The 72,089-nt window shown below is 45.8% G+C and overlaps 1 protein-coding gene across 4 annotated transcripts; it reads left to right on the top strand.

Moving 5' to 3' along the window:
• The first annotated feature begins 16,629 nt into the window (after positions 1-16,629).
• IGSF9B (immunoglobulin superfamily member 9B) lies at positions 16,630-69,313 on the top strand. 4 transcript variants are annotated; one of them, XR_005775835.1, is made up of 21 exons: positions 16,630-16,845; positions 24,449-24,640; positions 24,726-24,872; positions 25,581-25,732; positions 32,117-32,234; positions 32,320-32,461; positions 32,985-33,130; positions 34,194-34,336; positions 34,900-35,040; positions 36,238-36,354; positions 38,032-38,182; positions 40,104-40,215; positions 41,051-41,226; positions 41,321-41,547; positions 45,072-45,156; positions 50,095-50,256; positions 57,180-57,225; positions 59,916-61,403; positions 63,333-63,375; positions 67,457-67,563; positions 68,807-68,835. XR_005775835.1 is itself a non-coding variant. In XM_040415577.1 (20 exons), exons 1-20 carry the CDS (start codon positions 16,782-16,784, stop codon positions 69,019-69,021), a joined length of 4,131 nt encoding a protein of 1,376 aa, XP_040271511.1. In that variant the 5' UTR covers positions 16,630-16,781; the 3' UTR covers positions 69,022-69,313. The 4 variants fall into 4 exon arrangements, 2 of the variants coding, with proteins under 2 accessions (XP_040271511.1, XP_040271510.1); XR_005775836.1 differs by having other exon boundaries at positions 68,804-68,813; XM_040415577.1 differs by lacking the exon at positions 63,333-63,375 and having other exon boundaries at positions 68,807-69,313.
• The last annotated feature ends 2,776 nt before the right edge of the window (positions 69,314-72,089 follow it).

Raw genomic sequence — 72,089 nt, 5'->3', positions numbered from 1 at the left:
ATTATATACCCTCCTCCAGTCCTCCCTCTATATACATTATATACCCTCCTCCAGTCCTCCCTCTATATACTGTACATTATATACCCTTATAATGGATTATAATGGATAATCATCGATAAAGTTGAAATAATTAAGATAATTGTTTTGCTATAATCACCCAGCCCTACTGTGGATATGTTTTTTCTTTCATTAGACCTAACTGTATGACTTTAAAAGGTTACCCCCCAAAAAAGTAAAAGTGAAAGGATAAAAGTCCGTTCAGATGATCAGGATATGACATGGATTTTGGCTTGACTGGCAATGTCAGAAAAACTCTTTGTGCAGCGGGCGCCTCCCCCCAGGGCCCTTTAAGAGTACTAGTACTTGTTTCGTGACACCAGGGGCAATGAAGCAACAAGGGCACAGGGCCCCTTTTAGTGATACTGTGGATGGTACCCAGGTGTAGGAATGCTAAGTGGTATGTTGCGGCCTAAAATATCTCTTTATGTGTGTCATGGTGCTCCTACCTGGATACCGCTGGACCCCAGGCTTTGGCTCCGAAGCAATAAATAAAGGGAATAATTGAGGGATAAAAGAATAACTTGAGTCCAGACCTTGAGATGAAGTTCAATGGCAGCTTTACTTTGCATAAACGTTTTCCAAAACTGTTTACAGGCTTTGTCTTGGTTCCAGCAGGCTTTAGCATGAAACTGGCAGGCAAACTCCACTCGACTACATCTGTTTCTCTCTGAATCTGCTGTACTGACAGGCTGGCTGCATAACTCAGCTTCTTTTGTATGCTGCACTTTGTAGTCTGACTCTAGGTTATGCCAGGGAACTTTCCTCCTGGCACCTGAGGCTTTAAGCTTTGGCCTCCAGGGCCAGCAGAGCTTAGGGTGCTCTGGCTGGCGTGGGCACGTCCAACGTCCAGCAGAGACGTGCCCCTGCACGCCCTTCCCCTAGCTGGGGGTAAGCTAGACTGACTAGAACTGATTCCCACCCTTCCTGCAGGAAGTAGGGACTCGCCTACTCCTCCACAGGGGGAGGGGGGGTTAGAATGGAAAGCTTGATCCTACCTAACTGTAACTCTGCCATGTTTGCTGCCACCTGCTGGTGAACCAGGCACATTACATTTGAGCAAAACAGTTGCAAACATTGGAAATGCACAGTGTAGCGGGCCTGAACAAAATACATAAGATGGATGACATTATATTAGCCCAATAAAGACAGTAGAAGTGGTAATGCCAGTCTGGGGCGTTACCTTTTCACTATCAAGCAACATTCAGTAGTTCCTCCAAAAGTCGTTGAGAAGCCTCTGACAGGGGTTCACACTGGTTTTCCCTCGGCAGATTTTATTTTATAGGAAGCCTTTGAGAGGTACACTACTGGGTCAGATACCCTAGCTGCCCACATTGTCAGCACTGGTGTTTTGACACAAAGGAAGCGCAAATGGGCTGTTGGAGTTGCTTTATCCGCCATTGTGCCACCTCCTCCTGAAGCCCTTGTATTGTGTCTCTCACCTCTTTCCTGAAGCATTGGATGAAATAACTTCCTGAGGAGCAGTCATGGGAGTAGAGGGAGGATGTGTCCATTGGACAGCCACCGTGGTACCAATATTGTCTAACAGTGTGGTGCCATCACTTGTTCAGATAAGGTTTTTCAAAGATTGCTGTAGGCTTTAATTGGTAAGTCCAGCCAAAAATTGTTCTCTGACCAACTGGTATGCATTAGGCACAGCTACACACTCATCTAGGCCCTTCTTAGTCAGCCACTCACAGACTTTGGAGACTGTCCTAACATGCTGCTATGGGTCTCTGAGGGGCTAACCTCTACCTCAGCCTGACCTGCCAAGTACAAGTACCAACAGGATGAACCAGTCACATTGTTGTGAGCTGCATTATCCACTATATCATTACCTTTCATGGCTCTCAACTTCCCTCAGACGTGAGCATGCAGCATGCATGTTGCTTAGACTCAGTGCAGCAATAAAATGACACGTCCCAAGCCCAAAATCAGTGGACCCCTGACAATCAGCTAATGATAGCCTATCCTGAGGATATGTCATCAATTAAAAAACTCGGTACATCCCCTTTAAAACAAGACGAAAAACGAGGCTCTAGTCATGATCTAGCCTGAATTCGAGCAGGATGAAACTTGTTGCTCTCACTTCAGCCTGAGGGGGACAGGCAGGCAGGATGACAGTAGAGGAGGAGGCTTACAGACTTTCTTCCTGTCTCTGTATGGGTTTAGACTTCATGTTATCTCTCTCCGTAGTAACTTTACAGCATAAAGTTAATATCTTTTTTTATACCACACAGTGTACATACCAAAAAATATGTTTTATATACCAAATTGCTGTTACCCCAAAATGGTTCCTACAAAAACTACAACTTGTTTTGCACAATTCAAGTTACATTTATGACTAGTGGAACACAGAGGGGGAAAAATGAGTTATGTCGCTAAGGTGTTAAAATGAACTTAAGGCACCTGAGTTGTGCGCCAATATTTATTTGAGGCATAAATCCAAAATTTATAATATGTGACATTTTTCCCAGTATTAATATGACTGTTAAATGTGGGGTTAAATAACCTCTCCTGTCTCCTCCTATCCCCAGCGCATCATCGCACCATGGTGCACTGCAACGCTCAGCACCTCCTCTATCTTACTGGAAGCCAGGAAACTCCATTACTTGCCAACCAGCAACTCTCACCTGTTTTCAGCTAGCAAAGGAGTAGTGTTTGTTTTTTTAAGTAGTGTTTTGTTTTTTTAACTGTTCAATTGGACATAGTCCACTATATGTGGACATTGAACTATGATGCAGAAACCAGTAAATGGCTGACAACCTCCCTGAGGCAGCCTTTCTGTGAATTTGAGCTATGTGATGGATTGAGGTGTTGAGGTATTTAAATTAGTAATAAATTGAGTGCCGTATCATTAATGCTGCACACTCAATAAAATGTCCTTCAGTGTGCTTGTCCTGTCTCTAAAACTCTCCATCAAGTAATTATAAAACCTATCTATTGTCTTCTCCTCACTGTGAAATTATCTTTCTGAACCTAAACTTGTTGTATTCTGTGTTTTAAGAAGTTTCCTTTATCTAACAGACGTGCTATCCCTCCAATGTCCAAGACCAGAAGAACATGGCACATCCTGGCTAGGATCCTATATAGTGCCTATGACACGTCACTTACATTACAACCAAAGTCCCTCACAATTGGCTGAGCCTGACTGCAAGGCATTATTGCCAAGCCAGGATGGTGCCGAGTGATCCTTCGCCTTCATCTTCTTATCCATCATCCCTGTATACTGATACGTAAAATGGAGGGCGTCATTTTGATCGATTTGTGTGGGTCGAATCCCAAAAACGTCGGATTCATTGGAAATCAAAGTTTTGGGGAAATTTGTAGCCAATTTCATTCATTTAAAATCGATTTGCTTATCTCGACTGAGCTTCTGCTCTGTAAAGATGGCTGTCCTAGAGAAAACAGATTAGATGAAACTAGTTTGTGCCAGTAATTTGTTCTAGTTAATAGGGTTGAGTGAACCCGAACTGCAAAGTTCGGGTTCGTACCAAACTTTGCGAGTTCGGGTACCCGGACTTTTTCACTGAAGTTCGGGTTATTTTATTATTTTCCATTATAACATGGAAAAGGACCACGTGGTGACGTAATCGCTGGTCCTTTTGCAGGTCCTGCAGAAAGAAGAAAGAAAAGGGTACCGGCTGCGTGATCAAGTGGATGAGGTGAGGTTTATTTTAAATTATTTTAACCCCTCAATGGCCATTTTATTTAGCATTCTGTCTTAAGAATGCTATTATTTTCCGTTACAACTATGTTATAACAGAAAATAATAAAGTGAAGTTCGGGTCCCCATTGACTTTAATGGGGTTCGGGGTCAAGTTCGGGCCCCGAACCCAAACTTTGACCTGAAGTTCGGCCGAACCAGAACTTTCACGGGTTCGCTCATCCCTGCTAGTTAATAATAATCTAGGTGGTACGTTTCCTTTTAGCTATAGTGTAAGAATCAGCTGCAAGATGACTCCATGATCCCAACTTAGTGTTATTACAAAGAGAAAAATTAGCAAATCCATGCAAATGTGAAATTCTCACGTCAGGATCTAAGCCATCAGATGTGTGAATTACTTCACATCACACCAGCTGTTACCATCCCCCATTTTTATGTTACCTGACTGCACAGCTATCCCGCAGGGTAGCTTTCGAAGGACTCGAAACGGTTGTCACTTCTTTTCCTGAATGAATTGGGGTGGCACTAGAGCTCTTCTCGCTTGCTTCTTCTATAACTGTCAATTGGCTCTTTGGAAAATTCCACTGTGGTCTCAAATGTGGTTCTGACATTTAGAGATGACCCTATGCTACTGATTGGAACTACACATACTTCCCATTTAATTCTTCATCACCACCAGCAACTTAACCACCTGTTTTGAAAAGTACTTAACTGTTCTGCCCAAGAAGGAGTGGAAGGGGGGGGGGGGGGGGGGGAAAAATGTAATACCTCTTAAAGGGTTCTGTTTGGCATTCTGTCCTAAAATTCCATTATATTCTGTTATAACTTTGGTATAATGGAACCCTATAATGTAATTCCTAATGGTAATGCGAGCTCGCCCTAACAGCGATATCTTGCCAAGTACTAAAGATTATGGAGCAGTTGCAGAGCTGACAGGCTGCAGGAGGAAAGGAAAAATAATTAAAAAAATATAGAGAAATGTGGCATTATTATCAGTGTAGTGACCCACATAATAAAATTATGATTTTTTTTACTACACAGTGAATGCTATAAATATATTCTACAAAGTAATATAAAAATTGCAGTTTTTTTTTCATCTTTCTCCCTAAAAATAAAATAATAAAAGTTATTTACTACACTATATATACCCCCAAATTGGTTCCTAAAAAACCTACAACTAATCCCGCAAAATAAATAAAAAATGATTTAGAAGAAAAAATTTAAAAGTTATGACTGCTGGAACACAAAGGAGGAAAATATTACTGGTCCTTAAAGGGAACCTGTCACCAGTTTTATGGTGTCCTAACTAAGGGCAACATAAATAAGTGACTGATTCTCTTAGCAAAATGCTGGGTCACTGTGACAAACTGCCATTTGCCACTGGGCATTGTAGAGGACTTATGGCTAGCCTCCTACCCTACGACTATGGCCCCGGGACATGTTGCCCTTCAGGAACAGTGTGACAGAACTGTGCCGCATGTCTGGACTGTTGGTGGGACCGAACGCGGTCAGCGGTGTATGCTGGGGATTCTGTGGAGCTGGAATCGGATGCGCAGATACACGAACGCCGCTGACCCTTACCTTCTTCCATACTGAACTTTCAGCTCCAGAGACTAAGTCCCGTTCGAAGATGGGACTTAGTCGTTTTTCTGAATGAAATTGACCGACCGCACAGCCCAAATCTATGGAACTGTTTTGGGCAGGAAATTGTGCTTGCGGTCGGTCATAAAGGACTTCCACTAAACTTTTGATCCGCTGGAGGGATTTGTGTGATTTTTGGAAGTGTTTATGTTTGATGTAAGCTGAGTTTAAATATGTAATTTTTATGGAGATGGACTGTATGGTTTTAAAGTTACAGTGTATGTTTAAAAAACTGTATTTTTACTGTCTGTGATAGTTATGTTAATCCATAATTATATCCCAGACAGAAGGGAGGATTTTGTGTATTTGGGTGGTGACTCCTCTCCTGTTGTTCTCACATGTGTATTGGTGATTTCCCTTTGTCCTGGGAGACAATTGAATTGCTCTTCGGGTGTCTCCAGGGCAGAGAGGAGGAAACCATGATGCATTGTGGGGACCTGCATAAATACGGGCGGGTAGCCCTCAATAAAGAGTCAGTTGAGTTCATGTTTTTCTAACCCTTCAAAACGCAGCCTTGTCTTGTTATTGGAGGGAATTGCTGCATCACGCTGGGGATTGCTATGCTCTGCATATTCCCTGGAGGAGAGATCTTTCCCACACGGTCCTAAATGCTTGAGGTTCATTCAGGGTGGAAGGAAGACGGCGCGGCTCCAGTTAAGCTACGGCGGTTGTGTAGTCTGCGGTGCTTGTGGTCCTCGGCGCAAGCTAGGAAGCGTCCATTAACGGAAGTGGATCCGTTACATTGGTGACAGCGGTGGGATGGCTTCCCTAGTGCGAGGAGCAGCATCCTGGGAACACCAAGCAAAACTGGAATATTGGTATAGTCACGTACGGTTTGACGCTATACTGAAGAGGCGGTTGGCTATCTACGGGTCCCTCCTAACAGAGGAACTTGTACCGGAAGTGAGGAGAGAACTGGCGGAGTATCTGCAGCAGGAAGCAGAATATCGGGCAGAGATAGCGAAATATTCCGTCCCTGCGCCCCAGCAAAAGCGTGAGTAACAGGGGGCCGAAGGTGTCGTCCTTCCCCCCCAGCGGCAGTGTGTACCACAGGGGGCCAAAGGTGTCGTCCTTCCCCCTTAGCGGCAGTGTGTACCCCAGGGGGCCGAAGGTGTCGTCTTTCCCCCCCAGCGGCAGTGTGTACCCCAGGGGGCCGAAGGTGTCGTCCTTCCCCCCCAGCGGCAGTGTGTACCCCAGGGGGCCGAAGATGTCGTCCTTCCCCCCCAGCGGCAGTGTGTACCCCAGGGGGCCGAAGATGTCGTCCTTCCCCCCCAGCGGCAGTGTGTACCCCAGGGGGCCGAAGGTGTCGTCCTTCCCCCCAGCGGCAGTGTGTACCCCAGGGGGCCGAAGGTGTCGTCCTTCCCCCCCAGCGGCAGTGTGTACCCCAGGGGGCCAAAGATGTCATCCTTCCCCCTCAGCGGCAGTGTGAACCCCAGGGAACTGAAGGTGTCGTCCTACCTCCCCAGCGGCAGTGGGTGTTACAGGAAGCTGAAGGTGCCCTCCTTCCTCCCCAGCGGCAGCCTGTGTTTCAGGGAGAGGAGCGCAGCACCCTCTCTCCCCAGCGGCAGCTTACCATAACAAGGGGAGACACCAATCGCCCAGACGGTGCAGATGGGACCGTGGTCTCTGCGCCTGGCCTACCGGGATGCTGGACAGCCTGTCCAGATCCCCCACTACCCTCACCAGGACAACAGGAGGAGGGGGTAAGTACAAATTCCCCTCCCCAGTTAACTCCTAACGTGGCCTCAGGGTTAACAGAGGCGATGTTAACCCCTACTGACTCCCATGTTCCTCTGTCTACTGAGCCGGACTATGGTCTCAGCACCCCAGCAGAAGAGCTGGCAGCTGGGCAGAGTGCAGTCGGCCTCTGCCCTCCCTCAAGTCCCCTCAGCATGTTGCCCCATCACCACAGCAAAATACCCAGGTGCAGTAACTGTTTCTTGTGGGTGGGTCACCCTTGTACCTGTTTGTTGTGGGTGGGCTACTCGGGCATTTGGTTACTGTGGGTTGGTGGATTGACTAACGGAGGCACTGACCGACAGAAGGTCAGGTGCCTGGTTAGTCTTCCCCCCAAAGGGGAGATGTGTGACAAACTGCCATTTGCCACTGGGCATTATAGAAAACTTATGGCTAGCCTCCTGCCCTACGACTATGGCCCCGGGACATATTACCCTTCAAGAACAGAACTATGCCGCATGTCTGGACTGTTAATAGGACCGAACGCGGTCAGCGGTGTATACTAAAGATTCTGTGGAACTAAAATCGGATGCGCAAATACACGAACACCGCTGACCCTTACCTTCTTCCATACTGAACTTTTAGCTCCAGAGACTAAGTCCCGTTCGAAGATGGGACTTAGTCGTTTTTCTGCATGAAATTGACCGACCGCACAGCCCAAATCTATGGAACTGTTTTGGGCAGGAAATTGTGCTTGCGGTCGGTCATAAAGGACTTCCACTCAACTTTTGATCCGCTGGAGGGATTTGTGTGATTTTTTGGAAGTGTTTATGTTTGATGTATGCTGAGTTTAAATATGTAATTTTTATGGAGATGGAATGTATGGTTTTAAAGTTACAGTGTATGTTTAAAAACTGTATTTTTACTGTCTGTGATAGTTATGTTAATCCATAATTATATCCCAGACAGAAGGGAGGATTTTGTGTATTTGGGTGGTGATTCCTCTCCTGTTGTTCCCACATGTGTATTGGTGATTTCCCTTTGTCCTGAGAGATAATTGAATTGCCTTCGGGTGTCTCCAGGGCAGAGAGGAGGAAACCATGATGCATTGTGGGGACCTGCATAAATACGGGCGGGTAGCCCTCAATAAAGAGTTCATGTTTTTCTAACCCTTCAAAACGCAGCCTTGTCTCGTTATTGGAGGGAATTGCTGTATCACGCTGGGGACTGCTATGCTCTGCATATTCCCTGGAGGAGAGATCTTTCCCACATGGTCCTGAATGCTGGAGGTTCATTCAGGGTGGAAGGAAGACGGCGCGGCTCCAGTTAAGCTACGGCGGTTGTGGAGTCTGCAGTGCTTGTGGTGTCCAGTGCGGTGCTTGTGGTCCTCGGCGCAAGCTAGGAAGCGTCCACTAACGGAAGGTGATCTGTTACAGTCACTTTCTTTAATTGACACAGTCAATCTGCCAACATCTTGTATTGAAAAGCTCCAGCTCATAATGATGAGTCCTGAATATTCATAAGCTCCTGACACTCCCCGCCCACCTGCTGCTGATTGACGTTTTTTTCCATATGAATCAGCAGCAGGTGGGCAGGGGAGTGGCTATAGCTCTGAATAAAAAAAAACGCTGGACTCACTGACATCATGCTGGACTCAAATCAGCTCATTAGCATGTGGCATCTTTGTGTGTATATTATGAGGTAACCATCTGTCACACCAGTAAGTGAATACATCTAAGGTACTTTTTAGTAGTTAATGATTGTATATAATTAGTTAGATTATAATCAAATATCCACATGACAGGTTCCCTTTAAGGCTAAAATTAATTATATCACTAAGGGGTTAAAAATGCAATTGTGTCCCCCGAGTTGTGCACCAACAAGATTTACTGCAGACACACATTAAAAATCTACAATAAAAAAGTGACATTTTTGGGAGGGTTTATCCAATTTTAAAGGGGATGTCTAGGATTTTGATATTAATGTTCTATTCTCAGGTTAGGCCATCAATATTAGATCAGTAGGGGTCCAATACCCCGCCGACCAGTTGTTTAGTTGGCGGGGTGTCGGACCCCAGTTGCCGCTGAAACTACATATCTCCGTCATTTAAATGGGAGTAACGCAGCAGTAACCAGCTCCGGTCACTACACAATGGACAGAAATTTGCTTCATAAAGGATGGATCATACGACAAACTAGGGTTTTACTCAGGGTGATTGGCAGCACATTTATACACGGCAGTTATCAGAACGAGCGTTCGCACAAACATTCATCCACAATAATTGTCCAGATAGTCTGCTCATATAAATGGTCTCATCATAGTAAATCTTTCAAAATGTTCATCTCCAAAATCTTGAACGTGGCAAACCTTATCATTTAGACTAACCTCTATGCCAACTATTTCCTCCTGTGAGGACAAAACTAGCAGTGAAAGCCAGAAATCATAGGCATAATTATACCTGAAGCAGACAGCAAGTGCCCTGGGGCTCGGAGTTCCAGGAACGTCGCTTCTTTTTGTGGTGGTAGTGGGTACTTGGTGTCTAGCGGTATACGGTATAAGGGTGTGCCTCTGATATGTGCCACTTTTGTCTATCTCTGCTCAAGTAAAGTGCGCCTGTGTGGATGCAACTTACTTTCACCTAGGTGAGGTTCACATTTAGATTTACTAGGAGACCCTTTAAATTCTAGTTATGCCACTGCCAGAACGAGACCTAATTGTGGATGGTGTCTGGCTTCTGCACCGTGAAGCTGAGACAATCTGCTGAGAGCCACTGAAATCATCATTTTTGTCTCTTTCACTAGAACTTTCCTGAGTGAATCACCTGGATGTCTCACACAGGGTCCTTGCTCAGACAACACCCACACTCCTCTCTATGCACAGAATGTGAGGGGGAGCAGAAGCCAGGGTCCTTGTGTGCTTCATCATGGGCTTGTACAAAAGGTATCAGAGTAGATTGGGTGTGCGCTCCCACACACACACACGTTAACCTCTGAGTGGAAAAACTGCTGCATGATGGAGCACAATAACATTTCTAAATGCATGAGCTGTCAGTATCCTCATGTCCCGCTAGCACTGCAGCAGAAGAAATGATCTGTGTGTCCTACTGTAGAACTCCTCACCTACGCCATGTCTCATGGTGGAATCAGGGGCAGAAAAACGGAGAGTCTAACGTCCTGGTGCTGTGAGGTCTATGGCTTGTCATAAATTAGTAGCATCTACAGCAGTCTGTGCGCCTGGAGTGAAAAACTGAAGTAGTTTTTCACAAACATTTATGCCTATTTACAGGCATAAATGTTAGTAAATTTGCTGGAGCCAATGTCACCTGTCACTCCCAAGCGGCAAGTTCGGGCATAAACTCCCATGTGACCAAATACTGTCACACAGGTGTTTAGAAAGTTGCAAAACAAGGTCTTGTGACTATATTTTATGCCAAAATCAGGAAAAGTTGTGACACCTTTCTGTATTTACTTGCACTAGTGACTTTTTTTTTTTTTTTAGCAACGCCAATAACATTGACAGAATTATAAAAAAACAACATCTCATATAAAGATTACTATATAGCAGTACGTTATTTTATAACTTAGCTTCTCAACCTCATTATTCTGGGTCACTCGTTGAAGGGACTGACCTCATCATAGCTGATCACTGTGGATTACGCTGCAAAACCCCCCAGGCAATTGGGGATCATGCTCTGCCCCTATTACAACTTAACAAAATATCACCTACTGTACTTGGGGATAGTTGTCAGCTCCAACTTGGACGATAGCACCAGGAGTGAGTGCTCCTTAATGGGAACCATACATTAAATTCAAGCAGCAAATCGCAGCCGCATGTTAATGGACCAGAAAGATCACAAGGAAGATTCTGTTTTCTCCCTTATTCTTTTCCGAACATGGACAAGTGGGAATCTTCCCTTCTGCCAGGAAACTGCAGACCTGGGGCGGACATAAGACAGTTTAGTGCCACTGTGCAAGAACAACATATGGGGCCCTTTGCTCTCTAATCACAACGCAGTCTCCTTATCACTGAGCCCCTCCTTATGTCTCTCTAACAAGTCACCAGTAATTATGTGTGATGAAATTCATTAGCATAGTCACTTATATTCCGTCCAATATAGAATAGGATTCTGCTTATTGCTTTAAAGGTGGCAAAGCGCCCCCTTACCTGCTGCTCCCCTTCTCCCGGGTTGTCGCAGTCTGCAAATGTGCGGTAGTCACAGCCTCCAAGCTATGTATGCCCTCCATTATATATCAGGTGAGAAACCCTAAGGCTCAGTTCACACCTGAGCGTTTTACAGCGCGTTCGAACACGCTGTAAAACACATAACCGAAGCAAAGCAATGCTTCCCTATGGGACTGGTTCACATTTTCGCGTTTTACAGCGCGTTCGAACGCGCTGTAAAACGCCAGACGCATACACAAGTTCGGGAGCGTTTTTTTGGGCGTTTGTCGCGCGTTCCCGTACATAGACTTTCGGGAACGCGCGACAATGTGTGCACACTTGTCTCTGTATGCGCGCTTGTAAACGCCCGTACAATCGCGCATACAGAGCGCTCCTTTCAGAACGCTCAGGTGTGAACTGAGCCTTAAAGCATTTCTCTGTCTCATCACCTTGAACTCTACAGAGAAACCTTAAGCCACCTTGATATTGTGTAATGGGTACAATATCCTAGCAAGGAGGGCAGGTGACCTCCTTACCTGACATTAAAAGCATAAAGAATACTTACCTCTAGCAAACCACTCTCCAGAGATGTCTGTCTGGCCAGGGTCACAAGTGACACTGCATTTGGGAAGCCCGGTCATCCTTTGCTGAGCAGATGCTTAATACACCTCATGGAGGATAAGGCTAGGTTCACATCTGCATCATGAAGCATTCTTTCCAGATTCCGTCAACAAAGCCTTTTCCGGTAAAGGGATGGACAACGTGATGGAAACCCGACAGACCTCATAATAGTCAGCGGGATCCGTCTGGTGCAGTTGGTGTCTGTCATGTAATGGATTCAGTACTTGGGCGTAGTGTGAACCTCAGCTTACACCAATGACACACAATCGAGCAAAGGCTATTCCACAGTATAATATACCATCGGACCCCTCTACAGCCTGGTGCTGCCTCAGCCGTTCACCAGGCTTTGGGGTGTCCGTTTTTACAGCAGCCATGTCGGATATTGTCATGGTCCCTCAGGTGACTGATGTCAGGAAATCAAGGAGATTGGCTGAGCGTGGAGGAATCTAACAGTCTCCTTGATTTCTCTTGATTAAGTGTTGACAGGGTTAATGACCACTTCCCTTTTCTCAGCTGTTGCTCAGTGGTCATCACTTCTACCCTTTATAGTCAGACCCTACCTTTCTGACTATGCGGTAGATAGCTTCATTTTGGTTTGGCTGAGCTGGTGTGAGTTTGTCTCTGGTGTTCCTGTTCTTCCATCTGTACAGAAGTTAAGTGTCGCGTTTGTTTGTGTTTGTTATATTCCCTGTTGTTTGTATCTGGGCCTGAGACGGAGACTTCCATTCATCCATCTGCGGAGGAATAGGTTGTCTCTGGTCCTAACCTTTTCCAGGGCCTAATAGGGATATAAAGGCCTAGGTATCCTGTATATAAATATTTCTACCTTCAGGGTCTATTCTTATTGATAGATAGTTAGGGCCCAGATTAGGGTTGTCTAGGAGGTGACCTGTTTCTTCCCTAGTTTCCAGGCCCAGTTACTGTTCCCCTTTCCTCCTGTGTTCAGTGTGGAGTTTCCCCCCACACTCATCGTGACAGATATGACTTATACTGTACCCACTATAGAAGAAGGAAATAAATGGCCATGATCAGGGCCTGAAACGGGGGGGATTCGCTATAAAATAGACAAAGATACTTCCTGTATGCCATTGAACGGTTTGTCCTAGTTGCTTTATTATAGATCAGACCTGCCGGCAGCCTGTTAAAATAATGAAAGCAACTTACCTTCCTGTGCCCCCTCGCATCCAGCACTGCAACTCTGTCCTGTTCCATGGCCTGCAGCAGTGACATCCCGTATACCACCGCAGCCCATCACTTGCCTCAGAGGTCTCCTGACGTACCCCACTGAAGGTGAAGGTAAGGTATGTATTTTTTTCATTATTTGAATGGGTTCACAATGGGTTTGATCTTTAATAAACCAACTCAGACAACCCCTTTAAGAAACATCACAAGAACAATCTCTGAGAAAACTGCTTGGGGACAGGTAAGATGCGAAGCAACCACATACACCACTTCATATGACCTACGAGATATAGTGGTGCTCATGTAAGGCCTGCATAGAGGAGGCATCAATAGGAAGTCAGCAATGCCACCATGACAGCCCTAGTGTTATAGAAATATATATGGGTACAGGGAAGACTCTTTCAAGATAATGATCCCCAGTCACTTATCCTGACATGTCCGTTTCACTAAATAAATGTATTCCCCCCGCGTTAACGGTTCGTAAGCCTCTTTCATATAAATCTATGTTGTTCACTTCCTCAGTTATCATTATTAGAAGTTTTCTGCAACTGGGTGTTACCAGTTGGGGGTGTAGTCTCACTCTGGCAGCACTGATTGGCCAGTATCAGACTGTGAGGACACACCCCCACTGGTAACACCCAGGTGCAGAATCATTAATAAACTTCTAGCTACAATAACTGAGGAATAACATATAATTATATGAATAGAAGCTCCAGAATCATTATTGCATGGGGAATACAAGTAGTTACTAAAAGAGAAAGGTCAGGAAAGGTGACGGGTCCTCTTTAAGAAATAATGCAGAAAGGAGGATGGGAATTACAAGACGACATTTCAATTCCATTCGATGATCCAAAGTGTCAAAAATCCTCCAAAAATGAGGTTGTTTCCCTGGAATTTGTGCAATGACTGCAGAGAAACTGACAAGAGAAACCAGAGGACCTTCAAAGATGAGAAGAAATCCCACAGAAAGAACAGGACAAGCTGGTGATAGCGTGAGGCCGGTTCCTCCTGCACGCTACGTCTATGACGCGTCACACCGCGGGGAAGAAATAGATGTGGCTATTCTTGTCAACAGTGAATCACGGCGCTATTCCTGCAGACGGGGAGTCTGTGCTAACAATCGGCACATTCATGTCCCACAGCCCTCCACGTGATAAGGGGAAGAACTGGCTCTGGGATCCAGGATTGTAACCTGGCCAAGGACAACACCTGCCCGGAGCTCCTATGTTCACCCCTGGCTTCCCTCCACACCCCAAAAACATCCTGACAGGTTAACAGGAATTCCATGAAATAGGCCCCAGCGTATGTGAGGGAGGGAGCTCCTGGGGACCAAGACTGATGATGACAAGCTCTGTACAGCACTGCAGAATATGTTGCCGCTATATAAACAAAATACATCATAATTATAATCCTATCCTGTTTTCTAAAAAAAATTGGGATTAGACAGGGTTCTGCCAGTGATATAAGGGGAGCATCTTGTATGACAGGAACCCAGGAGGTAATGACAGGAAGTTGGGGTAGTAATGGCGGCAGCCTGGGGTTACTGAAAGGAGCTCAGCAAGTAATGATAGAAGTCCCGGAGATAGTGACAGGAAGCTGGGGGTAATAACAGGAGTCCAGGGGGTAATAACAAAAGCCTGGGGGACTAGAGGGAAAATGACAGAAGTCCAGGAGATAGTGACAGGAAGCTGGGGGTAATAACAGGAGTCCAGAGGGTAATAACAAAAGCCTGGGGGACTAGAGGGAAAATGACAGAAGTCCGGGAGATAGTGACAGGAAGCTGGGGGTAATAACAGGAGTCCAGGGGTAATAACAAAAGCCTGGGGGGCTAGAGGGAAAATGACAGATGCCTGGACTATAGTGACAGGAAGCTGGGGGTAATAACAAAAGCCTGGGGGACTAGAGGGAAAATGACAGATGCCTGGACTATAGTGACAGGAAGCTGGGGGTAATAACAAAAGCCTGGGGGGCTAGAGGGAAAATGACAGATGCCTGGACTATAGTGACAGGAAGCTGGGGGTAATAACAAAAGCCTGGGGGACTAGAGGGAAAATGACAGATGCCTGGACTATAGTGACAGGAAGTTGGGGGTAATAACAGGAGTCCAGGGGTAATAACAAAAGCCTGGGGGGCTAGAGGGAAAATGACAGATGCCTGGACTATAGTGACAGGAAGCTGGGGGTAATAACAGGAGTCCAGGCGGTAATAACAAAAGCCTGGGGGACTAGAGGGAAAATGACAGATGCCTGGACTATAGTGACAGGAAGCTGGGGGTAATAACAGGAGTCCAGGGGTAATAACAAAAGCCTGGGGGACTAGAGGGAAAATGACAGATGCCTGGACTATAGTGACAGGAAGCTGGGGGTAGTAACAGCGGGAGCCTGGGGTTCCTGACAGGAGCCCAAGATGTAATGACAAGAGCCCTGGGGGTTAATGACAAGAAACTGAAGGTAATTACAAAAGCCTGGGGTGTAATGACAGACGACAAGAGGTAATAATAGGAACCTGGGGGTTATTGACAAGACCCTAGGGAGGTGGGTATGACAGGAGCCCTGTAAGGTAACAACAGGAGCATAGAGGGTAATGGTAGGAGCCCACGATGGGGGGAGGGGGTATTAATAATAGGAGCCATAGGGCTAATCACAGGAGCCCAGGAAGGAGAGTTTCTAATGACAGGAGGGAGTAATGGGAGAGTTTGGGAGTAATGACAGGTGCCAGGTTTGGGAGGGGGGCAATCACAGTAACCTGGGGGTAATGACAGGTGCCCTGGGAGGTAATGATAATAGCCCCAAAAGTAATGACAGGAGCCCAGGTTATGAAGGTGGGGCAATGCCAGGACATTGGGGGGGGGGGGGGGGGGGGGACACGACAGTAACCAGGAGAGTAGGGGACTGTAATGACAGGAGCCCAGAGTAATGACAGGAGCAGGTTATTTGGGGGGGGGGGGGGGGGGGGGGAGCTGGTAATGAGGGTCATGACAGGAGGTGTTTGGTAATGACAGGAGGGGGAGGTGTAATGACAGGACCTTTATTTTATTCTTTATTTTTTTGTGGGGGGGGGGGGGGGGGCAGGAGTTAGGGGACTGGGGACGGTTGCAATGACAGGAGCCCCGGTTGTCCCAGGGGAGGGGTGTGAATGATGACAGCACCCTGGGGGATTCAGGAGTAAGGAACGGTTGTAACGTTAGGAGCTCGGTGGGTAACAGGAGCCCCGGGTGTGTTGCTAGGAGGTAAGGAGCCGTGTGACGTCCGGGCGCTGTCCACCACAGTTGGTGCTGAAGCTCCGTCCCGGCCCCGGCGCACTACCCCGAGTCACCCTTCTTCGGGACCGGTCTCTGTTCCAGGCTCCGCGGTTGCTAGCTCCTTGCGCAAGATACTGCGGCTCTGCGTTCTCTACACGGCAACTCACCTTGAAACGGGAGCTCACGACGTCCACAGGTACCTCCCCGTCCAATGCCCGCCCACCATTTACAGCGTAGCAAATCATCTTCCAGATTTCCAGGATGCTGCCAATCAGATCTGACCTTTCCGGGGTGCAGCCAATCAACCCAGTCCGTGGGCGGTGCGAGAATGTAAAGAGCCGGGTTAGGCTGTGGCGCGGTCCTGACCGTACTGCTGGGAGCGGAGAGGGGCCGGGATGGAGAACAGGCAGCGGGCCGGCGCCGAGGTATGATCCGGGGACCGGCAGGACGAGCGAGCAGTGGCGGACACGGCAGTGCGGGGCAGACGGAACGTGTGAGATATGAGGCGGCTCCCGAGCGGCGCTCTGCTCTACTATGATTCGCTATGTGCTCGCTCTGATGGCGAGTGTGACCGGCGCCGGGGGACTCGCTGCTCAAGGTGAGTGCAGCCCCGGGATGAGGCTGATGTGCCCGCACCGTCCCCGCTCTCCCCCTCTCTCTACCGCTGAGTGTCTCTATTAGAAGGGAGGTGACGACCGGGGAGCCGTGACTGATAACCGGGGTTACGGAGGGGTCACCGGGTATAACCGGCAGAGGCAAGGTCATCACTGGCTCTTTCTGAAAACTGTCATTGTCCCAGGGAGCAGGGGAGGGGTCCGGGGTTCCCGGCGTCCCCATCACCCTGTGTCACCTCAGTCACTGCCAAAGAGGAGTCATCCCAGGTGTGATGGTGGAGGATGATTGGAGGTGATTGTAGTAATGATGGTGGCGGAAACTGAACAAGTGATGAAGGTGGATGAAGTTGATAATGATGATGATGATGGTTGTAGTGATGAAGGTGGAGGAGGTAGATAATGGATGATAAGGATGGTGGTGATAGGGATGAAGGTGGAGGAGGTTGATGATGGTAGAGATGAAGGTGGAAGAGGTTAATAATGAATGATGTTGGAGGAGTTTGGTAATGAGTGATGATGGTTCTAGTGATGATGAGGGAGAGGAATGATGAAGGATTGCAATGATGGTGGCAGAGGATGCTGCTAATGATGGTAGTTGAGGACTACAGGTAATGGGTGATGATTATGTCGGAGGATGTTCACAGTGGCAGATGATGGCGAACATATGTTATCTTGGATGATGGTGGATGATGATAATGAGTGGTGGCAGAGGATGTTATGATAGCAGGGAGTGATGATGGTTGAGGTTCTTTGTAATAAATGATGGTTCATGATGAGAGGTGAGATAGGAATAGTGAGTGTGGATGATGTCATTACCATGTGTAACTTCACAAGAGCTTGAATCTGCAGAATGTCCCACTGATCCTGTGAGGAGCCTCTGTGTAGGTGCTTGTTAGGTAATATGTTGTCAGTGCCACCTAACATCTACCAGTATTCAGCCAGAGGTGAGGAGGGTACAGGGTGAGTGTGAGGAACATGTTGGGTGACATACCATAGGTGATGTGCCACCTGTCAGTGCAGGACATCCTTGTGATTGCGACATTTTCATGTCCTTGAGCCCAGATGTTAACTGTACTTGTCCCAGCTCGTCCTGGCACACAGCAGCTTCAGCCTTCTGACTTGTGATGTTGAGGTCGCGGTGAGGCGCAAAACAAATGTAACAGAATGACAATGATCTAAGTTTGCAGAGCGGCATGTCACTGGATGTCACATCCGCGAGTATGTGCTGAGCTGGTGTTACAAAGTGCTAAGCTGAGGGTGCAGGATGGTGTGAAGCTGCGGTCACAGGGTGGATCTAATCTGGAGTCACAGAGTGGTTTGAAGCCGAGGTCAAAGGGTGGAACTGAGCTATGGTTGTGGGGGTGATGTAGAGCTGAGGTCACAGGTGGAACTGAGCTATGGTTGTGGGGGTGATGTAGAGCTGAGGTCACAGGGTTGCACTGAGCTAAGGTTGTGGGGGTGATGTAGAGCTGAGGTCACAGGTTGCACTGAGCTAAGGTTGTGGGGTGGTGTAGAGCTGAGATTTCAGGTGGCACTGAGCTAAGGTTGTGGGGTGGTGTTGAGCTGAGGTCACAGGTGGCACTGAGCTAAGGTTGTGGGGTGGTGTAGAGCTGAGGTCACAGGTGGCACTGAGCTAAGGTTGTGGGGTGGTGTAGAGCTGAGGTCGCAGGTGGCACTGAGCTAAGGTTGTGGGGTGGTGTAGAGCTGAGGTCGCAGGTGGCACTGAGATAAGGTTGTGGGGTGGTGTAGAGCTGAGGTCGCAGGTGGCACTGAGCTAAGGTTGTGGGGTGGTGTAGAGCTGAGGTCGCAGGTGGCACTGAGATAAGGTTGTGGGGTGGTGTAGAGCTGAGGTCACAGGGTTGCACTGAGCTAAGGTTGTGTGGTGGTGTAGAGCTGAGGTCACAGGTGGCACTGAGCTAAGGTTGTGGGGTGGTGTAGAGCTGAGGTCACAGGTGGCACTGAGCTAAGGTTGTGGGGTGGTGTAGAGCTGAGGTCACAGGTGGCACTGAGCTAAGGTTGTGGGGTGGTGTAGAGCTGAGGTTGCAGGTGGCACTGAGCTAAGGATGTGGGGTGGTGTAGAGCTGAGGTCGCAGGTGGCACTGAGCTAAGGATGTGGGGTGGTGTAGAGCTGAGGTCACAGGTGGCACTGAGCTAAGGATGTGGGGTGGTGTAGAGCTGAGGTCTCAGGTGGCATTGAGCTAAGGATGTGGGGTGGTATAGAGCTGAGGTCACAGGGTGGCACTGAGCTAAGGATGTGGGGTGGTGTAGAGCTGAGGTCACAGGGTGGCACTGAGCTGAAGTTGTGGGGTGGTGTAGAGCTGAGGTCACAGGGTGGCACTGAGCTGAAGTTGTGGGGTGGTGTAGAGCTGAGGTCACAGGTGGCACTGAGCTAAGGTTGTAGGGTGGTGTAGAACTGAGGTCACAGGTAGTATGAGCTAAGGTTGTGGGGGTGGTATAGAGCTGAGGTCACAAGTGGCACTGAGCTGAAGTTGTGGGGTGGTGTAGAGCTGAGGTCACAGGGTGGCACCGTGCTAAGGTTGTGGGTTGGCTCTAAACTGAGTTTGCAGGGTGGTTTGAAGTTGAGGTCACAGGATAGCAATTAGCTAAGGTTGCTGGGTAGTATAGTAATGAGGTGACTGTTGAATAACTAACCCTTCTAGTAGGCAGTCTCTGATGTACATAATTTCTAGTGGGTTGTCCTTACCACGTTATGTTCCCAACCATGGAGCTCAGATATTTGGCCCAGTGTGCAGAGGACTGAAGACTTTTTTATTGTCCAGTTGTGAGTTTCTTCCCAGGGACCTTTTATGTTTAGCCGCTTGTAGACACTTGTGAGGACTACTAGGTCTTATTAAAAGGAATTCCTTGCCCAAAGCTTGTACAGAAATGGGCTGTTCTGTCCCCTCAGTCCTGAGGCTTTATCCTGCAGAGTTTTGAAGGCCTCCACACTGTATCTTCATTGCCACCGGTGATGTGGACGCTGACACTCCCTTCCAGCTGCTTTCCCAGTTTCTGCCATCACTTTGTATCCGCTGCTTTTTAAACACCATTAAAATGTTCCCTGGCATAGCAGCTCCCTGCAGCCTTCACCTCATTTCACCTCCTGTGAACACACTGACGGCTGCTTGCTTAAAGAGACAGAAAACCCATGACTGAAGATGGAGGATTAAAGTTCTTGTAGCAGTAATGTCTCTGTGACCTTGAGGATGGTTTGCGTGTGTGGAGTGTGAGCTCTGTAACATAATTTATCACTCTGTTGAAATCTTATGTGCCTTCTCCTCTCTAAAAGCTCAAGTCTTAGTTTCTTAGTGCTGTGGGTCAAGGTTGCAAGGGCCTAGTAGGTTGGAGTGAGCCTCACAGTAGGAGACAGGAACATAGGATATTACAGAGGGTTTCTTCTTGAAGAACATGCCAGACATCATTTGTGTACCGTATATGCCGGCGTATAAGACGACTGGGCGTATAAGACGACCCCCAACTTTTACACTGAAAATATAGAGTTTGGGATATACTCGCCGTATAAGACTACCCCTTTTTCAACACACAGCAGTACATTACTGCATCCCACCACCATCCCTGGTTACCTCTGCCATCCCTGAATCCCACCACCATCCCTGGGTACCACTGCCATCCCTGCATCCCACCACCATCCCTGGGTACCACTGCCATCCCTGCATCCCACCACCATCCCTAGATACCACTGCCATCCCTGCATCCCACCACCATCCCTAGGTACCACCGCCATCCCATGGTATCACCACCATCCCTGCATCCCACCACCTTCCTTGTCCTCCCTCCCTGCCTCCCAGACCCTAAACATGTGCCACCTATACCCTGAACATGTTTTTGTTATGTTATTCTTCATATTCACATATGCACATCTGCGCCGCACGGAGATCTCGCACATGCGCAGGAACGAGATGCAAGCGGCCGTGAGGATCCCGTGTATCCACGCTCGCCGCATGAAATCTCGCACATGCCTAGGAGCGAGATGCGAGCGGATGGCGGTACAAGGAGCATAGAAGGTACAGAGCAGGGGGGAGACATACAAGGTACAGAGCAGGGGGCGGTATACAAGGTACAGCGCGGGGGGGCATATGCCGTGGGTTACATCGCAGCTCTCAGCTGCTGGGGATACAAGGCAATAGCCAGGGCTCTCTCTGTTGATAATTCGGGCGTCCCGGCACTGCAGCGCCCGCCATACCCGGCGTATAAGACGACCCCCGACTTTTGAGAAGATTTTCATGTGTTAAAAAGTAGTCTTATACGCAGGAATATACAGTAATTTGAAAACTGGAAACCAGTAGGCTTTTCTAGCTGCTGTATGTAACCCTGATGGGACCACCACTACACATTCTAACCTGTGACTAGGAATGGCCATGTTTAGTAACAGCCAGGACCTACTGCTTGTCATATAGACCTAGTAGCTAACCAGCCATTGCTAACCCACATTGACTGGTCCATTAGCACATCAGCGCCAAGTAGTGAACATGTAATACTCTACTGGCCTGGTGTCTACTGCTGACCTGCCAGAAATCATGTAGATTCAACCACCTGACCCTGCCACCTGGTACTGAGGAGACTTTGCGTAACCTTTCTCTGATGGCCACTGGACCATGGGCTTCACTTGCTGCTTGCATTGTCCTTCTTTATCGGTCTCCTCATTCCTGGGATTTTAGAGGAATTATATCTCTTGTTTAACTCTGTTTTCAGTTATAGTAAACAACCTGGACTGGGTATGGCGGGTGTTTGGCAGATATTGAGGAGACACCACCCACACGACTGCCCACGCACACGCCTGTATTGATATGAAACATCTTGAAAGTTCTCACTAACACATTATCACTTTCCATCATGGGGCCAAGAATCAAGTGAGAAATTCTTCTCATTAAGTTATTGTTGTGACAATGTTATCACTGAGGAATCTGCAACTGCAGACGTGAAGCTCCTTCAGAGTGTCTCATGTTACAGGAGTAATAAGGAGCCCCATTGTAGCCACAACCACTAAGGAGCAGCACAGGGTTAACACTGGGGGAGAATTAGCCGAGTCCATAGTATGAATGGCCCATATGTCATCACACAGCAGGCATCAAGAGTTGGGTACATACTGGTGATGAGTGTCCTCCTGCTTGAGAGCAGTAAGAGGGTTCACATTCAGCCCGGTCAGTATCAGTCACTTCTCTCATCAGGCTGTGGGTTGTGCAGCTGTCTGGAGCGTGCTGGTAGGCGGGCATGGGGCGCCAATCATTTACTACTGATGCCCAAATTTGGTCAGTTGGTTGGCAATGCATATCACATGTCACATATGTGTTATGTAGGGTAGCGTTCTATTAGGACCTGTCTGTGGAGAGCTTTCAGGTGAGGCCAGTAAGGTTCAGCACCATAGACAGCTCCTAACTCATGTCTATGGATGAACCATGTGTGGCTTCTGCAGTCTAGGCTTTTGGTCCTGGGTTCTACCTTAGGATGTTTGTTTTCTCTCTGGATGTTTCCTTCATGGCTGACAATACCTTCTCTGGCACTGTGTGTGCTGGCTCATGTGCATGGAGAACTCATCTCTATTATAGGAAAGCTAGCATTGGAGGAGAACTGGATGTGCAGGTAATGTATTCTCCGCTGTGGTTTCCTGAAAACGGTGGCATCAGTGCCAACCCTGAGGAGAGCATCTGTGGGAGGTTCTTACACCTTCCTAGTAGAAGTGTCACCGTGTTCTGATCTGTGGTGGAATATGTGCAGACACACAACAGCCGCACAGGACCTACCCAAGCTGCACCTACACACTGCATACAGGACCTACCCCAACCGCACATACACCATATACAGGACATACACACTGCATACAGGACCTACCCCAACCGCACATACACCATATACAGGACATACACACTGCATACAGGACCTACCCCTACCGCACATACACCATATACAGGACATACACACTGCATACAGGACCTACCCCAACCGCACATACACCATATACAGGACATACACACTGCATACAGGACCTACCCCAACCGCACATACACCATATACAGGACATACACACTGCATACAGGACCTACCCCAACCACACATACACACCATATACAGGACCTACCCCAGTCGCACATACACACCATATACAGGACCTACCCCAGTCGCACATACACACCATATACAGGACCTACCCCAACCGCACATACACACCGTATACAGGACCTACCCCAGTCGCACATACACACCATATACAGGACCTACCCCAGTCGCACATGCACACCATATACAGGACCTACTCCAGTCGCACATACACACCATATACAGGACCTACCCCAGTCGCACATACACACCATATACAGGACCTACTCCAGTCGTACATACACACCATATACAGGACATAACATCAGCCGCACATACACACCATATTCAGGACCTACCCCAGCCGCACATACACACCGTATACAGTACAGATTCCAGTCTGACACAGTCACATACAGTACATGGAGACCGGCAGCCACTCTCCCATAATGTGACGGCAGAGAACGCTGCTCTGGTGCTGACACAGGCTCCCACGATCTGGTTATGTCAGTGTTTGTCACTCGGGGTCACCCTGCCTCCCCATTGCTGCCTATTTCTTGTGTGTCAAAAATATCCGCTGATATCTCTCCCTAGAGCTAATGATGTCATCATCAGCCAATCAGATTGCTGGGAGACAGTGCAAGCTACAAACGCGGTGCTGTATGCAGGCTTCCTCATTAGCATTAACCTCTTCATTGCTGCACGGAGTCCACTGGATGTTAACTCCTTACCCCTCATGGAGCAGACTGCCCCCGACTCTAATAAATGTTCCACTTTAATGCTCCGCATATTGCAGGCGTGCAGCGGAGGAGACGTTAGATAATCCACCAACATCGCCTGCCGAGCATCACTTTGAAACAGGGGGAGAGCAGGAGGGTGCGCAGTCCATGGCTCTGCTGGGCTTTTTAACCATGTGTGTTCTAGGGACTATATAGAAGAAGGCCGGTGGTGGGTTGAAAGTGCCATGCCCTCCTGTAACCTGTTCTTTATGGAAAAGGTGGTGCAAGAGGCTGGACATTGCACCCTTATAATTTAACTGAGCCCCCAGAATCCTGCTTGTCATTACGGGGGGCATCTGGCTATGATCCTCTGATGACCACAGCAACATACATGGGGGGCCAGGACTGCACATAACCTGCCTCATACCATGGACCAGGTATGAGACAAGGTTTTAATATAGTTAACATAGAAGTATATGCCCCCTTCATTACTGGGTTCTGGGTTTCAGCCCCCCCCCCCCCCCCCCATTATGATTGTTACATTGCATGGAAAGTAACATTTTATAAAAGTTATTGCTATGTGTAAAGATATCTATGTATATAAGTGTATGTGCATGTACTGTATGTATGTTTGTGTGTCTGCAGCTCTGTATACATATGTGCATGTATCTATAGATATCACTGGAGGTTAGATTTGTGCTCTCCAGAAGGTAGACGCGCACAGTTATATCCTGTGTCCTTTCTGCTCCCGTTGTCTTCTGCTCGCTGTGGACATCACTATGGGTGAAGATTCTTGGTTTCCATGTTTTTTCAGGTGGTTCAAGGGAAGAGCCACAGTTTGTGACAGCACGTGCTGGGGAGAGCGTGATCCTGGGGTGCAATGTCATCCACCCCCTCACTGCCCAGCCTCCTCCTTATGTGGTTGAATGGTTCAAGTTTGGTGTCCCCATCCCCATCTTCATAAAGTTTGGTTTCTACCCTCCTCACGTGGACCCGGAATACGCAGGTGAGTGAAGATAAAGTAGCTGAGCCACCGCTGGTGACCTCATGTGACCCTCCAGTATTTGTGTCTCTTGTCCTTCTGCTGCCAGGCCGAGCCACCCTCCATGACAAGGCATCGCTGCGCATCGATCAGACTCGCTCGCAGGATCAGGGCTGGTACGAGTGCAAAGTGCTGATGCTGGAGCAGCAGTACGACACATTTCACAATGGCAGCTGGGTCCATCTCACGGTGAACGGTGAGGGAATATTGAGCCTTATACTGCAGCTAGGCCAAAGGTTCAGGATGTTGGATCAAGTCATCTCGTGTACTGTTGGCATTTATCAGCCACCGCCATTGCGATGTGCACAGTGTCTCCTCGTAGCGCTGTCAGCAATCACTTGAGGTCTGGCCATTTGAATAGGGGCAGTTAGGAGACTCAGGCTGGTCAGTCTTGAATAGGATGAGAGTTAAAGCCGCCCGGTACACCCGCTGTTTAGCTTTCCTGCTGTGTTCTTATGGCTGGTCATGTGCTCCCCACCCATCTGAACATGTTCTTAAATTCCCAATGATCCTCCAGTATCTTTTTCATTTAGGTTTTACAGCTGTGCCACTACTTGAGGTGGAAGCCCTCTTGGTTCTGAAAGGGGTGCAGAGAGGGTGTGGAGAAGGACAGCAGAGTCTTCAGGGGGATAGTGGGTGTTTGGAGCAGGACATGTTGGATCTTGAGGCCATAGTGGTATGTGGTAGCAGGTTATCCTTCTATGTGTATTAAAATAAACATGCATGCTCAGCCAATCAAAGTATGCATGTTTACAAGGGAGATGCTTCCTGGGCAAACTGTCCCATAGCTTAAAATAGTGAGACTGACAGCCATTACCCCCGGTAAGCTGCAAATGAGAGGTCCCCTGCCGAAAAATAACAGACTGTTTATAATTCACCAGTTTTTTCACTTCTATCTCTTCAGCCCCTCCCACCTTCACAGAAACCCCGCCCCAATACCTTGAAGTGAAGGAGGGCAGCAGCGTCACACTAACTTGCACTGCATTTGGGAATCCAAAACCTACTGTCACATGGCTGCGGGAGGGTGAATTCCTTGGGGGAACCTCAAAATACCAGGTAATATTTCTAAAGGAGATGCTCTTTTGTTTTTAAAAGGAAGTGAGTCTGTGTAATCTGTACACCCAGTATACAGGACAGGAGAAGTGGTGTGTGTGTGTGTGTGTGTGTGTATATATATATATATATATATATATATATATATATATATATATATATATATATATATATATATATATATAGATATATATATATATATATACAGTCAGGTCCATAAATATTGGGACATCGACACAATTCTAACATTTTTGGCTCTATACACCACCACAATGGATTTGAAATTAAACAAACAAGATGTGCTTTAACTGCAGACTGTCAGCTTTAATTTGAGGGTATTTACATCCAAATCAGGTGAACGGTGTAGGAATTACAACAGTTTGCATATGTGCCTCCAACTTGTTAAGGGACCAAAAGTAATGGGACAGAATAATAATCATAAATCAAACTTTCACTTTTTAATACTTGGTTACAAATCTTTTGCAGTCAATTACAGCCTGAAGTCTGGAACGCATAGACATCACCAGACTCTGGGTTTTATCCCTGGTGATGCTCTGCCAGGGCTCTACTGCAACTGTCTTCAGTTCCTGCTTATTCTTGGGGCGTTTCCCCTTCAGTTTTGTCTTCAGCAAGTGAAATGCATGCTCAATCGGAATCAGGTCAGGTGATTGACTTGGCCATTGCAGAACATTCCACTTCTTTCCCTTAAAAAACTCTTTGGTTGCTTTTGCAGTATCCTTTGGGTCATTGTCCATCTGCACTGTGAAGCGCCGTCCAATGAGTTCTGAAGCATTTGGCTGAATATGAGCAGATAATATTGCCTGAAACACTTCAGAATTCATCCTGCTGCTTTTGTCAGTAGTCACATCATCAATAAATACAAGAGAACCAGTTCCATTGGCAGCCATACATGCCCACGCCATGACACTACCACCACCATGCTTCACTGATGAGGTGGTATGCTTAGGGTCATGAGCAGTTCCTTTCCTTCTCCATACTCTTCTCTTCCCATCACTCTGGTACAAGTTGATCTTGGTCTCATCTGTCCATAAGATGTTGTTCCAGAACTGTGAAGGCTTTTTTAGATGTCGTTTGGCAAACTCTAATCTGGCCTTCCTGTTTTTGAGGCTCACCAATGGTTTACATCTTGTGGTGAACCCTCTGTATTCACTCTGGTGAAGTCTTCTCTTGATTGTTGACTTTGACACACATACACCTACCTCCTGGAAAGTGTTCTTGATCTGGCCAACTGTTGTGAAGGGTGTTTTCTTCACCAGGGAAATAATTCTTCGGTCATCCACCACAGTTCTTTTCCTTGGTCTTCCAAGTCTTTTGGTGTTGCTGAGCACAACGGTGCGTTCCTTCTTTTTAAGAATGTTCCAAACAGTTGTTTTGGCCACGCCTAATGTTTTTGCTATCTCTCTGATAGGTTTGTTTTGTTTTTTTCAGCCTAATGATGGCTTGCTTCACTGATAGTGACAGCTCTTTGGATCTCATCTTGAGAGTTGACAGCAACAGATTCCAAATGCAAATAGCACACTTGAAATTAACTCTGGACCTTTTATCTGCTCATTGTAATTGGGAAAATGAGGGAATAACACACACCTGGCCATAAAACAGCTAAAAAGCCAATTGTCCCATTACTTTTGGTCCCTTAACAAGTGGGAGGCACATATGCAAACTGTTGTAATTCCTACACCGTTCACCTGATTTGGATGTAAATACCCTCAAATTAAAGCTGACAGTCTGCAGTTAAAGCACATCTTGTTTGTTACATTTCAAATCCATTGTGGTGGCGTATAGAGCCAAAAATGTTACAATTGTGTCAATGTCCCAATATTTATGGACCTGACGGTATATATATATATATATATATATATATATATATATATATATAATAAAGGGAACACTTAAACAACACAATGTAATCACACTTCTGTGAAATCAAACTGTCCACTTAGGAAGCAACACTGAGTGACAATCAATTTCACATGCTGTTGTGCAAATGGAATAGACAACAGGTGGAAATTGTAGGCAATTAGCAAGACACCCCCAATAAAGGAGTGGTTCTGCAGGTGGTGATCACAGACCACTTCTCAGTTCCTATGCTTCCTGGCTGATGTTTTGGTCACTTTTGAATGCTGGCGGTGCTTTCACTCTAGTGGTAGCATGAGACGGAGTCTACAACCCACACAAGTGGCTCAGGTAGTGCAGCTTATCCAGGATGGCACATCAATGCAAGCTGTGGCAAGAAGGTTTGCTGTGTCTGTCAGCGTAGTGTCCAGAGCATGGAGGCGCTACCGGGAGACAGGCCAGTACATCAGGAGACGTGGAGGAGGCCGTAGGAGGGCAACAACCCAGCAGCAGGACCGCTACCTCTGCCTTTGTGCAAGAAGGAACAGGAAGAGCACTGCCACTACCCCTGCAAAATGACCTCCAGCAGGCCACAAATGTGCATGTGTCTGCTCAAACGGTCAGAAACAGACTCCATGAGGGTGATATGAGGGCCCGACGTCCACAGGTGGGGGTTGTGCTTACAGCCCAACACCGTGCAGGATGTTTGGCATTTGCCAGAGAACACCAAGATTGGCAAATTCGCCACTGGCGCCCTGTGCTCTTCACAGATGAAAGCAGGTTCACACTGAGCACATGTGACAGACGTGACAGAGTCTGGAGACGCAGTGGAGAACGTTCTGCTGTCTGCAACATCCTCCAGCATGACCAGTTTGGCATTGGGTCATTAATGGTGTGGGGTGGCATTTCTTTGGAGGGCCGCACAGCTCTCCATGTGCTCGCCAGAGGTAGCCTGACTGCCATTAGGTACCGAGATGAGATCCTCAGACCCTTTGTGAGACCATATACGGGTGCGGTTGGCCCTGGGTTCCTCCTAATGCAAGACAATGCTAGACCTCATGTGGCTGGAGTGTGTCAGCAGTTCCTGCAAGACGAAGGCATTGATGCTATGGACTGGCCCGCCCGTTCCCCAGACCTGAATCCAATTGAGCACATCTGGGACATCATGTCTCGCTCTATCCACCAATGTCACGTTGCACCACAGACTGTCCAGGAGTTGGCAGATGCTTTAGTCCAGGTCTGGGAAGAGATCCCTCAGGAGACCGTCCACCACCTCATCAGGAGCATGCACAGGGGTTGTAGGGAGGCCATACAGGCACGTGGAGGCCACACACACTACTGAGCCTCATTTTGACTTGTTTTAAGGACATTACATCAAAGTTGGATCAGCCTGTAGTGTGTTTTTCCACTTTAATTTTGAGTGTGATTCCAAATCCAGACCTCCATGGGTTGAAAAATTTGATTTCCATTTTTTAATTTTTGTGTGATTTTGTTGTCAGCACATTCAACTATGTAAAGAACAAAGTATTTCAGAAGAATATTTAATTCAGATCTAGGATGTGTTATTTTTGTGTTCCCTTTATTTTTTTGAGCAGTGTATATATACACAGAATAAGGCCCCCTTCACACGGGTGTCGTGGGTGAGGGCCGGATGCGATGCAGGTGCGTTCAGGGAAAATAGTGCGAGTAGGCAGTCAATTGCAGTCAGTTTTGTCTGCGATTGCGTTCCGTTGTTCAGTTTTTTCGGCGCGAGTACAATGCGTTTTGCACACACGCGAGAAAAAACTGAATGTGGTACCCAGACCCGAAACTGGACTTCTTCACTGAAGTTCGGGTTTGGGTTTGGTGTTCTGTAGATTTTATTATTTTCCATTATGGTTATAATGGAAAATAATAGCATTCTTTTAATACAGAATGCTAAGTATAATGTCAATTGAGGGTTAAAAAATAATAAAAACATAACTCTCCTCACCGCAGCCGGGATCCTCTTTTGTTCTTCTTGAAGGACCTGCAAATGGACCTTCGCTGACGTCATCACGCTCACCACGGTGAGCGCGATGACGCCAGCGAGGGTCCTTCAAGAAGAACAAAGAGGATCCCGGCTGCGGTGAGGTGAGTAAATGGGGACCCGGGTCGCTCATCCCTCGTCTCCTTAGCAACCATGCGTGAAAATCGCACCACATCTGCACTTGCTTGCGTATGCAATGCGATTTTCACACAACCCCATTCTTTTCTATGGGGCCTGCGTTGCGTGAAAAACATTGCTCATGTACACAGACCCACTGAAATGAATGGGTCAGGATTCAGTGCGGGTGCAATGCGTTCACATCACACATTGCACCCGCGCAGAATATTCGCCCGTGTGAAAGGGACCTAAGGGTAGATACTGAGAATTACACCCAGTATATAAGACAAGAGAAATGGTACTGTGCAGTGTCCATATATACAGACTAAGGCCTCTTTCACACAGGCGTTGCGGGAAAATGTGCTGGTGCGTTGCAGGAACACATGCGATTTTTCCGCGCGAGTGCAAAACATTGTAATGCGTTGCACTCGCGTGCGTGAGTAAAATCGCGCATGTTTGGTACCCAAACCCGAACTTCTTCACAGAAGTTCGGGCTTGGGATCGGTGTTCTGTAGATTGTATTATTTTCCCTTATAACATGGTTATAAGGGAAAATTAATAGCATTCTGAATACAGAATGCTTAGTACAATAGGGCTGGAGGGGTTAAAAAAAAATAAAAAATAATTTAACTCACCTTAGTCCACTTGATCGCGCAGCCCGGCTTCTCTTCTGTCTCCTTCTTTGCTGATTGCAGGAAAAGGACCTGTGGTGACGTCACTCCGGTCATCACATGATCCATCATATGATCCATCACCATGGTAAAAGATCATGTGATGGATCATGTGATGACCGTAGTGACGTCACCACAGGTCCTGTTCCTGCACACAGCTAAGATGAAGACAGAAGGAGATGCCGGGCTGCGCGATCAAGTGGATTAAGGTGAGTTGAATTATAAAAAAAAAATTTAACCCCTCCAGCGCTATTTTACTATGCATTCTGTATTCAGAATGCTATTATTTTCCCTTATAACCATGTTATAAGGGAAAATAATAAAGTGAATTTACTTTAATGGAGTCCGGGGTTGCTCATCCCTATCATCTCCTAGCAACCATGAGTGAAAATTGCACCGCATCCGCACTGGCTTACGGATGCTTGCGATTTTCACGCAGCCCTATTCATTTCTATGGGGCCTGTGTTGCGTGAAAAATGCAGAATATAGAACATGCTGCGATTTTCACGCAACACACAAGTGATGCGTGAAAATCACCGCTTATCTGCACAGCCCCATAGAAGTGAATGGGTCCGGATTCAGTGCGGATGTAATGCGTTCACCTCGCGCATTGAACCTGCGTGGAAAACTCACCCGTGTGAAAGGGGACTAAGAATTACACCCAGTATACAGCACAGGAGAAGTGGTACTGTGCAGTGTCCATATATACAGAATAAGAGCAGATACTGAGAATTACACCCAGTGTACAGGACAGGAGAAGTGGTACTGTGCAGTGTCCATATATACAGAATAAGAGCAGATACTGAGGACTACACCCAGCATACAGGACAGGAGAAGTGGTACTGTGCAGTGTCCATATATACAGAATAAGAGAAGATACTGAGGACTACACCCAGCATACAGGACAGGAGAAGTGGTACTGTGCAGTGTCCATATATACAGAATAAGAGCAGATACTGAGAATTACACCCAGTATACAGGACAGGAGAAGTGGTACTGTGCAGTGTCCATATATACAGAATAAGAGAAGATACTGAGGACTACACCCAGCATACAGGACAGGAGAAGTGGTACTGTGCAGTGTCCATATATACAGAATAAGAGCAGATACTGAGAATTACACCCAGTGTACAGGACAGGAGAAGTGGTACTGTGCAGTGTCCATATATACAGAATAAGAGCAGATACTGAGGACTACACCCAGCATACAGGACAGGAGAAGTGGTACTGTGCAGTGTCCATATATACAGAATAAGAGAAGATACTGAGGACTACACCCAGCATACAGGACAGGAGAAGTGGTACTGTGCAGTGTCCATATATACAGAATAAGAGCAGATACTGAGAATTACACCCAGTATACAGGACAGGAGAAGTGGTACTGTGCAGTGTCCATATATACAGAATAAGAGAAGATACTGAGGACTACACCCAGCATACAGGACAGGAGAAGTGGTACTGTGCAGTGTCCATATATACAGAATAAGAGCAGATACTGAGAATTACACCCAGTATACAGGACAGGAGAAGTGGTACTGTGTGCAGTGTCCATATATACAGAATAAGAGCAGATACTGAGAATTACACCCAGTATACAGGACAGGAGAAGTGGTACTGTGCAGTGTCCATATATACAGAATCTGAGCGGATAATAAGAATTAAACCCGGTATACTGGACAATAGAAGTGGTACTGTGCAGAGCTGGTGGTTAGACCTACTTTGTTCCCTATCATATAGGTGAATGATGGCAGTTTGACCATCTCTTCTATTGGGCGTGAAGACCGAGGATCATACACCTGCCGTGCTACCAGTATTCAGGGGGAGGCTGTTCACAGTACTCGTCTATTAGTCCAAGGTAATGGTCCACTCACTGTGCTTTGTGCTCCCATGTGTCATGTACTGTTTCGGGACGCTGAGGTAATGTTTGTTCCTGTCCCCAGGGTCACCGTTCATTGTTTCCCCTCCTGAGAACATCACGGTTAACATTTCCCAGGATGCTCTGTTCACCTGCCAGGCCGAGGCGTATCCAGGGAACCTCACCTACACCTGGCTCTGGCAGGAGGAAAATGTATTTTTTAAGAAGTAAGTAGAAGTGGGTGAGGGGCTTTAAAGAGGACCTTTCACCTTGAAAAACATTGTGAACTAAGCATGCTGCCATGGAGAGCGGCGCCCAGGGATCTCCCTGCACTTACTATTATCCCTGGGCGCCGCTCCGTTCTCCCGTTATGCCCTCCGGTATCTTCACTAAGTTATAGTAGGCGGTGTCTTCCCTTGTTCTGTGGGCGTCTCCTTCTCCTAGGCTGTAGCGCTGGCCAATCGCAGCGCACAGCTCACAGCCTGGGAGAAAAAAACCTCCCAGGCTGTGAGCTGTGCGCTGCGATTGGCCAGCATACTTAGTTCACAATGTTTTTTAAGGTGAAAGGTCCTCTTTAAACCCTTCATGTTCTGAGCCCTGGATGAAACTATGTAAATAATAAAATGTAACGCGTTGGGGGGATTACGGCACCAGGACCTCTTGTGTTGACGAGTCCTCAGCAGAGGAGCAGATATTTGCTGGCTGCTTCTGTTTTTTGTCATATTTTCTTTTCTTGCATCTGACATGCAGCGACCTGAAGATGAGGGTTCGGATTCTGATTGATGGAACACTCATCATATTCAGAGTCAAGCCCGAAGACGCTGGGAAGTACACCTGTGTGCCTAGCAACAGCCTGGGACGCTCCCCATCAGCATCAGCTTATCTCACTGTCCAGTGTAAGTGCTACCCTGGTCTGGTTCTGTCTCAAGTGTGTCGATTGGGCCTTGAGAAAGCGTCAGTGGACCCAAAACGGTCTGTCGGCCAGTAGTCATTTGCTAAGCTTCCTGATGCACTTTGCACTTTGTTTTTCCAATAAAAGAATACACTGAAGTCTGGTGAGTGCCGTGAAAAATGTTCTTTATTATATGGACTCTGTCTCAAGTGTGTAGATTGAGGGAGGGAGGGCGGTTGTTAGCGGTCAGTATTGAGTACCTAAGAGGAGCCTGAAGGTCAGTCTTAGGCTACATTCACATCTGCATTTCCCTTTCCGGTTTTGAGATCCGTCTGAGGATCTCAAAACTGGAGGAAAACGGTTCAGTTTTGTCCCCATTCATTGTTAGTGGGGACAAAACTGAACCAAACGAAATGAAGTGCACCAGAATGCATTCCGTTCCGTTTTGTTGCGTTCACATGCTGGACACAAAACCGCTGCAAGTAGCGTTTTTGTGTGTGTCATGGGATACTGATCAAGACGAATCCGGCATGAAACGCAATGTAAGTCAATAGTGCTGGATCTGTTTTTTTTCGGACATGAAGAAAACGGATCCAACGCCCAAACGAATGGTTTTAGTGCCGTGTTGTTCATTTTAGAGATAATACAACCAGATCGTTCTGAAAGGATGCATTTTTGCTAATCCCCTGCCAGATCCATCAGAAACGCAGATGAGATCAAATGTGTCAGTTCAAATAAGGAGGGGGGGGGGGGGAGTCTCGTAATCGGTTATAACAGGGATCTAGGAGGTCAAACAAAGAGACCATCCGTGTCAGTCTCAAAGGTTTAGAGGGGTAAGAGTTGGTCACAGCAGTTGGACTTAGCAGTCGATCTCAGAGATGTCACTTCCTGTGACCTGAGTTGCCTGGGAAGTTCAGGGGAACAGTTGCAGAAATTCTACAGTAAGTATTTTTTCCTAACTTGTTAATTTTTTACATTCCTTAAGCAGAAGATTTTAAGGAGCTAATTCCACAGTCAGTTCAGTTTAGTATCATTGTTTGTACCATCCATGTTTATAACCCTTACAGACCCAGCACGAGTAGTCAACATGCCCCCCATCATCTACGTCCCGGTCGGTATTCATGGTCACATTCGCTGCCCTGTGGAGGCTGTGCCACCTGTCACACATGTGAAATGGAATAAAGATGGCCGCCCCTTGCGCACAGATAAGGTGAGTAGTTCTGACTTTGGGTCTCACATGTACAATGGTCTTTATTTTCATGTTGTCTTGCAGGAATAAGTCATGTGCAGAAATTAATTCAGACAAACATTGAGCTGATGAACATAATAAAAGGAGTGGCGAGTGGAAGCTTCTCTTGGGAACTTGTACTAAGAGGGTGGTACCTGCTTGGGGGGATTTGCACTAGGATGGTAGACGCTGCTGTTGTAGATTTAGGAGAATGTTGAGACTTCTTCTCTTGGGAGTTTGTACCTGGACAGTAGAGGCTGCTCTGGAAGGTTTGTTGAGAGCATAGAGGCTGTTCCAGGGAGTTTGTATTGAGAGGGTGGAAGCTGTCCTTGGGGGAATTACTGTAAGAGGAGAGGCTCTGAGAGGTTTGTACTAGGAGAGTGGAGACTGCTGTGGGTGGTTTTGTGTGTACTGTGAGGGTGTTTCAAAGGGTTTGCACTGGGATGGTGGAGGTTTCTCTTGAGGTTTGCACTGGATGGATAGAAGCATTTCCGTGAGGTTCCAGTCCTTTCTAGATGTGGTCCTTACTGCTCTCCTGCTCTCAGTTGTCAGGCTGGAAGTTGCTGGAAGATGGATCTATTCACATTGAGGAGGCGACGGAGGAGTTACTGGGCACCTACACCTGTGTGCCTTATAATGCGCTGGGGACCATGGGCCAGTCCCCTCCTGCTCGGCTGCTGCTGAAGGTGAGCTGCATCTAGATTCACCCACAACTTTTCATTTCAGTTTTGGTTTGTGAACAGTCTCGGGTCTTGCCATTCTTCTCATACAGGTATATTAGTAGGAGGAGAAGCTAGCTATTTCCTCCTTCACTGATGTCACCAGCAGTCCCTTTAACCTTTTTAGACCCGGGATCAGCATCCTCCGACACTCCAGATGTTCTGAAACTACAACTCCCAGAATGCTCCATTCACTTCTATGGGAGTTGGGATAACAGCCGAGCATGTTTGCCTGCTGGGAGTTGTAGTTTCACAGCAGCTGGAGTGCCAAAGGTTTCTGATCCCTATTGTAGACTAAGAGCGGAAGACTATAAGAGTCTCATTGTGATTGGCTGCCAGGAAGAGATGAGAGAGGGAGAAAGAAGAGCTAAATAACTGAAAATGCAGCCTTCTGAGAGCTAATGCGTGACAGTAGTCACACAGCTAACTCTCTAAGGACAGATAAAGAGGTAGATTTACCTGCAGTCCTATGTAACACTACAGATTACATGCAATGATGTTCTCATGAATTAAGCCTAACGACAACCTCACTCTGATTCATCTGTACATTGAATGTACAAGTGAGGAAGCTGCGTGAAGAAATGACTGAGCCCCCTCCCTCCCTCTGATGTGAGTGTCTTGTTATGATGAGATCAGTTATAATTGTGGAGATATCAGTCACCTCCTTCCCAGTTCTACAGTCTTGCCTTAAAGGGGTTTTCTCATCTGAAACATTGGTGGCATATCCCTAGAATGTCGGATAGGTGCAAGTCCCACTGATAGGACCCGTACCTTTCTCCTGAACAGGACCTCTAAAGTGAATGGAGAGCAGCAGCCTATTCACAGACGCTCTGTATTTAATTCTATGGGAGTTCCAAAAATAGTCAAGCTATTTCATAGATGTGAATGAATCAGTGGCTGCGCTTGCGCAGTGCGCTCTCTATTTATTTCTATGTGCACTTACTCACCTTTTTTCGTAACTCCCATAGAAATGAATGGAGATCAAACGTGCGACCCACACTTGTATCTGACTTTGATGGCATGTCCTAGCTATATGCCATTAAAGTCCCAGATGAAACAACCCTTTATTCTTGGTTTGCTCTATGTGAACTGAAGACACATTTTTTTAAATCAGAAGACACTTCTAGTACCTGAGTAATAATAACGCTGTTGTCTTGTCTTTAGGATCCGCCCTATTTTACGGTGCTGCCCGGCTGGGAGTATAGGCAAGAATCTGGTAGGGAGCTGCTAATTCCTTGTGCCGCTGCTGGAGACCCCTTCCCCACCATCTCCTGGAGAAAGGTATATCTTCAGTCTGACTTTAAAGGGTTACAATGGGACCTACACAACATTTAGAATCTTTGCCCCTTTTATTTTGTCTGGCTGATGAAAGGTTGTCACAGCCCCACCCCTGTTAGCCATCACTGAAACGTTCTACAGTAAAGCCAGCCCTTCTGCCCCCAGTTTCCCATCATCTTGTGCCAGTCACAGCGCAGCAGAGTTTTGATCACAGAATGAAGCCAGTGGGAAAGGAGGGGCGAGTAGGTCCCCCAGGGGCAATGCTTCATGTGTTACCTGCCCTCTGCCCCAGTTACCAGCCTTTCCCATCTTCTAGTTATTTATTCCTGTGACGTCGCCTTCCCTGACCCAGATATTATTTTAAGCATTGCAGTGAATTTAAAAGCAGATTCTCTGCCAACATTAGAGGGGCTGCGACAGCCAAAGCGCAGCATTCTGGGGGTTCCCTGTGAGGAGGAGGGGGGATGCTATGCTCGTAATGTGCACTCACTTCCTAGCTGCTGATACTAGGATTTGCCTTCTTATGAGTCTCATCTTCATTTGTGAGTTGTCTTAGTCTCCTACTTTTGTGACAGTGCCCATAGGGGTTGTCACCAAGCTTTTCACACATCCTGAATGGCATTAAAGTCTTTATTTAGTTATATTTCCATACACTTCTGTTCCCCAGGTGTCTTATCTGCATGAAGATCAGTTTTACTGTAGTACTGACAATTACATGAACCAGGAAGATTGGTTTGACCAGAAGAGCATGAAATTGTCTAAGGACAGGGTGAAGATAAATAATAGGGCATCTCCAAGGGTGGCGGGGTATGATCTGTGGAGTGCGTCTGGGGAAGAGGGGTATAATCTATGGAGGGCTTCGGGGGGAGAAGGGTATGATCTATGGAGTGCTTCTGGAGGAGAGGGGTATAATCTATAGAGTGCTTCTGGAGGAGAGGTTTATGATCTATGGGAGGGCTTTTAGGGGTAGGGGGTAATATTTATGGGAGTGCTGGTGGGATGAGAGGTTACAATCTATTGGAGTGCTTTAGAGGAGGGGGTGTGATCTTTGGGAGGGCTTTAGAGGAGGGGGTGTGATCTTTGGGAGAGCTTCTGGGGGTAAGGCATATTATCTGTGGCGGGGATTATGGGGGGAGGGGGTATGATCTATAGAAGGGCTTTTGGGGATAATTATGGGAGTTCTGCTGGGAGGAGGGGTTATGAACTATTGGTTTTTGGGGTTAGAGAGTATTATCTGTGGGAGTGCTTTTGGAGGGAGTATTACCTATGGGAATGCTGCTGGTGATGATCAAGATTTCTGAGGTGGTCAGAAGTATTATATGTGGCAGGGCTGCTATTGAGAACCACTTTTTATCTACAGGTTATTCCACTTCCACCTAATACCGTGAACTACGGCTATTATTCCAGTACCCGTGGACATAGCCCTCTTGCATTTTTGCATGTTGCACTCTCTCTGCGTTTTCAGTAGGGCACCCTCTTGCAGTTTCATATGCTGTTCTAAGAGGAGCGCCCTCTTGCACTTTTGTATGTTACTCTCTATTTCCATGTTCTCAGTAGGGCACCCTCTTGCAGTTTTGTATGTTACATGCTCTCTCTCTCTCCCTCTTCTCTCTCCCTCTTCTCTCTCTCTCCTCTCTCTCTCTGCGTCAACTTGCAACTTTGTTCTATATTGTGTTCCAGGTTGGACGCCCCTCTTCCAGTAAGCACAGTGTGCTGCCCAGTGGCTCCTTACAGTTTAGATCTCTTAGTAAGGAAGATCATGGAGAATGGGAATGTGTGGCTAGTAATGTTGTAACAAGTATCACTGCCAGCGCCCACCTTACTGTAATTGGTAAGTGCACGCTACTTAAAGGGCCAGGCTAGTTTCCTGTAAATGAAGCTGAATTGTTGTATAATGAAAGGTTATATAACATTTTAAAATACTTGGTGTTACAACTGTTCACCAAGATCTCTGCTTGCTGACAGTAAATAGGAACATCCCTGTTTTTACATATATAGTAGAAACTGAGAGCCTGTCCACACTTTGTTCTGCTAACACAGTTGAGGGCTTGTTACAGTGTATCAGAACAGGCAATCCATACACAGCAGCAGCTCCAGTCTTTTTCTTGTCCTGGGTTCCAGGCAGATAGGGGGAGCTCTTTGCTTGCATGTGCCTTATATTCTCATTTTCCCTGCCTGGGCCCTGTAGCTTTCGTTTCCTACCTGTGTCCTGTAGCCCTCTCGGCCTGCCTGGGCCCTTTAGCCTGTGTCTCCCTGCCTTTGCCCTGTAGTCTCCCATTTCCCTGCCTTTGCCCTGTAGTCTCCATTTCCTACCTGTGTCCTGTAGTCCTCTTCCTGCCTGGGCCTTAAAGTGTCTGTTTTCCTGCCTGTTCTCTGTAGCCTCAGTTTCCCTGCCTTTGCCCTGTAGCCTCTGCTTCCCTGCCTGCGCCCTGTAGCACTCTCTGTTTGCATGTGCCTTAGTCTCATTTTCCCTGCCTGTGCCCTGTAGCCTCTGTTTCCTTCCTGTGCCCTGTAGCCTCTGTTTCCTTCCTGTGCCCTGTAGCCTCTGTTTCCTTCCTGTGCCCTGTAGCCTCTGTTTCCTTCCTGTGCCCTGTAGCCTCTGTTTCCTTCCTGTGCCCTGTAGCCTCTGTTTCCTTCCTGTGCCCTGTAGCCTCTGTTTCCTTCCTGTGCCCTGTAGCCTCTGTTTCCTTCCTGTGCCCTGTAGCCTCTGTTTCCTTCCTGTGCCCTGTAGCCTCTGTTTCCTTCCTGTGCCCTGTAGCCTCTGTTTCCTTCCTGTGCCCTGTAGCCTCTGTTTCCTTCCTGTGCCCTGTAATCGTAATTTCCCTGCCTTTGCCCTGCAGCCTCTGTTTCTCTGCTTGCACCCTGCAGCCTCTGTTTCTCTGCTTGCACCCTGCAGCCTCTGTTTCTCTGCTTGCACCCTGCAGCCTCTGTTTCTCTGCTTGCACCCTGCAGCCTCTGTTTCTCTGCTTGCACCCTGTAGCCTCTGTTTCTCTGCTTGCACCCTGTAGCCTCTGTTTCTCTGCTTGCACCCTGTAGCCTCTGTTTCTCTGCTTGCACCCTGTAGCCTCTGTTTCTCTGCTTGCACCCTGTAGCCTCTGTTTCTCTGCTTGCACCCTGTAGCCTCTGTTTCTCTGCTTGCACCCTGTAGCCTATGTTTCTCTGCTTGCACCCTGCAGCCCCTGTTTCTCTGCTTGCACCCTGCAGCCCCTGTTTCTCTGCTTGCACCCTGCAGCCCCTGTTTCTCTGCTTGCACCCTGCAGCCCCTGTTTCTCTGCTTGCACCCTGCAGCCCCTGTTTCTCGGCTTGCACCCTGCAGCCCCTGTTTCTCTGCTTGCACCCTGCAGCCCCTGTTTCTCTGCTTGCACCCTGCAGCCCCTGTTTCTCTGCTTGCACCCTGTAGCCTCTGTTTCTCTGCTTGCACCCTGTAGCCTCTGTTTCTCTGCTTGCACCCTGTAGCCTCTGTTTCTCTGCTTGCACCCTGTAGCCTCTGTTTCTCCGCTTGCACCCTGTAGCCTCTGTTTCTCCGCTTGCACCCTGTAGCCTCTGTTTCTCTGCTTGCACCCTGTAGCCTCTGTTTCTCTGCTTGCACCCTGCAGCCTCCATTTCCTACCTGTGCCCTGTATTCCTCTCTGCTTTCCTGGGCCCTATAGTCTGTTTTCCTGCCTGGGCCCTGTAGCTGCCTCTGCTGTTTTGTACACATCATTCTCCTTGTTCTGGGAGACTTCTGAACACATATTGACCATATTTTGCAGGCACCAGTCCGCACGCTCCTTCCAGTATCCGAGTCCTGGTGTCTATGAACACAGCAAATGTGTCCTGGGATCCTGGTTATGACGGAGGATTCGAGCAGACATTCTCAGTTTGGTACGGCGCTCTGTGAGTCACCCTGCATGCTTTGCAGCTTTCTCTCCACTGTCTTGATGTGTCTTCCATATTCTGCTTGGGGACAAGGCCCTGATGTTGCTGTGCATTCCTCCCTGAACATACAGAGAGCTGTGTGTATATGTGTGTGTATATACATGTCCTGAGTATATACTGAATCACACATATATAGAATGCCTACACTTCTCCTTCTGTCTATCTGTGTGATACATTGATGGCTGCTGCAAACGTTACACTCTGATGTGTCTGTGAAGCAGACTTTATTGCAGCAGTCTATACTAGAAGGTAATGATGACGCTGCTGAAGTCTCATTCAGTTGTGTGCAAACCTATTGTAGATACTAGTCTTCTAGAGGTAAGGGTCCATTCACATGTCCGTAATTTGGGTCCGCATTCGTTCCGCAATTTGCGGACCCATTCACTTTCAATAGGGCTGGAACGGATGCGAATCTGCATTTTCGGCTTCCGCATCCGTTTTTTCGGGATCCGCAATTCAGTTCCTGAAAAAAAATAGAACATGTCCTATTCTTGTCTGCAATTGCGGACCAGAAAAGGCATTTTCTATTATAGTGTCTGTGATGTGCGGTCCGCAAAACACTTACGGACGTGTGAATGGACCCTTAAACCAGCAGACCCAGGGGGGCTCTCATAAGGCTTAGGGGCTGGTCTTCATATGCAAGAATCTTTTTTGCACCCATATTATTGAGGGGTGCGGAGCTGTATACCTTCTTTTTGTACATTCAGCACTAGTAAGAATCTGTAAGGTCTGCCATGTTGTCCAGTAATTATTACATGTGTGTTCTGTGGCGTCTCTTAAGGATAAAACGCGCACAGTTCGGGCCTCATGACTGGGTCTCCATGCCAGTAGCCAGTGGCGCAACCTCACTTCTCATAAACTCTCTGGATCCGGAAACCGAATACCAGATCAGTGTTCTGGCGCAGAATAAGTTAGGGACGAGTTCGTTCAGTGAGGTGGTGACGGTGCGGACATTGGGTGAGCTTTTTTTCTTTGTCCTTCTGTGGTTGTGGTTCATCCATTGACAACTATGTGCTAAATGTTTTTTTTTTTTTTTTACTTTGGTTTAAAGCCTTTCCCATCACAACCCCAGAGCCGCTGCTGTTTCTGACCTCACCCCGCTGTCTCATAGCCAATCGGACTCAGCAGGGTGTTCTTCTGTCCTGGCTACCACCCAGCAATCACAGCTTCCCGCTTGATCGGTACATTATGGAGTTCCGCTTAGCCGAGCGATGGGAGATCTTGGATGACTCAATCGCAGGAACTGAGACTGAGATACTGGCAAAGGAATTATCCCAGGTACGATGCTCAATAGGCGGCACTCAGAATCAACAGGGTGCTCCAGAGTTTGGACTTTTGACCTTGTGGCAAGAGACAACGCAGCACAAAAACTGGTGATCTTTACAGACTTGCCAGGCAAGTCCCTAACAAGTCTCCAATTATAATGCAGGGCTAGGCTACGGGTACGTGGCTATGTTGGGTGTGACACATGTCGCACATCCATGTATGGCACTGTAGCTGGGCAGCCATAGAAAAGAATGAAGTCGCAGCGCAACTTGAACATTTGTTGCGACCACAGAATCGATTTAAAAAATGCAGGGACGGCAAAGTGAGAGTCACCCTGCAAGTCCATTATTTTCTATGGCTGCCCTGCTACTCTGCGATAATTGCTCTAAATCAACGTGTAGCTGCTATACAGCAGTGGGTGGAGTCCCACGGACCAAACACACTCGTCTGAAAGCGGCCTACCAGTCACCATCTGTGGAAAATGGAGAAAACGTGGATGGCTTACATATGCTGTCCATAATTTTTTTTTCACTGACCTATAACACAGTAATTGGATCACATTGACTGCAATATGTCAGTGTTCAGTCTGTGTGCTGTCCATTCTACACTAACATGACACAGAGACGTGAACATCGCTTGTGTGAATAGGCCCTAATAGTTATGCAGGCGGGGGGGATTTGATCATTGGACGACTTTCAAGGGTACAAACACATAAAGGGTCATTTATTAAGGAACTTACAACAATTTTATTCGGAAAAATAGTCCCTTTTTTAACCGGCCGAGTGACAATATTTAGTCGCACGGCTGGTTTCACGCCGTGTTAGCAATTGGGTGGGAAGGGAGTGGAGCGGGAGCATATCAGGGGCCCTGCCAGGGCCTGGACTCTGACCCCGGAAAATTTAGTAACATTAACGCGTGTAAACATGCATAAATGTTGGAGAAAAACCATGCCAACCAGGGGCTGGCATAGTTTTCTCGACAGACGCAAGGACTGCAGAGATGCACCTAATTTATGACAAGGCACATGCCTTATCCATAAATTAGACAAATCTAATGGCAGCGCAAGGGGCGGAAACTAAGAACGGCGTAAAAAACTGTCTTAGTAAATGTGCCCTATAGTGATTTGAAAAGAATCTATAGCTGCAAAATCGGCACCAAATCGTGCAGATTTATTGGCTTTTCTCGGTGCAGAAACACTGTTGATTTGCCGTAGATTTTACCCTCTGTACTGCAAAGGGTGAAATCCATGGACAATATCCCTAAACATAATTTGATATGCTGGGGATTTAAAATCTGCAGAATGTACATTTATGTCTGGATTTTACTGCGGAACATTTTTTGCAGCATGTGAATATTTTTTAAACCTCATCCACTTTGCTACTACGGTAAATGCAGCAGATTTTCTGCATGCCATTCCGCTGAGGAAAATCCACAGCATTGACACTAGGTGTGGCAGCACCCTTGGGGCTCATGTACACAAACGTATTTTTTAATTCACATCCGATCCGCATTTTTTGCGGGTCGGATAAGGACCTATTCACTGTCCACATCCGTATGTCCGTTCCATGGCAAAAATATATAACATGTCTTATTTCTCTCCTCATTACGGACAAGCATAGGACTGTTCTATTATAGGCCGGACGTTCTGTTCTGCATTTGACCGGTATCCGTGTTTTGCAGATCCGCAATTTGGGGGCTAATAATCTGCATGCAGCATATGTCCTAGGGGGAGTAAAACTGGGATAGTCACTTGTTGAGAAGGATCTGAGTGTGTTAGTAGATCATAGACTAAATAACAGCATGCAATGCCAGTCAGCTGCCTCTAAGGCCAACAGAATTTCGTCTTGTATTAAGTGGTGTGGACTCGCGGGACAGGGATGTAATATTGCCACTATACAAGGCATTGGTGTGGCCTCACCTGGAATACACAGTTCAGTTCTGGGCATCAGTCCATAAAAAGGATGCCCTGGAGTTATAAAAAGTACAGAGGAGAGCAACTAAACTGATAAAGGGCCTAAGGGTCCATTCACACGTCCGCATCCGTTCCGCAATTTTGCGAAACGGGTGTGGACCCATTCATTCTCTATGGGGACGGAATGGATGCGGACAGCACAGTGTGCTGTCCGCATTTGCGGAGCGCGGTCCCGATCTTCGGGTTCGCAGCTCCGCAAAAGATAGAACATGTCCTATTCTTGTCCGCAGCTGCGGACAAGAATAGGCATTTCTATAGGGGTGCCGGGCGGGTGTGTTGCGGATCCGCAACACACCATGGACGTGTGAATGGAGCCTAAAGGTCTTAGTTATGAGAAAAGATTAAACAAACTGAATTTGTTTAGCCTTTAAAAAAGACGTCTAAGGGGGACATAATAAACCTGTACAGGAAGATGGACCTTGATCCAGGGATCAATATACCGGGATTACAGTTTGAACTTTATGGATTTTTGTCTTTTTCCAACCTTAACAACTATGTAACTTGCGGACCCCAAAACAGGCAACGGTCGTGTGCATGAGCCCTTATGTAGCAGGTGTAGGGAGTCTGAACATTGGGGGTTACTGTTTATGGGGTTAGGAGATATGCAGCTGCTGATTGTTTTCTGTTCGAACATTTGCTTTGTGATGAGATCTGTTTGCTTCTCAGATCTTTGTCCTGCCTCGCACTCCAGGTATTGGTGGTGTCTTAAAGAGGACCTTTTACCCCTCCAGACATGTCTGTTTTAGTAACTACTTGCATTCCCCATGTAATAACAGTTCTGGAACATCTATTCTTATGGCACCATGTTGTGCCATTCCTTTATTATTTCTACTAGATGTTCTGAATGAATTGCTTGCAGTCTGCACTAAGGGTACAGATGGGTGTTACTAGTCGAGGGTGTGCACAGTCTGACTCTAGCACCACTCGATGGACAGAGTCAGACACCAGTGTTGAGCGAACTTGTGTTTTCAAGTTAAACTTATGGTCCGTGGTAGCGGAATCCATAACGGATAGGGATAACACAAGTTTGCTCATCCCTATCAGACACACTCACCACTGGTAACACCCAGCAGAACCTATACTGTTGACTGGTGGCAATTTATTTGTAAACTTCTAGTAGGAATAATACAGGAATGGCACAACATAGTCATAACAATGGATGCTCCAGAATTGGGGCAAGTAGTTACTAAAAATGACATGTCAGGAAAGGTGACCGGTCCTCTTTAAGCACTTTGCGACATCATTAGGTTCCTTTGCGCCAGTCCTGTTTGTTTTTTTGTATTGCTGCATTGTAATTGGCGATGTTAAGAGATAATCTACATTATTATCCTCGCCTGACATGACTGCAGGGACGTGCACTTTGTCCTTCTATATACCTCTGAGTATTGCAGAATCTGCAGGCATCTCTATTGCTTACGTTTTTTCCAACATCCATCAGGTGAGCAATTCCTCATATGCTGCTCTTCGTGTGAAACACATCCTGATGCTATCTCATGAAGCCCAGGTGAACCTCCGATCTTTTCCATTTCCTTCCTGCAGCTGTATCTTGTGCTTTTCTTTCTAGGACACCTGGTATGAGTTCCGGGTGTTGGCCGTCATGCAAGATCTCATCAGTGAGCCCAGTAACATCGCAGGAGTGTCCAGTACAGGTACAGGATACTAGAAGATAGAAGCCATCAGCGCACGAGCCTCAGCAGGTTTTAGCAGTGCACCCTCTGCTGGATACTTTCTGCTATTACATATGCTGCAGAACTTTAACATCCCCTCTCATCACTCACGCAGAAGGCACAGAATGAATGTCCAGTGGTCCAGGTCTTGTCTGCTGTAGAGTTTAAGCCTTTATGATCAGCGTGGTCCTCTCTCCTGTACATTTAAAACTCTTATGTGCAGTATTGTGAAATATGTTAACACTAATACTAGTAATCCTAAGTATATTAGTAGTTTTTCAGGGTCATGAATACCTCTTAATATTAAAGGGATTTTTCAGGACCTAAATATTGATGGTCATCAGTATCAGAGGAGTGGGGGTCCGACTCTATGCAACAATCAGCTTGATAGGAGGAGCCACATTGCAAGAATCTGAATGGGATTCAGTTTTCAGTATATTTTACAGTCACTACACCAGTGATCAACAGCCTCCGGCACTCCAGCTGTGATGAAACTCCAGCTCTCAACATGCTCCATTTGCTTCTATGAGAGTCCTGAGAACAACCAAACAAATGTGCATGCTGGCAGTCGTACTTTTACCAGAGCTGGAGTGCTGGAGGTTGCTGACCCCTGCACTACATAGTTTACAGAGCTGCGCTAGTTCTAGTGCAACGCGGCTTCTTCTATCAGCTGAGCTAAGGATAGGTCACCAATATTTAAAGGGTTTCGGCAGTTTTTCTTTCTTTATAGATCATCAGCATCTGATTTGCAAGGGTCCAGTAGCACCACTGCCTTCTCGCTGTTTACCGCAGACCTAGTGACGTCACGACTAGTATCACTGGCCTGGGTGCTGCTCAGCCCCGTTCACTTGAGAAGGCCGCGGTGCTACTGGGGTGCTGCGGTCTTCTCAAACAGAGGATAGATCATCAGAAAGAAAAAAACTGCAGAACCCATTTAAGTCCCAGAAAACCCCTTTAACCTGTAGAGGACCCTTGCCGTACGGTGCTGGTGGACGTGACTTAAGGACCAGCACTGTACATGTACGGAGGGCTGATCAGGCGGGTGAAGGAGCTGCCAGATGGGCCCCTGCTGCATACGCAGGCATTGGTAAAAACACTGATGCCGGCGTATTAACCCGGAGGGTATGGGTGCCTTCACTGCAGCGCGGGGACCCGATGGCAGAGAAGGCAGCCCAATGCCTTCCATAGGCATCGGGGCTTGCCTTCTACGGAAGCCTGTGAGATTCAGCCCCTTAGGCTGGGTCTCACAGGCAGGCTGTCAGTGTAAAGGCTGACAGGCAATGTATTACAATACAGGATGTATTGTAATGCATTGCAGAGGGGATCAGACCCCATACATTTTCATAATAAAAAAAATAAAGTTTCAAGTAAAAATAAAAAAATTAATCCCAAAATAAAACACAAATAAAATTGTTAAAAAAATTGAGAAAAAAGAAAAGAAAAACCAGACATATGGGTATTGCCACGTCTGTAACGACCGGCTCTATAAAAATATTCCATGATCCACCCCCTCACTTTAACGCTGTAGAAAAAATAAAATATCACCTTACATCACAAAAAGTGCAACACCAATCAATCAAAAAGGCGTATGCCCCCCAAAATAGTACCAATCAAACCGTCACTTCATCCCGCAAAAAATGATCCCCTAGATAAAATAACCAGGCAAAAAATAAAAAAAACTATGGCTCTCAGAATATGGAGACACTAAAACATGATTTTTTTTTTTGTTTCAAAAATGCTTTTATTGTGTAAAAAGTAAAAAAAATAAAAAAAGTAAACATATTAGGTATGACCGTGTCCATAACAACCAGGTCTACTAAAATATCACATGACCTAACCTCTCCGGTAAACACCGTTAAAAAAAATAGACCAAAAACTGTGTAAAAAAAGCAATTTTTTTGTCACCTTACATCACAAGTAGTGTAATATCAAGTGATCAAAAAGTCATACGCACCCCAAAATGGTACCAATCAAACCGTCATCTCATCCTGCAAAAAATGAGACCCTGCCTAAGACAATTGCCCCCCCAAAAAAAGACAATTGCCCAAAAAATAAAATAAAAATATGGCAGAATATGGAGACCCTAAAACATGATATTTTTTTTTTTGTTTCAAAAATGCTTTTATTGTGTAAAACCTAAATAAATAAAGTATACATATTAGGTATTGTCGCGTCCGTAAACCTGCTGTATAAAAATATCACATGAACTAACCCCCTCAGGTGAACACCGTAAAAAAAAATAAAAAAAAAATGGTGTCAAGCCATTGTTTGTCACCTTACATCACAAAAAGTGTAATGCCAACTGATCAAAAAGTCATGTGCACCCTTGAATAGTACCAAACCGTTATCTCATCCTGAAAAAAATGAGCCCCTACATAAGACAGTCGCCTAAAAAATAAAAAAAAACTATGGCTTTCAGAATATGGAGACACTAAAAATAATTTTTTTTCAAAAATGCTGTATTATGTAAAGCTGAAACAAACAACCAAAAAAGTCATCATATTTGGTATTGTCTCATCCGTAACAACCTGCTCTATAAAAAAAGCACATGACCTAACCTGTCAGATGAACATAAACTGTGTCAAAACAGCTATTTTTTGTTACCTTGCCTCTCAAAAAGTGTAATATGGAGCAACCAAAAATCATATGTACCCTAAAAGAGTACCGACAAAACTGCCACCTTATCCCGTAGTTTCCAAAATGGGGTCACTTTTTTGGAGTTTCTACTCTAGGGGTGCATCAGGGGGTCTTCTAATGTGACATGGCAACTTAAAATTATCCCCGTAAAATCTGCCCTCCAAAAACCATATGGCGCTCGTTTCCTTCTGTGCACGGCCGTGTGCCCATACAGCAGTTTATGATCATAAATGGGGTGTTCCTGTAAACTACAAAATCAGGGTAATAAATATTGAGTTTTCTTTGGCTGTTAACCTTTGCTTTGTTACTGGAAAAATTGATTAAAATGGAAAATCTGCCAAAAAAGTGAAATTCTAAAATTTCATCTACATTTTCCTTTAATTCTTGTGGAACACCTAAAGGGTTAAAGTTTGTAAAATCAGTTTTGAATACCTTGAGGGGTGTAGTTTCTAAAATGGGGCCATTTTTGGGTGGTTTCTATTATGTAAGCCCCACAAATTGACTTCGGACCTGAACTGGTCCTTAAAAAGTGGGTTTTGGATATTTTCAGAAAAATTTCAAGATTTGCTTCTAAACTAATAAGCCTTCTAACGTCCCCAAAAAATAAAATGGCATTCACAAAATGATCCTAACATAAAGTAGACATATGGGAATTGTAAAGTAATAACTATTATGTGAGGTATTACTATCTGTTTTAAAAGCAGAGAAATAGAAATTTGGAAAGTTGCGAATTTTTTAAATTTTTGGGTAAATTTGGGATTATTAAAAAAAAATTAAATAATATTGACTGAAATTTACTGCTATCATGAAGTATAATGTGTCACGAGAATGCAATCTTAGAATAATAAATACATAAGTAAAAGCGTTCCAAAGTTATTACCACTTAAAGTGACACCTGTCAAATTTTAACAAAACGGCCTGGTCCTTAAGGTGAAAAATGGCAGGGTCCTGAAAGGGTTAAGGTTTTATGTTTTTCTTTAAGGCTGAGTTCACACGGGCGTTGCGGGAAAATGTGCGGGTGCGTTGCGGAAACACCCGCAATTTTTCCGCGCGAGCGCAAAACATTGTATTGCGTTTTGCACTCGTAAGAGAAAAATCGCGCATGTTTGGTACCCAAACCCGAACTTCACAGAAGTTCGGGCTTGGGATCGGTGTTCTGTAGATTGTGTTATTTCCCCTTATAACATAGCTATAAGGGAAAATAATAGCATTCTGAATACAGAATGCATAGTAAACTAGCGCTGGAGGGGTTAAAAAAAATAAAAAATAATTTAACTCACCTTAGTCCACTTGATCGCGTAGCCCGGCATCTCCTTCTGTCTCCTTTGCTGAACAGGACCTGTGGTGAGCATTAATTACAGGTAAAGGACCTTTGGTGACGTCACTCCGGTCATCACATGATCCATCACCATGGTAAAAGATCATGTGATGACCGGAGTGACATCACCAAAGGTCCTTTACCTGTAATTAATGCTTACCGCAGGTCCTGTTCAGCAAAGGAGACAGAAGGAGATTCCGGGCTTCGCGATCAAGTGGACTAAGGTGAGTTACATTTTTTATATTTTTTTTTTAACCCCTCCAGCGCTGTTTTACTATGCATTCTGTATTCAGAATGCTATTATTTTCCCTTATAACCATGTTATAAGGGAAAATAATAATGATCGGGTCTCCATCCCGATCGTCTCCTAGCAACCGTGCGTGAAAATCGCACCGCATCCGCACTTGCGGATGCTTGCGATTTTCACGCAACCCCATTCACTTCTATGGGGCCTGCGTTGCGTGAAAAACGCAGAATATAGAGCATGCTGCGATTTTCACGCAACGCACAAGTGATGCGTGAAAATCACCGCTCATCTGAACAGCCCCATTGAAATGAATGGGTCGGGATTCAGTGCGGGTGCAATACATTCACCTACCGCGTTGCACCCGCGCGGAAATCTCGCCCGTGTGAATGCAGCCTAACTGTTCCATATATGATGATGCACCTGGGAGGGTGTGATTATTGTTGGCATCACTTGAGGTCCTTACTTTTGAACCACACTGAACACTCGCACTATAGGGGAGATTTATCAAAACTGGTGTAAAGGAAAACTGTCTTGGTTGCTGATAGCAACCAATCAGATTTCACCTTTCATTTTTCAGAGCTCCTTTGGTAAAACAAACCTGGAATGTGATTGGTTGCTATGAGCAACAAAGACAATTTTTCTTTTTCACCAGTTTTGATAAATCTCCCCATGTGTGTCTTGTGCTATACTTGACATAGATCTGGTCTCTGCCTTTCAGATGTGTTCCCCTCTCCAGAACTGAGTGATGAAGGTTTTGCTCGGCCAGTTCTCGCCGGAATAGTGGCTACTATCTGTTTCCTGGCTGCTGCAGTTTTGTTCAGCACTTTGGCTGCTTGTGTGGTGAACCGACAGAGAAAACGCAAACTGAAAAGAAAAAAAGGTGAGTGGAGAATTCACAGCTCAAACCGTGAAAGTTCTGGTGACTGAGCTTTGCCTTCCAGCCCAACGTTCCTAGAAGAGGACATACTGCATCTATGATCTGTTACACATAATATCATTGGCTGTTGCAGTCATGTGATGAATATTTTGTGCCCATATGGGCTCATTGATAATGCACCCAGATAGCAATGTCAGATTGCAGCAATACCCGGCATGCAGTTATGTCCCTGGAAGATATTTAAATGATTACAGGTGTGGTCTGATTAGACACTTGTAGGGTCATTTATCAAACTGATGTAAAGTAGAACTGGTTTAGTTGCCCATGGCAACCAATCAGATTCCACCTTTCATTTTCCAAAAGAACTGTGAAAGGTGGAATCTGATTGGTTGCTATGGGCAACTAAACCAGTTCTACTTTACACCAGTTTGATAAATCTCCCCCTTGGTCTTGTCACAGAAGGGTGTAAAAGTGCTCCCCTATAAAATGAGTCTCAGAGACTACTTTTGAGTATTGTGCCTCTTGGTGAGAGATTGTTGACTGGTATACATGCTTCTAAGATGAACTTGAAGACCTTTTGCCCAGGCAGGACATCATTGGACTGAGAGAAGCAGGATGGTCATTTCAACAATTGCCTTCCATCCAGGCTGACCTAGATGGAACTACTGGCCTAGCTGTTTGGAGGTGCTGGGAGCAGTGGTTATGTGAGGGCACACACACATGGCGAAAAGGCCCTGGATGGCCCAGACAGACCACTAGTAGAGAGTATTGTCTGATCCACTGACAAGCACGAGCAGTTCCCACAGTTTTGTTTTTACCATCCAGACACAGGTGGCACCTTCATTACACACCCCTTTCTCTTCTCGACCCATTTCCAGACCCTTAGCAGAAGAAAATTTGGTGTCATGGTGCCCATTATGTTTCCTGCTATTGACAGCCAGCCACCATCATCTTTGTTTGTGGTGTCATGAAGGAGAAACCTGGACTGCTATGGACTAGGATCGTATCATCTGTAGCTACAAATCCAAGTTGTTTGGGATCCCATGATTGTTGGGTTTGAGTATGGCGGCCTAGGGGTAAGCGCTTCAATCCTGCCTTTACTTGAGTTACACACTACCCCATCTGCTGGTCTGATGATCTGGGGAGCCATCGCATATGACAGTCTGTCACCCCTAGCAGTGATACGAAGGACACTAACAGCTCAGTGAAATGTGCAGGACATCCTGCGACCACATGTGTTAATTACCATGGCAGGGCTTGTAACTGGCATTTTTCAGCAGGATAATGCTCACCTACACACAGCAAGGCTTTACCAGGAATGTCTCCACCAGATTGCAACATTTCCTTGGCCTGTCCTGTCGCCTGATTTATCATCAATTGAGCATTTATGGGACCATCTGGGACGCTAACTTCGGCAACCGACAAGTGTGCAGGATCTAAAGGCCCAGCTTCAACATCTGTAGCTAAATGTGCTTCTGGATACCATACAGAACCTCAGTAATCAAAAAAAAGTTTATCCAGCTCACCAAAAGCGTTCGGTGCACGGAGAGGACCGGACCCGTCCCTTGTACAATCAGAGAAATAATGGAAAATTCTCCAGCATCCGTCAGTATTGGTCGTCTTTATTGTAGATCGGCATAACAGTACATGCTTCAATCTTCACCACCCTCCACCACAGGTTAACGTGTGGTGGAGGGTGGTGAAGATTGAAGCATGTACTGTTATGCCGATCTACAATAAAGACAACCAATACTGACGGATGCTGGAGAATTTTCCTTTATTTCTCTGACCATACAGAACCTGTATGTCACCATGCCCAACCGTCTCTTATCTTTTATCTAGGCTACAGGCGGCCCAAGAGGATCCTAGAGCCTCCTTTCAATTGTACAGTTTTCACCAATAACTTACCCTTTCGCTTGAATATTGTAATCACTTACATATACAGTTGAGTCACATTATTATGGCCACTTCCTACTATCGACATTGGCAGAGGACAGCTCATGAAGGAAGTCACGTGTGGTGAGCTGGCTTGGTGGGTATGTAAGGTGTGTGATAGACTGTCTGCACACATATCCATTGTTGCTGTCATGGGTAAAAGGGGAGATTTATTTATTTTATGCACTTATATAGTGCTGACATATTCCACAGCGCTTTACAGACATTAGCATCAAGCTGTTTTCAATGTGTATGTCTTTTGAGTGTTGGAGGAAACCCTCGCAAGAGGTAGAACATACAAACTCCATGCAGATGCTGTCCTTGGACGGGTTTAAACCTAGGACCCCAGAGCTGCAAGGCACCAGTGCTAACCACCGGAGGTTGCTGACCCCTGGTCTAAAGCAAAAGTTCAGCGAACTCTACTGTGTATGGGGCTCTGAAGCAGACGAAATGGTCACTGCACCTTTGCTAACAAAGTTGCATCGGCAGAAAAAGGCTTCAATTTTCATTGCAGTATCAGAATTGGACCTCTGCTGATTGGCAAATGGTTGCCTTCTCCAATGCATTACATTTTCTGCTGCGTTGAATGGATAAATATTTAGTGTCAGATGAGAAACATCAGAGGACAAACATCCTGCAACCATTGGTGGAAGAACACAAGCTGGTGGCGGCAGCGTTATGGTCTGGAGAATGTTTCTGTGGCATTCTGTGGGCCCATTCATGCATGTGGAAGGCACCCTCAACTGATTTGGGTATGAATCCCTCCTTACAGATCACGTACTCCCATACATGCTGATTGTCTTCCCTGGGACAGATGGGATCTTCCAGCAAGACAACGCGACATGTCACATGGCTAGAAATGTCTGACATTGGTTGAGAGCATGACCAAGACTTCCGAGTACTACCCTTGCCCCATAATTCCACAGACTTGAACCCAATTGAACATCAGTGGGACCACCTTGATCGTCGTGTTCACTCTGTGGATCCTCTTCCACACACCCTCCAGCAGCTGTGGGGTGCAATGAAGTCAGCATGGCTCCAGATGCCTCTGACAACCTACTAGGACATTACTGAGTCACTCCCAGCCCGTCTAGCTACTGTCCATGCTGCACATGGCAGTTACTTGGGATATTAGCTGCTGGTCATAATAATATCACGTCTGATATGGCAGCTGACAGACGTGCGGCGCAGAGGGGAGGGAAGGAGAGTTCCCTCTCACTAGGGAGAGGGAGGATTGGTGACCCCTAACTCACCTAGCACTGGCACCTGGCTGTCCTGATGTCCCTAGATAGGCTGCTTACCCGTACGCCGATCACGTGCCTTGTCCCTTACTTACCCTGAAATAAGCTCTAGGTAGTGAGTAGGGCAGTGGGGGCACTAGTCCTCACCACTAACACCTAGGGTAACAACAGGGAAAGGACAAACAATCCCCAAAGGGAGACAACAACAGGAGAGAACCGGAGATCCAACCGCTCCAGTTCCAACACCTCCACAGCAACTCCAACTCCACCAGAGGTCAGAATAGAAGATCTGGAAAGAAGGTCTATATCTGGCAACAAGTGAAGCAGAAAGGAAGAATATATAGTAGCTGGGAGTGGCTGACAGACAATAGCTGAAAGGAAAAGCTACAAATCCTAACGGGGACAAAAAGGATTGCAAACCTAAGCAAGAAAACCTGGACCGGAATCCATTCCCACCACTAGGTCCTGGAGTGATCTCTTGAAACCGTGAGTAGCCAATCGCTGCAACCTTCTGACCCCAGGCACAACAGGGTCAGCGATAGGTCATGACATCCTTGTGACAAATAATGTGACTTCACTGTGTACATCACCATTACATTCACACACAAAGCAACAGCTTATATACACATATAATTTACAGAGATTGCACACCTTATATTTTCTCTGAAAGCTTACACCCTGAAAATATAACTGTCCTACCTAGTAGTTAGGACTGCCTTCCTGGAATTATGTCATACACAGTGATTTTAAGAAGTGCCTGACTAAAAAGTTGGCAGCAAACTCTAGTCCTTCCCAAAAATATTTCATATTGGAAAGTTAACACATACTCCACACATTTACACGTATGTGTCCTTCAGACATATCCCACATGTCAACATCTAGACGCACACTTCCTCCAGACATATCCTCCTTGTCTATACCCACACATAAGACTTAGTGCACATAAATACTTAAAACATATTCCACTTGTCTCTATATATCCACACACGTCCTTCAAACACATCCCACATGTCTGCATCTACACACACGCTTCCTTCAGACACATCCTACATGTCTACCTCTACACATGTTTCCTTCAGACATTTCCCATACTGTATGTTTACATCTCCACGCTCATGTCCTTTGCACATACCCCTCATGTCTTAAAATAAAACACAAAAATAGAAGGATTGTAAAGTCTGGTTATAGGATAGTTTGGAATGTGTAACATAGACAATATAAAAAGGATTAAAACATCTTTTTGTCATGTCAGGTGTATCTTAAAAGGGTCATTCAACCCTGGGGTTCCTTTCTGTAGACCACCCAGTGTGGCCAGACCCTCTGTGGGTCACATGATGCCTGGGCAACACATTGGGGAAGGGGGGGGGGGGGAGCAGTCTGCAGAAAAATGTGTGAACAAATGTGTGAACAAATGTGAAAGGGTTTTTTTGAGGGAGGGGGGAATCACATAAAAAAAAAAAAAAAAAAAGGATCGCATAACGTAAAAAAATAAACTATACTCGCCCTCACCGATTTTCCAACGCTGCTGTTTAGTGCCGGGACCAAGACGTGAAGACCACCATGGCATCAGCGAGGTATCCGGTAAGGTAAATATATTTATTTATTTTATTTCTTTTTATGCACTTGTTTTCCCTGAAAACCACCTTTAAGAATCTGCTGTCGTGTGTGTACATTGAAATAACACTACATTTGGCCATTATGATTTGATAAGATTTGTATCCTTCAGTTCCACCCCTCTGCAGGTTCTATTTCTAATTGTCTGCTCCAGAAGGGGCAGAGACTCGCTTCTATGATGTCTTCCATAAATAACACAAAGAGAGAGGTGATCCTGCTCCCCTATTTCTGTCACACGGATCACCTCCAATCCGGTCTCTCATGCACTCAAAAGCAGCAGCATTACAGAGGACATTATACAACAGCTATAGGCCTGGTTCACACGAACGTATGGCTTTTATAGTTTTTTTGCGGTCCGTTTTTCACGGATCCGTTGTTCCGTTTTTGAGTTCCGTTGTGTTTCCGTTTCCTTTCCGTTTTTCCGTATGCCATGTACAGTATATAGTAATTACATAGAAAAAATTGGGCTGGGCATAACATTTTCAATAGCGGGCTCAGAAAAAACGGAATGGATACGGAAGACATACGGATGCATTTCCGTATGTGTTCCGTTTTTTTTGCGGACCCATTGACTTGAATGGAGCCACGGAACGTGATTTGCCGGCAATAATAGGACATGTTCTATCTTTCAACGGAACGGAAAAACAGAAATACGGAAACGGAATGCATACGGAGTACATTCCGTTTCTTTTTGCGGAACCATTGAAATGAATGGTTCCGTATACGGAACACAAAAAAACGGCCCGTACACTCGCAAAAAAAACGTTCGTGTGAACTAGGCCATAGGCAGTGTTTCTGTGAATGCAGCCCTGGGATGAGCTAGTAAAACATTTATTACAAGCACCAGCCTTTGTGCATCTTTCTGTGCAACAGCTACTTCCTCCCTTCTGCTATCTCTCACGCAGTCCAAACAGCCGCAGCATGGAGGGCATTCAGCAGTAAAAAGCTGTTCTATTGTGAATCCAGCACTGTTGTCACATACAGTAGTTGAACGTTTACTGAAAGCAGCAGCAGTGTCCTGTGTGATTCTCTGCAGCAGCTCCCATTCTCCCACACTTGGAAGCAGCAGCAGAATGGAGAACATTATACAGCACTGAAGTGTGCACTCAAAATGCCGAAAAAGAGGCCATGCAATATTTGGCCTTGATTCACAAATGAGTGCACATCCCATACAACTAATGTGCTACCAAAATCTACAGACACATACATCAAGCCTTGTATTAAAATACAATTTAAAGGGGTTGTCCCATGAAAAATATTGTACATTTTTCAAAGCACCACCTTGATCTGAATACCTTTTTGTAATTGCATGTAATTACAGGTAATAATTTACTATAGCCTTTATTGAGTTACAGTTGTAACTGAATAAAATATATCTGTATAACGTCACCTGCTTGTTGTTTTCCTCATATCTCCGTCCGCTTCAGTAACATTGCTGAGGTGGTCGCACATGCTCAGTCCTTCAGCGGCCACCAACTCTAGCTACTGTGACCGTTATAGAGAGAGAGAGAGAGAGAGAAAGCTGCAGTGGAAAGGGCACAACGCTTTTTTTAATGCTGCAATATGGATGCTAGTTGCCGTCTGGATCGTGAAGTCAATAAATGGCCCAAAAGGGCTGACTACACGGGGAATTGTGCACCTTCTCATTCCTTTTCTGGAAACTCCAACCCACACCTCCATTCTCTCATAAGGGGAGAGAGATAATGTGCACAAAATGTTATAGCCATACTGAGACAGGAGGAGGATCACAGACCCTTCTCTCTCTGCATGCTGCCAGCACTTCCCCGCTGGGTCCCCACTCCACCATCTTCTTTTTGTTTTAACGCCAAGATTCTTCTAGTTGCGATCTAGCCAGACTAGAGCCTTTTGTAATGTCTTTGTTTACTACTGGCTACCGTTCTTGGCTCCTGAAGTGCTTCCCTGTCTAGCATATAAGATTCATCCTTGGCAGGAAAAACGTAAAACAGAACAGTTCCGTGGGCAAACGTAAGCTTTTTTTTTTTTTTTTTTACACCATTCTGAACCGCCTCTTTTAAAATGTAAATTTTTTGGGATAAAAGTCCTGACTCTGCCAGCTGAGATTGGACATATGTAATATGCTCTCTGTTAACATGTGCTTTGCTCCTGTTTCTGCAGATCCACCACTGTCCATTACACACTGCCGGAAAAGCATGGAGTCTCCGTAAGTAAAACTCTTACAATTATTCCTGCTTGACTGAATTTACGGAGATAATGCAGGGAGTGGAACCTAAAGCTGGGTTGTTCACACTGCCCACATCTTGGCGACTGGTAATGTGTTCTTCTAAAGCTGGCCATCCACTACAGATTTTGGACATCCAAAAAGGCAAATTTAATCAATTGTCTGCCATCTGTTGGTGCCTATTTATGTCATCAGCAAGCATGACAACCTCCAAGCAAAGTTAGATATAGGGTACAAATCACAGCAAAGATCAAATGTCGTTTTACCTTACATTCTTTACAGACCGACCATGGATGACAACTTAATAATAAAATGGTTGTCTCGAATCTATGATGTATACCTAATGCTAGTTTTGCACATGACACCTGAACTTTTAGGCCTCTTTCACACGGGCAAGAATTCCGCGCGGGTGCAATGCGTGAGGTGAACGCATTGCACCCGCACTGAATCCGGACCCATTCACTTCAGTGGGGCTGTGCAGATGAGCGGTGATTTTTTCACGCATCACTTGTGCGTTGCGTGAAAATCGCAGCATGTTCTATGTTCTGCGTTTTTCATGCAACGCAGGCCCCATAGAAATGAATGGGTCCACGTGAAAATCGCAAGCAAGTGCGGATGCGGTGCGATTTTTACACATTGTTTGCTAGGAGATAGGGATGAGCAACCCCATTAAAGTCTAATCTCTGTATTATTTTCCCTTATAACATGGTTATAAGGGAAAATAATAGCATTCTTAATACAGAATGCGTAAAAAAAAATATATATATTAACTCACCTCATCCACTTGTTCGCGCAGCCGGCATCGTCTTCTTTCTTCTTCTTTCAGGACCTGCAAAAGGACCTTTAATGATGTAATCGCGCTCACCACGTGGTGAGCGCGATTACGTCATCAAGGGTACTTTTTGCAGGTCCTGAAAGAAGATGATGTCGGCTGCGCGAACAAGTGGATGAGGTGAGTTACTTTTTTATTTTATTTTTTTAACCCCTCAAGCCACATTTTACTAAGCATTCTGTATTAAGAATGCTATTCTTTTCAGTTATAAGGGAAAATAATAAAATGAATAGAACACCTAACCCAAACCCGAACTTCAGTGAAGAAGTCTGGGTTCGGGTCTGGGTACCACAATCAGTTTTTTCTCACGTGCGTGAAAAACGCATTGCACTCGCACGGGAAAAACTGAACCTCGGAACGCAATCGCAGTCAAAACTGTAATTGCATGCCTACTAGCGCAGTTTTCCCGCAATGCACACGCGACTCATCCGGAGCATATCCGGGACGCCCCGTGTGAAAGAGGCCTTAGTGTTAGGGCTTATTCACACAACCATTTTAGGTCCATGAAACATAGGCCATGTTTTGGCTCCATCTCCCGGATCGACTACAACTCCCCTGACCCAAAATGACTGCATCTTAGTGATTTATGATACAGTCAATTTCTGTCTGATTGCGAGTCTATTATACAGTATTCACATCATCATGTGAGCATACTACAATAGACCCCAATCAAATAGAAACTGGCTGTATCATAAATTGCTATGATGCGTCAGTTCGGGTCAGTGGACCTTCAGACAGTTTGACACATGGACCTTGTTTCTTGGACTGAGCGCAGTCATGTGAATCAGCCCTTAGAGAGAGAGAGTCCAGTAGAATCTACAGTATGTTATCTTTAATTACAGGCTATTCTGCTTGTCTTGTAGCACTAAATGCCCCCTTCCAGCAGAGCTCCTGCCTTGATCAGTCACAGAAACAACTAATGATCATTGTGTTCATCACGTTGCTTTAGTTGTAGAGACAAATGGATTCTGTAGGCTCAGTGGGCATTTTATGTTGCCACCAGTTAATGTCCTAGAGACTCGTAAGTTAGGCTACTTTAACACTGGCGTTTTGGCTTTCCGTTTGTGAGATCCGTTCAGGGCTCTCACAAGCAATCCAAAACGGATCAGTTTTGCCCTAATGCATTCTGAATGGAAAAGGATCCGCTCAGAAGGCATCAGTACAGTCTCCATTCTGCTTAGGAGACGGACACCAAAACGCTACTTGCAGTGTTTTGGTGTCCGCCTGACGAAACTGAGCCAAATGGATCCGTTCTGACACACAATGTAAGTCAATGGGGACGGATCCGTTTTCTATGACACAATCTGGCACAATAGCAAACTGATCCGTCCTCCATTGACTTTCAATGGTGTTCAAGACGGATCCGTCTTGGCTATGTTAAAGATGATACAAACGTATCCGTTCTGAACGGATGCAGGCGGTTGCATAATCTGAACGGATCCGTCTGTGCAGATCCATGACAGATCTGTACCAGACTCGAGTGTGAAAGTAGCCTAAGAGTCAACACCTCATGACGTACAGTACCAGTGACTGTTTTCAATTTGCACATAAAGAGCTCTGTCAAGAGCCAAGAATTAAAGGAGATGTCCCCAACAGGGCAACACTTGTCCTTATGCCCTATTGGAGTATATGAACATCAAGTAAGGGTTCTCTATTAGACAGAATGGAAAACCATTGGAAGGAGCAGCTCAAAAAGAAGATGCAAGTAATTTTGAGAGAAGGCTTTAAATGCAAGGTTTGATTGTTTGTTTTTGTTTTTTTTTAATCATAACTACAGATGAGAAGATCTTACAGATGAATGTATAGTATCCTATATGAGGCTTCATTTATTTCCTTTTAGGTTGTCTTCTGGAAAGGTCAGTCCAGAGAGTGTTCGGACCCTCCGTGCTCCATCAGAGTCTTCAGAGGATCAAGGTCTTCCACCAAAAAGGCCTCTGAGCCCAGGACGGGAAAAGGAGTTGTCACTCTACAAGAAGACCAAACGTGCCATGACCAGCAAGAAGTATAGTGTCAGTCAGGCAGAAGCAGAAGTGACTACTCCTATTGAGTTAATCAGCAGAGGTCCAGATGGTCGGTTTGTTACAGGGTGCCCTGAGCAGGAACCGGCTCTGCGTACTCGAAGAATTCAAGGCTTTCCTTTTGCAGAAGAAACGGATATGTACCCAGAGTTTAGGCAGTCGGATGAGGAGAATGACGAGCCATCTGGTTTAAAATCCCAGCTTACCCCATTGTCCTCTAGCCAAGATTCCCCACTTCAGCCTCCTGCCTACAGTCCACGTTTTCAACATCAGTCTCCTGAAGGAAGGCAGGCCTCTGGTCAGTCAAGACCTGGTGGCTACCATCATGGCCATTTGTATGGTTACTTGAGCAGTAGTCCTCGGGATTCAGATCCACCTCCGCCTTTTTACATGCCAGAAGTCAGTCCACTCAGTTCTGTAATGTCCTCCCCACCTTTGCTTCCTGAAGGCTCATTTCCACCTATCCCAGAAGAGAATGGAGAGAACAGCTCCACCAGTACTTTGCCTCTTACCCACACCCCAACCGGGGGACGCTCCCCAGAACAGTGGGGAGGCCCAGACTTCCCTTTTGGAGGTTTGGAAGCACCTCCATCTCCTTCCATGTTTGTCCAGCATCGGTATGAACCTGGTGAGATGAGGCGTCCTCTACCGCCACCCCCTCCAGCCCCCTTTCCTCGAGGACGTCCACCTCCCAGCTCACTACAGGTTCCATCTTATGCAGCCATCTTGCCTCTGGAACTGCATACAGGCTGGGCAGGAAGGTTACCTAGTCGCTGTCCACATCCTCCTCATCCAACCTCTTGGCAAGATGCAGCAATGCAGTTGGCTGCACAAAGCCAGCTACGGCACACTAGCCAAGGAATGGGGATCCCGGTGCTTCCTTACCCAGACATCCCTGAACCAGGGCCTTTTGGGTTGGATGCTCGATGGTTTGAAAGCCGGACGCGTCCACAGATGAGCCCCAGACAACATCGCAGGCTGGAGCCAGGCTTACATCAAGTGGTGCTGCAGCCTTCCCGCCTTTCGCCACTGACCCAAAGTCCCCTAAGCTCCAGACATGGATCCCCTGAGCTCAGTGGCAGAGCCAGGCCTCGTCCTGGTCTGCTTCCCCCACCTCCAGACTGCTCTGGCATTGCCCTGCAGCCTCCAGGCTTTTTACACAATTCACCTCCTTCTTCTGGATCGCCAGCAAAGAGCAGCCACGACAGTCCTAGTTACCATCCTGTTCCATCTGACTCCTCCCCTCATGCAGATGGACGCCGGAGAGAAGAGCGAATACACGCAGAGACAGCGGTGCTGTGCACTGCAGGGTGAGTGTGATGTTGGGGTGCGGTACAAACTTGCTGCTCATGGGTGGGGTCCTTGACTTGCATTTTTCAGTACTGTAGGACCATTTAGGGTCCTAGGTAGATCCTAAGCAGGCTTTGTCCTGAATCTCTTCCCAGATGCTTTCTCTTTAAAGGGGAACTAAGTTAAAAAAAATAATAATAATAATTCAATGGATGGCTCTTTATTAAAATGGTGAATGATGGTGCTGCCTTCACCTAGGTTGTTACTAGTACTCTACTATATATCTGGATCTGTAAACCTCTTTGACTATTCTACTGCTCTTGGCAGGTGACCTCCTGGGTGGCCTGGACCCTGTAATAGTGTAGAGTAAGTTCACAATGTTGTAGACATAGAATTCTGAAACCTTTAGTTCTCTTCTAATGCTTCTGCAACTGCTGACCAAGACTGCTAAGACTTGATGCAGAGATGACCACCGTGTCCCAGACCACACTTTTATTTTGCTAAAAACATTGCCACCTACTGAATGCGCACTGCTGACGTGAGATGCATGAGGGTGCTTATAATGGGACTAGTCAGTTCATACTTCACAAGAAGTATCTCCCCGCGCTGTTCAGGAGGTTTGTACTTTCCAGACAGACTGCTTCCTGATGAAGATGATTTCCAGGCAAACGATGGACTAATGAGACCTTGTCACTACTCGCAGTTCACAGGCCTGTGTGTTACAGGGTAACCACATGTTGTGCCGCACTGAGAGGATGTCACATTGTGAGTGGTTATTAATGGTGGTCTTGACATTACTCAGAGTAGACGCCAATAACAGGGCAAAGTGCAATATAACAGGAGTGTCAATCCATGACAAGGTTGTGCTCCTTGATGTGACGCTAGGGGCGTCCATTTTCTGTGCCAATAAATGACATCAGTAATAAAGTGTGAAGTGCACATTGAATAAAACATGTTTGTGTTCTCTGGGTCTCTCCATTCTTTACATGGACATACCACCAGCATAGGACTGACAGTGACATCTAAGAGCTGGAAACCTGTGGAAGATGTTATCTGTGGAGAGGATCCTGTTTCTGTCTGTCCTGTGATTTGTGACTGCTTTCAAGAGTTAATGTCTTGTACAAATAGGATCTGGGATGGCATTAGTTGCTGACATTTCCTGAACAGATGGACAGACACTGCTTCTAAAAAGATAGCACCTTATACCACAAGGCAGATAATCCAGATATCAAGTAGTTACACCAAATAATTTCAACATCATTACTTTACTTTTCTTCACCCTTTCCCATAAAGCTGTAGTTTAACAGTCAGTGGTGTCCAGGATGCCAGTGTCAAAGGCTGGGACCTTAGGCCTAAGATCTGCCTTACATCCCAGTGACTCATTGCTCAATGGTTGACACTGACAAACAGATGTTTGTAGGATGGGGGCAGCATTACATAAGAAACCCCATGAACTCCTACAATGCAGATTCCACTCCAAAGAAAGGACAGCAAAGGAAATTCCTTTGTGTGAGTCTTGGTCAACAAACCTGAAGAGTTTGTCTAAGTGCCTCATAATGTTGCTGCGAGAACATCAACAAGTCACATGCTACAGAGATTGGCGCACAGAGGTCTCACCCGGCAGCAGGCGTAAAACCACCGTCACATGACATGTCCCATCCCTTCCCTCCAGTGTCTCAGTATAGTGGCAATGTCTTTTAACAATGTGTCGGTTGTCTTGTGTGTTGTGTTGTCTAAGGCATAGACATGACGGTTCAAGATTAGTGTCAGACCTTGATGTTTCTTACAGGTATTTTGGATGCTTTTCAAATTTGCAGGTGCACCAGAGCTTTTCTAATAGTTTCAGGTTTTCTTTCTATAACCTGTATCCCCAAGTGAAGCCCCTACCCCCTCGCTTGCTTTCCGTAGTGCTGCCCTTAGTAACTGTGTCTGTTTTTGATTGATCTCAGCTATCTGAGCAGTGTTGACGTCATGAACTCCTCCGTCCAATAGGTAAGGGTGATCCATGTCCGAAGGGGGAAGAGGGAAGTGCAGGGTGGGCTCCTGGAGGGTGGGAGAACATTGGCGGTCCTTTACCACTGTTTATTAACCACAGTCTGCTTTAAAGGGGAACAGTGCACAATGCTCTGAGTAAGGCAACAAATTCAGAGTATACATGTCATTAACAAGAAAGTTTATCCGATTGTTTGGTGTTACAAGAAGCTTGCTATTTTGCACCAATTCAAGAAGGTTTTGTGTAAACTCTAGAAGCTGACGGGCTGAGTTCTGTCTGTCCTCTTCTCAACAGCCATACAAGCGGCAGTCAGGTGCACCACCTCAGATTGCCAATGGCATACTGTAGCTATAGTGGGTGCAGAAGTAGCAGTGACCCTAAGCAGCCCTATAAGTTACACGATTGTATCACATGAACCACAAGATGCCTTCATGTTAGGCAGAGCCATATCTACACAAGTGTATTCCTCATTACACAGCACAGCACATGATGTCATCAACTGAACAGGTTTTCATCTTTAGGTAGTTTATTTATAACCCAGTAAACCTTTGCACCAGGGCTCAAGAGCTTCAAGCAGAACTTCCAGTTATCCAGTTCCATCGTTATCCTGAGTGGACATCAGTATGACTGCTGTAAGGTCTCAAACCACTCTGAGGCTATAGGCTCCCTCATGATAGTATTTAGGCCTCCTTCTAAGTCCATTGTTCATATTATACACTATGGAAACGAAAGAGAGTAACGTCCCCTTATTCATGGAGGAACCTGTCTGCAGGAGTGGCCATGCACTGACATGTCAACAACCAGCTTCTGGAGAGATAAAAAGACCACAAAAGCAACTCTTCATTAATTCTCTGAAATACGATTGCCTTCCACATCTCCCTGTACTTTGCATTCATAAGCTTTCCAGGGTTGTTGATAACAAGATCCTGTTACATTCCCATTAGATCCATTTATTCTGATTTTGGACAGGTCTTATACAGTGAAAACCTTTTATATCTAATGCCATTTTGTGATAGATAAGAGCTGTATCATACCTGGGGCACGTGAGAATGAGTCACACTTATCATTCATGTTCCACACATGGAAGTCAGAAAACCTTGTGTTTTGTGAGATGTCATGGAAATATATGAAGGAACATCTCAAGTTGTTGTCTTTTGGTGACTACATCACTGCTACAGACTGCATTATTATATGTATACTATCTCAGTCTACAAAGCATCTGCCACACATGCCAGACAAGTCTTTTTGGGGAATTTAACACAACCTACACTCCAGAATTCTGCCTTCAAAAAGTTGCAAAACACTCTTGTAAGAAGCTGCTTAGAAACGTAGCATTTCTAGACAAAAGTATTAGGTTTTAAGATTCCCCAAATTTGACAAATGTGTAATGTTTGATAAATTTGGTGCAAAGTACTTTAACACAAGCAAAACTGACTTCAAATATTATCCTCAAGATAAATTTCCCCCATTAAATCTTGGTGGTTCCATAAGCTGCACCCTCTATAGAGAGCAGGCTCATTGTCAGAAAAAAGGATTCCATATTTGGGTGGTGCTGAGCAAAGGGTTTCTTTCTGGCTGCCAGGTTCCCCGTTAAAGGAGACCAGTGCATCTCCTATGCATGATAAAGCTTTGTTCTAATGCTGTGACTGTAGCAACCTCCTCCTCCGTCTTCCTCCTTCCCTGTCATGGTGACACCCTCATGCAGTCAGCCATTCCAGTAGTACTGTACAACCTGCTGCCTCCAAGCCGTCTTCCCTTCCTCATGGCCGGTAGTGAAGCTTTTCCTCTCCGTGTGTCATCACAACAGTCTCGTCCATCAGTAACGAGTCTATTTTAACATCCACAGTTGCCTCTTTTCCTCCAGTGTCCTCTGTTTGTCCTAACTCTTCAGTGATTCCATCATTCACTTGCTATATTTTAGTGGTAGAAGTGAATCAATTTATGCAGTGAAGATTTAATAACCTGACAATAGTTTTTCTTTGCATTGCTGAGAAGACCCCTGGCACGAACCCTTGTAGATGAGATGTTGACCTTGGGTCTGATCATTCATGTTCTAAGACATCTTAGTGAGACCCCGAATTACAGGGCAGCAGTGGCAAATGGCGTTTCATTAGATAAATTTCCCAGGAAGCACTGCCTGAAGACCCCCTGCCTCCCTGGCGTTTTCCTTGTTCCAATGGTGGTCCATCAGTCTCTTTAGTATCTTCATTTTTGACCGCTGTATTTAATTATTATAAGGATCTGTCTGTACAAGATCGGTCTCGCTCTTAGACAATATCTTCTATACTGAGATACACATTGAGCATCATATGCATTACCTTCTCACTTAGTCATTGCATTATTTCATTCTTAATAATAGACACTTCAAAAAATCCTTTCATAAATCTTGAAAGCCGCAGTGACTGTTATGATCATCAGCCAAAGCTTCTGTAGCATTGGGTCACCACAAATCTGTCTACATCGAGTCTTGTTCTCTAAGCTTCAGATCATAGACCACTCATGTGCCTGTAGATAGATGACCATTGTGACAGTAGTAAGCACACTTCCATACATTGTATCCATGAATCCTTAATGCAGATGCACATTTGTCCATTTATATTGTTACTCCCAGGCAAACCAAAGGAACATGGGAACAAGCTCTACGTTGATTAGGAGGGATCATTTCTAGCCTTCGACAGTCAGCAAATATAACATGTTGAGCATTAGAGCACTCCTCTCATATCCAGTCAGTGCTTTGGGACTTTAATAGGCCAGATAGCACCACGTGTCCCCTGCCATGATGCATAGATAAAACTTTGTGCTGTATCTACTGGCAAAAATGTTCAAGACTCATATGACCACCATGCAAAAGTATTTGGAAAGAGGCAGTGTCCTAAAAGGCAGCGTGATATTGTGGGCATTGAGATGCCCTGATGCTGCAGTTGATTTTTGCTGATACTAAGAATTAGACATTACAGTCATTATATGCATTATTTTGTCCTTATAACCCCCTCCGCACATTCACAGCTGTACTCCCTGATCCACTGAAACAAAACTGTCTTAAACTTGGACTTACTGGATTTACATAGCCAGATGGAGCAGGCAATTACTGGGGAGGAAGTGTTCCTTCCCAAAAACTGCCTGTCCATCAGTGGAGGTGAAGAGCTGTGTTTACATGCACCAATCACCTCCACTCGTCCCTGTACTGAATCATTGTTTAGACGGCACAATTTGCTGCCCAGGAACGATGATTGAGGTGTCCGCATGAAAGGTTGTTTCACCCGATGAACAAGTTTTTCATTCATTCATCGGGTGATCTGTGGCACCTTCATATGAATGTTCATCCCCGATAATCTGCCCAACAATCGGGTAGAGTAAAGCCACCTTAAGGCTGGGGCTGCATGGAGATCTTTTGTAGTATGCTTTTCCAGTTTTCAGTTGAGTAACATCTACAGTCCGCAGCTGCATAAAACACCCTTTTTCTCATGGAGCCATGCCCTTTTCTGTCAAGCCATATACCCTTGTCGAGCTAGGCACAGATAATTTCTCTAATCCTAGACGTTCTACATTTTGAGCAATTTATGACAACGTCTAGGTGCACTCACATTAGTAAATATGGGCCACTGTATTCCTTTGAACTGTATAGGTACACGTGGTGCAGGTGCTACAAAAAAGTCTCCATGAAGCCCCATCCTAAGGTAAAAACAGCACATTGGATTTACCTAATCCACAGAACAGGTAATGTGCTGCAGGCCTCACCACTGTATATTACAAGAAATCTGCAGGTGAAGATGACACCTCCTGCAATGTCCCCTTGCAGAGGACAAGTCACGCTTTATTGCCCTTGACTTGTACTGTATCAGCACTCAGCAGTATCAGCTATAAACCTCCTTAGCCCTTTCCCAGCCCTTGACGAGAAAAACAGTCCCCTTCCACATGCATCTATGGTTTAATTCTGAGGCAGGATTAGGCAAACTGGCTTTACAGGGTTTTATGAATTACCCAGCATGCTTTATATGTCGGTACCTGGCAGATACTATGGAGGCAATGGCTGACCTTTGCAATGTGTTTAACCTCTTTTTCCTTTCCTCTCATCTGCAGGCTTGGGTTAGCTGCTGTACCTGAGAGGTCAGAAGTTGTGAGAGATGATCGTGTTCATAAGCCCAAAAAGTCCACCAAGGGCAGATCTAAATCCCAGAAGCACTCTGGTAAGAATGCTGTATCCTGATCCCAGATGTGCATGTGCTTACCTATCCCAGGATCTCAAAGAACCACACAAATAATCTTTCCTCGAAAAACCCTACCATTTATTGGCTCCAGACCAAATTCTAGTACCTAGTAACGCACAGAGCTTGGAATGTGGTCCAGAGGCTGGATGGATGAGTCTTTATGGTTATAGCCCGATCTGTACAGAACTACTCTGTCAACCAGAATACCAAGGTGCCAGACTGTCAGTCGAGTTGAGAAGAAAGATTTAGTTATCTATTATTAAAAATTTAAAAGTTGGTGCTCAGTATAAATTCGTGTTTATGCTTCACTTTCTTTTGTGGAAATACGAGTGGATTTATTTCTAGATACAGGGGGTTGCAGGACTAAAGGGTCAGGGCCATGAGTTTATGCCGCTATGGACAGTGTGGTCACTCTGCAAGGATACAAAAGGCGTAGGGTGCATGTGCCAATAAATCTCCTGACGTCTACATTAAATGTATCCATAGGCCTGCATATACCAACAGTGGCCAAAATATTGTCCTTTTGGCCTCTTGAACTGGTATTTTTTATTTTAGTTTTAACTTTATAAAATAAAATGGTCAACTACGCTATTCTATACAGAGGCTTCCAGTGAAAAACAGTTTGTTTTGTTTTTTCAGGCTGGGTTTCCATGTTCCTAAAAAAAAACACAGTTCACTATTTTTTGATACAGTGAATTCAAAAAGAGGAGAAGACTCGGTACTTCATATTTTCCACTTTTCCATAGTTTCCTCTCTTTATAATTCACTCCTGGCTTTGGCTTCATACTGCATGAAAAAACCTGAACATGGAACCCTAGACTTAAGGGGGCCATACACATTAGATAGAACTTGGTTGATGGTTGAACAGCAGTTAAACAATCCTCTAGTGCATAATTGTTTCACAGACACGGCCATACACAATTTATTCCATAATGGCCATTGCAGTTGTTCAGACTGCCCATACATGTTAAATGAAACCGGGTGAAGGATCTTTCTGGAAATGTTCTTTTGTCCACAAACAGCTGACCTTTCAGACAATAATGGTCTATCATCAGTTTGCTAAAACAATCGTTTGTTGGAAAAGTTACACTGACAAATGTCTGTTTTATTTGAAACAGTCCATAAACTAATGTTTGTGGGTGCCTTAAGTGTTGAAAGCATGATTCTGTTATATCTCTGCTGGGTCGTAAGAGATTAATACAGGTTGTGTTGTCTCTAGCAGATGGATCCACCTCACAGGTTCACCAGCCAGCCCCAGCCATGTACATGGACACTCGCTGCATCCGTAGGAAGAAACGCTCAGCTCGACAAGACCCCTTCTTCCGTCTCTCTGCTCTGAGGGACGAGCTCTGTCACCGTTCACTGTCTGATGATCGGGCTGCCATCCTGACCAGCACAGAGCCCGATGACTCCAGCGGCCATGCCACTCTTCTGTGACCATCTTTGGAGACATGCCTGGTTTAGGCTCTTTCTGTCTCTTGGTGCTGCCACTCCCTGCCCTCCCTTTTAAATGACTTATACACTAAAGCGTGAGCAGCGAGTTGTGCGTTCATTGCCTACCTCACCAACCCTGTGTGTGCCGGGTATATGCTCACACCTCGGAGCAATGTACAGTGTTAAGACTGCTAGATCTGAAGATACATGCATAGGTCACAGCTCAGCAATACATGTGGTGTGACCACATCTCCACCCTGCTAGAGGCTACAGCCTGGTATCTATGGAGCATCATACATGTCATTGCACGCCTAACATGCCATGTATGTACAGTACAGACCAAAAGTTTGGACACACCTTCTCATTCAAAGAGTTTTCTTTATTTTCATGACTATGAAAATTGTAGATTCACACTGAAGGCATCAAAACTATGAATTAACACATGTGGAATTATATACATAACAAACAAGTGTGAAACAACTGAAAATGTCATATTCTAGGTTCTTCAAAGTAGCCACCTTTTGCTTTGATTACTGCTTTGCACACTCTTGGGATTCTCTTGATGAGCTTCAAGAGGTAGTCCCCTGAAATGGTTTTCACTTCACAGGTGTGCCCTGTCAGGTTTAATAAGTGGGATTTCTTGCCTTATAAATGGGGTTGGGACCATCAGTGGCGTTGAGGAGAAGTCAGGTGGATACACAGCTGATAGTCCTACTGAATAGACTGTTAGAATTTGTATTATGGCAAGAAAAAAGCAGCTAAGTAAAGAAAAACGAGTGGCCATCATTACTTTAAGAAATGAAGTTCAGTCAGTCAGCCGAAAAATTGGGAAAACTTTGAAAGTAAGGGCTATTTGACCATGAAGGAGAGTGATGGGGTGCTACGCCAGATGACCTGGCCTCCACAGTCACCGGACCTGAACCCAATCGAGATGGTTTGGGGTGAGCTGGACCGCAGAGTGAAGACAAAAGGGCCAACAAGTGCGAAGCATCTCTGGGAACTCCTTCAAGACTGTTGGAAGACCATTTCAGGGGACTACCTCTTGAAGCTCATCAAGAGAATGCCAAGAGTGTGCAAAGCAGTAATCAAAGCAAAAGGTGGCTACTTTGAAGAACCTAGAATATGACATATTTTCAGTTGTTTCACACTTGTTTGTTATGTATATAATTCCACATGTGTTAATTCATAGTTTTGATGCCTTCATAGTCATAAAAATAAAGAAAACTCTTTGAATGAGAAGGTGTGTCCAAACTTTTGGTCTGTACTGTATGTTGCTAGAGAATGTTTAATCGTGTAGGACAAATGTTCTTATTTTATGAAGAGTAAATTGACACTACTAAAGGCTACATCCATTTACTACTTTCTAATTTGTACTACCTAAATGAAAAGCTAATAGTACTACCACCCTGAGCTGTGGAGTGTAAGTGTATCTGTGCAGACATGTGGCCCGTGCTTGGATCCAGCTGCACCATTTGCTAAGAACAAGTCTTTAAATTAAAAGAGTGAAGGAGGGTCATTCTGGTGTTTTGCGCTTTAGAGACGTGGGGCACAAGTAAGGGTAGTACAAGTTATCTGTCAGTGAATGTGGCTTTTTTGGTGTTCACTTTTCTCTTTGTTATGGGCTGCTAAAAGCTTCATTTGTGGGGTTCAAGATCTGATACCTTCCAAGGTAGTTAATCCAACTAAAGCTACCAAGTTTTCTTCTTTGTGGTTACTTGGTAAATGTAGAAAGTCCAATGTAATACACAGGATGAAAAGTAATGTAGAGTAACAGATTGCAGGAGAGTAATGGAGCATAACACAGAGCAAAGGAGAGTATTGTAAAGTAACATTGAGTGAAGGATAGTAATGTAGAGTAAAGGAGAATTATAGTGTAAGAGAATCAGACTCCGTAACAGAGGGGAGGAATAATATAGAGTTCATGCAGAGTAAGAGAGCAAAAGAGATTACTGCAGAGTAAGGCCTCATGCACACGACCATTGTGTGTTTTGCGGTCCGCAAATTGCGGATCCGCAAAACACGAATGGCGTCCGTGTGCGTTCTGCAATTTGCGGAATGGCATGGACAGCCATTAATATAACTGCCTATTCTTGTCCGCAAAACAGACAAGAATAGGACAGGTTATATATTTTTTACGGACCACGGAACGGAGCAACCGCAAAACGAACACAGCTATGTGCATGAGGCCTTACTCTGCTCTGTGAGGCCTCATGCACACAGCTGTGTTCAATTTGCGGTCTGCAAAATATGGATATGGTCAGAGAACATGAGTTTCGTGTGCTTTTGACATCCGTGTGTCCGTTCCGCAAATGATAGAACATGTCCTATAGTTGTCTGCAAAGTGCAGACCCATTGAGCCCAGTGGGTCCGCAACAAAAGGCAGAACACACATGGACTGCATCCGTATTTTGCGGATCCGTGGTTTGCAGACCACAAAACAGGCACAGTCGTGTGCATGAGGCCTTAACTAGAGTAGCAGAACGAAGTAGAGAAATGCAGACTACCATCAACTGAAGGAGAGTAGAGTAACATAGAATGAAGGAGAGTAATGTAGAGTAGCAAAGTAAGGGCTTGTTCACAAGGCTGTTGTGGTTCCGTGGCTGTATTGCGGCCGCCGCACGGACATTGCCCTTGCATTGGGGCCGCAAAATTGTGGTCCCCAGTGCACGGAACGGAACCACAACGGCCGTGTCAATAAGCCCTAATAGAGATTGTCAAGTAGTGCAGAGTAACAGAGCCAAGGAGAGTTATTAGCAGTGAAGGCGAGTGATGTACAGTAAAATAGAAGGAAAGACAGTAATGCAGAGTAACAAAAGTGATGGAGGAACATTTTGAACAAGGGTAAACTGGCTCCTTACTATTGCAACAGACCGTGAAGGAGAGTAATACAGTAACAGTGATGAGAGGAGCAGAGGAGAGTGATATAGAGTAACAGAGTGAAGGAAAGTAATGTGGAGAGTTTTAGAGTAAGGGCTCATGCACACGAACATATTTATTTTCTGTGTTTGTTCCGTTTTTTTTTTTTTTTTGCAGTGGACTGCAAAATACATATGTTCATGTGCATGAGCCCT

Source organism: Bufo bufo, chromosome 1 (assembly GCF_905171765.1).
Source record: "Bufo bufo chromosome 1, aBufBuf1.1, whole genome shotgun sequence".
NCBI lineage: Eukaryota > Metazoa > Chordata > Amphibia > Anura > Bufonidae > Bufo > Bufo bufo.
Note: the sequence above shows the minus strand (reverse complement) of the source record. Positions and strands in the feature narration are given on the sequence as shown.

Coding starts and splice junctions, on each gene's coding strand:
- IGSF9B (XM_040415576.1), top strand. CDS start 16,782: ATGATTCGCTATGTGCTCGCTCTGATGGCGAGTGTGACCGGCGCCGGG. Junction 41,227..41,320: donor GGTGACGGTGCGGACATTGG/GTGAGCTTTTTT, acceptor TTTGGTTTAAAG/CCTTTCCCATCACAACCCCA. Junction 50,257..57,179: donor CAAACTGAAAAGAAAAAAAG/GTGAGTGGAGAA, acceptor CTGTTTCTGCAG/ATCCACCACTGTCCATTACA.